General features: G+C 40.6%; 1 non-coding gene and 1 pseudogene across 1 annotated transcript; one reads left to right on the top strand and one right to left on the bottom strand.

Moving 5' to 3' along the window:
* Nucleotides 1-47,450: 47,450 nt before the first annotated feature.
* Nucleotides 47,451-48,171, bottom strand: LOC148101137 (uncharacterized; annotated as a pseudogene).
* Nucleotides 48,172-60,259: 12,088 nt separating this feature from the next.
* Nucleotides 60,260-60,333, top strand: trnan-guu (transfer RNA asparagine (anticodon GUU)). Its single transcript has one exon. It is a non-coding gene; the product is annotated as a tRNA-Asn (tRNA).
* The last annotated feature ends 11,756 nt before the right edge of the window (nucleotides 60,334-72,089 follow it).

Below are 72,089 nucleotides of genomic sequence, written 5' to 3'. Positions count from 1 at the left end.
ATCAGCGGGAGGGGGGGGGGTAATTTTTTCAGAAGCATGGGGTCTTTTGGAGTGTAATTTGTTAGGTACATGCCTGACTGACAACTGTATAAAACAAAAACAACATACGAAGCACAGAGCACACTGTCGTAAATTCCCCCTCTTTTGGTATGATCCGAGCTCAGGCACTTGGCGACTGAGCAAAGCACCCATGTGAGCGAGGGGGGAGAAGCTGCTGCCTGCGAGTTTGCTGAGGACAGAGGAGAGCTTAAGTTTGACCAGGTACCAAATCAAATCATTCGTACTGTACAAATAATGTAAATATGACGGTGTATCACGAAAGATTGATATCAAACTGATCACTTGGTTGCGTTACTTGCTCTTCTAGTGAATCAACAAATGGATAAATAAAAAGCCGAACAACAACAATGTTGTTTTTTTAGAGAGTCTTAGCTTACATCTCATATTTTCAGTTGTTACCCTCCACGGTTAAACAAAATCTCTAAATCGGTTTCAATTGTGTACTGATGAACACAACAATGGACACAAGGAGCTTCTTTCAAAGAAAAAACTCAGGTAGATGTTATTTTATATATTATGCTTTGTATGTTGTTCAGTATATTTCTGTGCAAAACAAGAGAAATTTCAATACACAGCAGTATATTCACAGTTGAAACCAGATGTTTACACTTTAGGGAGAAAACATAAAAAACTTTTTTTTTACTGTACAACATCAATTTAGAGTAAACTTGTTTTGTTTTAGATAAATAAATGTTGAAATATCTTTTGAATTAGTTAAATGTCAGAATAAAGAGAGACAGAGCTTCTATTTTTATCACTTTCATCAGATGTAGGAGCACATATAAACTAAGTTTATTGTTAATTAATAAGAAAACTCCAGACGATTCCATTCTGAGCTGAAGAAGCTTCTGATTGGTTCGTAGAGTCCATGTGAGTAAATTGGTGGCACAGCTGTGGATGCATATAAGGCAAAACACAGAGTCTGTTTCTGTGACATGGGAAAATCAAGAGATGTCAACAAAACACCAGGAAAAGAATTGTGGAGCTCCATAAGTGTGGCTCAATTTGAACACAATTTGGTGCCATTTGCAATTAAGAAATACAGATAATTTCTCTCTTTACTCTTAAAGTTAACAAATATGTTTTTTATATTTATTAATCTAAAAAATAAACATTTAGTTTGATTTGATGTTACAATTAAAAAAGTGTTTTTATCTGAAGAGTAAATATCTGGTTTCAACTGTATATTTGATGATGTTGGTGTTTGGCTTGAATGTCAGCACAAAGAGGGAGAGCAACAGAGATGAACAAGAGCATGTGAGACACACATGTTAGTCAAATGGTTGTTTACCAAAACTCATCAGAACATGTATCTAGTGCCTAGTGTAACTTTTTAGATACCATTTGTTACTTTTCAAATTCTATATTTACTAAGTTATGCAGGCTTGTTTGCACAACAAGGATAAATAATTATATAAACTTTTCTCAATCTAAATAGTGGACTTTGCTAGAATTAAAAAACAAGTGTAGTGCAGGTCTATGATGGTTTTTAGTGCTACTATCATCTAGTTTTGATTCTGGTTCTGTTTTGGTTAAATCCTAAGTAGTCCTGATTTTGAACTGTTGTAGTCCTGTTTTAATTCTGGATCAGTTCTGGGTCTGGTTGAATTGGGGTTTAGTCCCTGTGTGTTGATACAGCCCCGACTTTGTTCTGCCTTGCTGCTTAATTAAAGAACTAGTTTAAGGTGTCCTGCATATGTGATATTTATTTTTTTCCTGTATGAAGTCATTCTTTTTTGAACAAAACTCAAAACAGAGCCTAATAATCTTTCAGTCATTTCTACCCTCACTTAATTTCCTTTCGCTGCTCAGCTCTCACACAGTGGCTCAGCTATGCTCCAATCCCTCCATATTGTGGCCAATCACATGGGAGGATATAGGATAATATCATTATGTGAAAAACAGAGAGGGTGATGGACGCGACAGTCAAGTGGAGCATGCGTCTGTCCTCTCAGTAAGTGAGTGAGACAGTAGACAGCGGTGAGGAGGGCTGTGCAAAACCAAAAACACATAAATATGCCTGACACCCGTTAACGAAGCAGCATCTGGCTGCAGTTTAAGGACTTTTTGTCTTGGTCTTGGATTAGGCAGTCTTGACTACAAGTCTAGTAATTGCATATAAATAACAATCAGCAAAACAGGTAATTTAGACCGCATGACATTTCAGAACATTTTAGCCCCTTGATAATAAAAAAAAATTCATTTAAGAAACTCAAACGAGGCTTGTAGTGTTATATTCATAGAACCTGACCTTTGGCCTCAATTCACTTCTCCCTAAACCCAGGTTAAGGTGAATACCTAATAATCTAATAACTTACTGTTGGAACTCCACAAAGATAACACTTTTCAAAGATAGCAATAAAAACTTGTCACAATGTGAAACAACAACAGTGCCCAGATTTGGTCCATGGTACATAAAATATAAACTAGGGTTACACAACTAATCACATTTTATTCCTCATCTCAACTTTAGCATCTCACACTTAACCCTTTAAAGCCAGTCGGAGCGGGCATGCTCTGTTTTGCGTAACTATTTTTAAATCCCGGTAGCTCTGCAACCACGTAAGCTACCGCAAAAATTTTTTTTGCATATGAAACCAGAGGAGTTGTACTTACATCTTATGCCATCAGCTTGTCCTCGGTCACAGTTTCCTTCCACATATAGTTTTGCAAAAACTGCATAAAAAGCACTTGCAGCAACAAAAACATAATATTCCAGAAACACGCTTTGCCGATCCGATCAGCTGTTCATAACACTTCCTACGTCCATCAGCGTGAACTTTCACATGTCCGCCAGGACCTGCCTGAAACCGGACGTGACGTCATTTTGCGGAAATGTAGTTTTTTACCATCAGGGCCTCATGAGCCTATACTGGTGTTTTTAAAAGTTATCTTTGACTTTATGACTTTCTGTGTCGTTTCTGGGATGCTTAGGACTCATATTGCACTGCTGGAAATAGTTTATTTAGAAGCACATGCTGCTTTTTTGCAAATTTGCATTATAATATTTATTTTCGTTTTTCCTGTAGTGTATAAAAATTGGTGTATTTCAAAAATAAAACTATGAAGACACTCAAAATAAATTTCCTGTGGTGGGAAACTATTTTGTGCAACTTTTTTGTATTTACAGTTTTGAGGGATAAGCCTCTTAAATTTCTCTAACTAGAAAAATATGTTAAAAAAACAAAAACGATTTAAAATTTTTTTGTAATTTATTGCACATTTTTGCAATTTATGTAATTACTATGCACTTAATGCAGACATATTATTAAAATCTGGGCTATAATGGTTGTATTGATGTATAGCAACTTGAAATGCTCCCAAAAATGGCTCCACAGCATGTAAACATATAATATAAGCTCTGGCGGACTTGGTTCTATGGTAGGCCTTAAAGGGTTAAATGAACATGATCGAGAACTGTTTTAAATGCCAGTAGATAACAAAGAAACCACAAATCAAGACTATTCTTGATGAAATTATCTGTGTTTTTTCTAAACAAGTATGGACAGAGATGTCTGATGTTGTTCCTGGGATCTGCTGGAGCCACTCGCCTAGCCTAGCCAGAACAGCAGTGGGGACGAGCCATCTTCTTGGTAAAACATGTACTTGATGGTGACTTGTGGAACTGGCTTGAAGTTGGCCTCTAGTGTTATACTCCACATCACCATGGAGTTCCTAATGAAGGCTCTTAGGGTCGATCTTTTATATTTTTAGGCCTAACATAGCAATTATGTTCTTCCTCGTCATGACAGTTTTATTTTAATAGAACTACATTATTACATTGTGTTGAGTGGATCTCAGGGCAGAATTAACAGGTTGCTGTCAAAAACATATGGTGGTACTTGTAGACTTCAGATGTCTGGGAATTAATGACTCATCAGTGGAAACCCTTGGAGAGGAGGTTTTTTATAGTTGGATATGACGTTGTCAGTGTGTGTGTGTGTGAGAGAGAGAGAGAGAGAGAGAGAGCAAAACAGCATCACTCATTGGTTCTTGTGCGCTCTGGGTTGATGGTAACATGCATGCTTCACCTCAAGAGAACATCATCTAGTTCTATCATATTGTGCCCTTAAAACATAAACCTCTGCTGCCTGATCTGACTCCTGCTTGTGCTTTGAAGAGCTGGCACTACTCAATGGAGACCAGATGAAACATTGATACTGAGATGAAACACCAGCTCTTGTGCATGGCAGACCAGGAGAGTCACACACATTGAAATAAAGCATTTCATAATTCACTGATGAATGCATTAAAAAAAATACAATAATATATTCATTTACAAATTACTTTTTATTTTACTCTCACTTGATATATTAATAATGTAATTCATTATTTGATAATTCCATGGACAATAAAAAAGGAATTATAGATAAACATTTCTAAATCCATTAGTAAATACTTGAAATCGAAAAGGAAAAACAAACATTATCAATAACAATCTATTTGAAAAAAGCATCTTTGAATGGCTAAAACGAGCATCACTGTATGTAGTCCCACTCTTTTAAGCTCATTTTAGCTTGTGAAAATATCACATCCCAGCAGTACTAGCTAGCTCCAGTCTTTACTAAGCTTTATTTGCTTTTCACAAGTAAAGCTTGCAGCAGCTAAAGAATTGTATTTATACACAGCCTTAAAGCAATGACTGCAAGCTAAAACCTTAAAATAATTATTAAAATGATGCCCAAACACAATCTCACCAGACCATGTTACCACATACTTCCTGATTAGGGATGGGCACCGGTATCCGGTGCCATGATGGCACCGGTTCTGACATAAACGGTAGTAACCAGACCGAAAAGCAGCGCACATTTTGGTGCTTTTTTTTCCTGAGCTGTGATACACTTTGGATTCTAGCCAATCATTTTACCTTTCCGAGGACAGTAGGCGGGTCCAGGTACGTACGTTCTTTTAGAGCAGAGCTACAGAATAAAAAGTCTGGCTGTACTTCACAGCAAAATATGCAAACTCAGCAGCCTGCAACAAGTACTTTAAGCTGATACTGTGATACTGTCAAAGGAGGTAACACCTCGAATCTGATGAAACACCTGGCGACGCATAGCATTTTTTTAAAGCCGAGAAATGCACCGTATTTGATAGCTTGCTGCGAGACCTCACACCGAGCACATCTACTGCGGGTGTGGTGCCTGTTATCAGACCCGGAGTTAGCAACATCCCACAAGAACCCGAAGAATAGAGTCCTGGCCCCTAGCCCTGCCAGTGTAGCAGAAATGATGAGGATGATGATGCAGCAGCAGCCGTTCTTCTCTGCGTGAGTAGCTTAATGTTGTTCGTGTGTAATTTACGTTGAGTAGGCTAACCACGTTATTACATTAATGCATGTAAGGTGAACTAGCAAACATCATCATAGCTACATGCAGCTGTCTTCTTGTTTGATGGCAGATACTCCCTTCACCCTGGACAAAAAGGCTAAAATGACCAAAGAAAAAGTGGAAAACAGTTAAACATGAGAGGTTTTTGGACAAAGTTTGTGTTTTTTCCATTGATTAAGCTGCTTCCAGCCAAGAGTGATACCATATATGCCCCATAGCTGCAGAAAAGGCTAACATTGTTATCTTTTTACAAAAAAACAGCTGAACATGAGAGGTTTTTGGACCAATTTTGTGTTCTCCATTCTTTAAGCACCGGTTTGAGCACCGTTTAAGCACCGGCACCGTTTCAAAAGTACCGGTTTGGCACCGGTATCGGATAAAACCCAAATGATACCCATCCCTATTCCTGATACTTAAGCGTTGCGGCGGAGGTGTGGTCCCGGGCGCGACTGAAGGGGAGGAGTGGTGCAGTGAGCTCAACGGGGCGGTGCTGGAGAAGCAGGTGAGAACAGCTGATGGCGTTTGGGCTTATGACGGTTTCCTTCCCCATTTTTAGAGAGACGGGAGAGGAGCGGAGGGGAAGCTGGGATCAGCTGAGACTGTAGCTGTCCAGATTACGGACTGTCACAACAAATGAAAACTAAAAATAAACGTGGCATCTGGCAATAAAGAACTGTGTGTGTGAAGTGCATCTCACAAGCGTTAAACGAATTTTACAAAGTAACTATGACAGCTGTCATACCTTTCGACATGTTACTGACCCCTGCCAAGGCAAAGACTAGAGATAATACTATTGATCTAAGTTCATTTGTATTAAATGAGCAAGATACTAACCCCGTGTTGCTCTCCGATGCATCCATTGGAGTGAGAATGTGAATGGTAGATACTTAGCACTTAGGTCAGAAAAAAGTGCCTGTGTGAATGGGTGAATGAATTAGTTGTATAAAGCGCTTTGAGTGCTCAGAGTAGAAAAACACTATATAAGAACAAGTCCATTTACCAAATACATGAGTTCACACGTTTAAGGCCTCTTCAAAATATGAGTGTTACATTAAAACAATGAATAGCAAATAAGCAGCACTGCACTTGCCATCAGTGGTTTGTAACATGAGTAACTGTAGAGTTCACTAGGGTCAAGTTAAAAATCACATAAGTTTCATACTACATATGATTTAATTACATTTTATATAATGCACTAAAATAAAAAACTCCAGTTATGGTTACTTGGGAGTTTGCTAATATATTTTTTTAATGGTGAAAAAAATGAGGATTCCTGTTCTTTGAATTCATGAGCACTGCAGAGGGATGTCCTTGAATATTTCCTTGGATGTCTTCTATTCTATTTTACATCACTTAGAACCTCCTTTAAAATCCGTACAAAAAGACAGACCTCAGTGTTTTATGTCCTTCAGAGAAACATCGACTCATCAAGTTCAGTCTGTTCCTTTCTACAGCTGTGGTTAACCAGAGCACAACTGTTTGTTTGACAGTCTGCTGTTCGAAATTCAAAACATCTAAACAGCAAAACCTGAAACAGCAGGCTGTGGCATGAATTGGAAAATGCAGTTTTAATTACATGTCCATGATCTGTTTTGTCATTTTTTTAAATCGTTTTAATCAGTGGTCCGTCACTATCAATTATGATACACATTTTCTCCTCTCTTTTTATAACTGATGGTCCCAGTGTATCTTATGCTGAAGGAGGGAATAGAGGAAGTATTAAACCTCCTTTCTGTAGTGTCTGAAGAACTGGAAAAGCTCTGATTATGGTCATTATGCAGATACTTTGTAACTAACTGTCAGGGTGCAGGCTGAAGTGGTTATGTTTTTTTCTTCCTACTTCTTAGGTGGACGACTGGTCAGGCTGAGCTTGCTTTACACCTTTGCGGTGGAGCTGTGCCTTCCCTGTACTCCTGGGTCTAATCTACTTAACTGAGGGCTATGTATTTTGGTTAGTTGCCAGAAAAATAAATAACAACCCACCTTGTGTCATCAATTTGATTGATGGCCCCAGCCTTGACCTTTTGACCCTACCGGAAGTACTCTGGAAGTGACTAATCGATTCCAGATGTGTGACTAATCGCATCCGGTGGGAGAGAGGGAGGGTTCCTGGAGAGTTCATGGGGCTGACGCAGCAGATTTCTGTTGAGTCAGTGCTGTATAGAGAGACAGAGCGGCAGTTAGTTTTCCACAGACAAACTCATAGCGGCTTTATTTTGCTATCTTACGTTAATCTTATTACAGGCGCAATAAAATAAAAACCTTTAAGATTATCTGACTAGTAACGGATTGCATTTATATGTAGTGCCGGGTGGAGGCAAGCTACACCATTGCTTGTATGTGTTTTAAAAAAATCCCTACGTGAAAAGAGCACCGCGCACATATTCAGAAATCGGTCTTACTTAAACAATTAAAACACCCCGATGAGGTATTTTGGTTTTGTGCAGCCACTCCTTCTCAGACCAAAGTAAAGCGTTTTTCTTCATTTTTTGAGCTACTTTTATAACAGGTTTTCTCATTAGCAGAAAACTCTGGATAGACAGAAAAACAAAAACCCTCAAAGAAAACGGCCTTGTTTTATGCACACCAAGGAGGAGTCAACAACCCCTCTAATCAATATTAGTATTTCTTAATGCTTGTAATCTAGCAAATAATTTCATACAGGTCTCAACTCCTTGTACGTGTAAAGTAACCCTTAGTGGGAAAAAAGCGCCGCGCCCGTACTCAGAAATCGGCACTAAATAATTTTATTAAAACACCCTCGGATGAGGTATTGTGCAGGAAAGACTTTTTTTTTTTTTTTTTTTTGCAGCGCTGACTCAACAGAAATCTGCTGCGTCACCCCCATGAACTCTCCAGGAACCCTCCCTCTCTGATCCCCCCCCCCCCGGGAACCACCCCTCCTTTTTTTCCCACCGGATGCGATTAGTCACACATATGGAATCGTTTAGACTCTTCCGGAGTACCCCCCCTCCCCTCACCGGATGCAATTCGTCGCGCTTATGGATCATACTACATACATCTGGAATCGATTAGTCACTTCCAGAGTACTTCCGGTAGGGTCAAAAGGTCAAGGCTGGGGCCATCAATCAAATTGATGACACAAGGTGGGTTGTTATTTTTTTGCCAGATTGTCCCATTGCACTCGTTGTGACAAAGGATGCCACAACATATCTGCAAATCATTGCCCTGAGTCTGTATCACCAAACTACTCACTTTTGTAAATAAAAGATTTTTCATTACAGTCCTTGGTTCAGGCTAAATCAATAACCAGAGTGCAATGGTTTATACAAATGAAAAACAGACATAAATAACATGAGATAAACAGAGCTTGCAAAAACAAGGAGATAAGAGTAACTCAGTAAACAGAAAGCTGAATACTGCTTACTCTCTTTAAATGCTTCACTTCTTTCATTGATTTTTATGCTGATTTTTTCCCTTTTTTCCATATGAGCTTACCTGCTTCTGGACAGTTATAGATTATTAGGACGAAAGTGTTCTTAACAGAAACAGCAACATTTTGAACATTCCAGATCCCACAGGTCATCTGGATCCGTTTTTTTTATCAGTTCCCAGAGTCAGAACCAGAGATGGAGAAGCTGCATTCAGCTTTTATGCTCCATATATCTGGAACAAACTCCCAGAAAGCCTGAAACACTCAGTTTATTTAAATCCAGGTTGAAGACTCACCTGTTCTCAGCTGCTTTTGAATAAAGCACCAAATCCGCACCGTTTTACTTTTAAGCTTAAATTTCAAAACTTACATTTTAACTACTGGTTTTATCTACTGTTCCTTTTTCTTTTTTCCCATTTTAAATCATGCTTTTTATTTGTTTTTGTTTTTTAATGTCTCTGTAAAGCACATTGAATCACCTTGCTGTTGAATTGTGCTATATAAATAAACTCGCTTTGCCTTACTGGCTAACCAAGATATATGGAAAGTCAAGTTAATGACTCGAATAATAAGCAAAATACACACAGGCTGCCAGAAAGGTAATAATAAATAATAAAAAATGGAGGAAAAATTTAAATCTAAATTTCAAGAATTGTACTGCACTGAAAAATGAACATAAATAAAATACCCTGGGACCATTACAGATGATGTATAATGATTTATGTAATACTTGTGAAGGGGTTTTTCACACATTGCAAGAATGTCGTCAGTTTCCCTCAGTTTTACCCACCATTTCTCTTTAGCCACAAAGATGGCTAATATATATATATATATATATATATATATATATATATATATATATATATATATATATATATATATATATATATATACACACACATATATATATATGTATATATTAGGGGTGCAACGATACTCGTATCAATATTGAACCGTTCGATAGAGTGCTTTCGGTTCGGTACGCATATGTATCGAACAACTTTTAACTTTTTGTCGAGTGCAGATCCACTGAGCACAGCGCAAGCTAGCAAGACAGAAGCTAAGCTCGTTGCAACATGGCAACTGCCTCAACGCTACCCGAAATTGAACCTCCACCACCCTCATTCAGATCTGGCGTTTGGAACTATTTTGGTCTTCATGTGACGTATGACCCTGAAGGTAAGCGCGTCATGGACAAAAGTAAAACAGTATGTTGGATGTGCCACGCAATGCTCAATTTGTGGGAACTAGTGCGTTAGCGCAGTTAGCTTGTTAATGTGTTGACGCCGTCCAGCCCCACACACGGGGCGATCCACAGTAACTTCTTAACGGAGATTTGCCGCGTTATGACGTTAATGTCATTTTAACAAGATTAACGCTGACAGCACTACTGGGAAAACAACGAATATGACAGCACATTTACGCCGACATCATCCAAGTGCAAAGACAAGTGGAAGCAGACAAAAACAACAAGCACACATGCTACAAACTTTACCCGAGTCATTTAGACAGCCGTTAGCACATGATTCTCCTTATGGGGACCTGATATGTTTAATATGCTGCTGAGAATATAGCCCAGAAGAAGCGTATAGTATAGCTTTTATTCTGGAAAGAGCCATTTCTCTGTAAAAAACTCTCTTCCCCAAAGATGAGTGATTTCTCGATCAGATAGATTTATTTTTTTTATTTTGTTGTTTCAGTAACATTACATTTAAAAACTGTACTTTTGAGTTAAATTATATATTTATAATTTTAATAAATGATAAATTAAAAAGGCATGAACATTTTTTGTATTGAACAAAATATTGAACTGTGTCACCAAAGTATCAAACCAAACCGAACCGTGAATGTGTATCGTTGCACCCCTAGTATACAAAAAAATGTAAAAAATTCCCCACTCGCCACTGCGGGCGGCCAATCCTTCAAGCTCGGGTCCTCTACCAGAGGCCTGGGAGCTTGACGGTCCTGCGCAGCATCTTAGCTGTTCCTAGGACTGCGCTCTTCTGGACAGAGATCTCCGATGTTGCTCCCGGGATCTGCTGGAGCCACTCGCCTAGTTTGGGAGTCACCGCACCTATTACCACTAGGACAACTTGTTACCTTCACCTGCCACATTTTCTCAAGCAGTTCTCTGAGCCCTTGGTATTTCTCGAGCGTCTCATGTTCCTTCTTTCTGATGTTACTGTCACTGGGAACCGCTACATCTATCACTAAGGCCGTCTTCTTCTGTTTGTCTACCATCACTATGTCCGGTTGGTTAGCCACCACCATTTTGTCCGTCTGTATCTGGAAGTCCCACAGGATTTTAGCTGGGTCATTCTTCACCACCTTAGGGGGCGTCTCCCATTTTGACCTCGGGAATTCCAGGCCGTATTCGGCACAGATGTTTCTGTATACTATGCTGGCCACTTTTTTTTTGGTTATGGCGTTCCATGTATGCCCTGCCTGATAGCATCTTACACCCTGCTGTGCTGGGCATCTTTACACAGCCTGCACCTGGGGTCTTGCCTGGTGTGATAGACCTGTGCTGCCGGCAACAGCACCGCTTACAACCGCAAAGCTCTCCAGAGAGTAGTACGGTGCTCTGAACGGATAATTGGAGGTGAGCTTCCCTCCCTCCAGGACATCTACAGGAAGCGGTGCCTGAGGAAAGCAGGAGGGATCATCAAGGACTCCAGTCACCCCAGCCATAAACTGTTCAGACTACTTCCATCAGGAAGGGGGTTCTGCAGCATCCGGTCCCGAACCAGCAGACTGAGAGACAGCTTTTTCCACCAGGCCATCAGACTGCTAAACACTTCATAGACACTTCACCCTTGCTACTGGAACTTCAACATTATGCACTCCAGACTGTACATTAATGCCACTTGTTTTTACTGAGAGTAATAAATATATTGTACATATATTTATTACTCTCAGATTTAGCCATCCTTATATTTTGCTTGTTTTACGTTATTGTATTTTTGCACACCTCTGTTGCTTGTGAAGCTCGCACACAAAAATTTCACTCGCATGTATGGTACCAGTGTACCTGCACATGTGATGTGACAATAAAAGTGATTTGATTTGATTTGATTTGATTATTGGCAAGGCCAGGCAAACAACAACAGGGAAAAATCCTGTAACAATTTCTGATTTTATAAAAACTTGGCGAACTGGTCTGGGAGCGTAACCCATCACTAGCCCCCGTAGAACAGAATTAAAACCACATTCACTTTCAGCAGAAAAAGGTAAAACACTCGAGAGGATGACAGTCTGAGAACCTCCAGTGTCCCTCAAAATACGCACAGGTTTTAAATCAGAGGGATTGTCAATTAGTGATACTGAACCATCAAAAATGAAGGGTTCGAAACAGGGGTCCGGCACCTTACCACCACAACCATGGACCTCATTATGGGCCACAGCTTTCACAAAACACACCCCTTTGGGTTGCTGAGCGTTTGACATTTTCCATTTTAAGGCCAAACAATCAGCAATCACATGTCCAGTTTTATGACAATAAAACTCCAGGTTTCAAGCGTTGCCACGATCCTATCTTTCAAGTCAGTTCCTCTCGCACTCAACAATCCTTCCTCTATCGCACTTGGGGCTTGGTACCCAATCTCGGGTGGGGTTGAAGATATCATCCCCTTGACCTGGCATCCTGGCTCCCCCTTGCCGTAGCATTTGTATTGTACCTTGTCAATCTCTAGCTGTGAGAGCAGTCCCTTCTTTCGAATGTTGGAACACTGAACTACTAGTTGTTTCAGACCTGAGCTTGAAGGATATACAAGCATTATATCATTACATTGACAGGTGGAGGACTGCTCAAGTTCACACCTAGTCACTCTTCACTGAAATGAAGAGATATACACTATATGGACAAAATTACTGGGACAACTGCTCATTACACCTGCAGAAGCTCATCAGACATGGAAACCCATGGCATGAAGCTCCCAGTGCACAGTTCCTGTGCTTATTTTTGTGCTGCATTTTGGAACTTTGCTGTTATTGAATCAGCAGAGCATTGAAGTCCATTGCTCACTATGTGCCCCAGCACTTTGTGTGACTGCACTTTATGTAGTCTGGTGCTTCATAGCTGAGTTGCTGTAATTCCAAAATGCTTCCACTTTGGAATAATACCACTTACAGCTGATCATAGAAATGTTAGAACCAAAAAAACTTCACAAACTGACTTGTTACAATGGTGGCACTTATTTTACATTTAATTTGGTCAAGAAAATTCCTCCCAATGTCCAATCAGTTAGGCAATGAACAATAGTACTTGCTATTGTTATTATATTTCTATTGTGCACATGGTTACCCTTCTGCTTTCACTACTTTCCCTGTGACTTCAGAGATCAACAGGCACTCGTCTTGGCAGGAAAATTCACAAATGCAGCAGTTTTCATGACAGTGACAATACTCTACTACTCTAATACAAATAGACACCAATGTGGCTAAACCCCCATTTTCATGATTTCTTGCATTCACTTGAATCTCAAGTCACGATATCTAATCAAAATGATCCCAATAATACTCTTTCAACCGTACCATAAAAGAAAAACGGGAGCCATGGCTGCACTGAACAGGTCACCTGCACTGAGCAGATGAGCGGTGGAGCAAGCAAGAAATATCTGACACGAAGATTACAGTGTGATGCAACACCCCCCCACCCCCACCCCACTGTGGTGGTCCCTAAGATATCAGACCAGTGCAGCTGGGGAAATAACCTCACAGCATTGCAGGAAAATGGCAGCTTACCAGTGTAACACTGCATTTAGCACCCTGTGCAACAAACACTATGTTACCTCAAATAACCCATCAGTTATTATCAGACCAAACCTTTTTGGTGAATTTTTATCACTGACAAAACACACGGCATACTGCCAGTATTATTTATAATTAATTAATACCATATTTTGATTTTCATTATGATAATAACAGCTGAATTCAATAAACTACCTTAACTACTAAGACGTGTCTATCCATTAAACATTCATGCACACCACATCAATGCAATAACCACTATGATACACATGGCGTTGCATGGTTAAGAGCAGTAAACAGAAAATATGTCTGACATCTGACATATTGTCCTCTATGGAATGGCTGGCAGTTATTAGCACTTATAGTACAGGGCTCTGGTTTTAATAAATCAAACAAGTGAAATCAACAATTTCAGTTTTATTTCTTGTTTAATTTTGTCAGCATTTATCATAATTTGCAGAAGGTGGACCCCAACACAGACTCAATAAACAAATGGTAAAGCTTTTATTAGGTCAATACAAAGTCCAGAAAGTACAAACTCCAGATAAACCATAAGCTTAAACAGGCATACAGCAGGGAGTAACAAAGTTCTCTAAAGAAAGTTGAAGGAGCTCACAAGAGAAGCCAAACTGATGCCATGACAAACACCAGGTGTACGGGTTGTACTTCAGCATATATGCAAGGTAATCAGAGGATTGCACGCAGTAAGGTTCACAGGAGAGGACACAATGGGACAGCACAGCACTGGGAATAGTACCTAAGAAGGCCCTCTTCCTATTGAAAAAACAAAAGTTGTATCCAAGATGGCCGACTTCTAAATGGCCACCATGGTCACCACCCATCTTGAAGAGTTTGCCCCCTCACATATACTAATGTGCCACAAACAGGACTTTAATATCACCAACCATTCCCATTTTATTACGGTGTATCCATATAAATGGCCCACCCTCTACATTTCGGGTTGGCAGTATTTCCACTGTAGCACATAGGTAAGCCTGTGCATCAACATATAGAAAGAAGACTAAGTTCTCTAGGTTGCCATCACTATGCCAACATTAATAAATGAGGCCCAATGTTTTGCATTGTCTAAAAAGCTCTCTTCTTGCATATTTAAAAGAAATTCCATCTTATAATATTAATAAGATTCACAGCTTTTGAGCAAAATTTCAGCACTTCAAACCCAGTCTCTGTTTGTTTTTTAATTGACTGCGCAGACCCTTAATAAAGAATGTCTCTGTGCTGGTACACACTACAGAAAAGAAACTGTGTTTGGAAATAAGTCTATATAATAAGACTTTTCCTTTCTGGGATGTTCTTCACAATAAGTGTTTGTTGGTTCCAGAAGAGCAATGCTTTTTGTCATTACTAAATGATAAATATTATGAAATGAAGGCAAAGCAATGCATACAGAGTAGGGATTAGAAGCAGTCTGTACATAAGACTGAAGTGTATTTTTGTGCTAATTGTCTCAGCCACTTCAGGGCTCTGATTACCAACTGGTCCTTCTGAGGGAGCCAAGTGCATCTTCAGGCTGATTGCATCTCGCAAGAGGTGACTGTGTCCTAAGATCATGAGACTGCTTTGAAGGTGATTTATTTGAAGGTGTTTTATTAAAAACATCAAGGGAATGGTATGCATACCTACGATCAAAACTTACAAAAGTCCCCCTTAAGATGAAAGTAAGTGAAAGTGAAAGTGACCATGGAAGAGGGCACTTCTTCAGTCAGCTACATGCCTGGGCATTTAGACACTAAATACATGTTTACACAATGAGGACATTTGTGCATGTGCATATCAACAGGACTGCAGTGAATATTCAGTTGCATAGCATTTTATCCGTACCTGCTACCTGTAGAGTCTGACAGTTCTAAATATCCCCTTTGAATATGTTGCTTAATCCCTTTTAGAGACCTGCTATAAAACAATGTGTGTTTTCATCACTGGAACAAATCAGATCAACCAATAATGCTGATACCTAATCAACCTGAGTAGTAGTAGGGACTTTTTACCATTTTTTATGTCCACGGTGGTTTCATCCATTTATACGGAGCCCCGCAGGGGACATGGGAGAAAAAAATTTTTTTTGCGAGATCTCGCAAAACAAACTCGGGATCTCGCAAAAGTTTTGCGAAATCTCGCAAAGGTTTTAGCCGCATTCTTCGGAGGCCGTCAGCTCGAAGCCAACTGGGAGGTCGAGGCACGATGTGCCGGGAAAGCGGTGTTCATCCCAGCTGTAGTAGGTCTCGACCTCCCGTTAGCTTCGAGCTAGTGGGCGTCAGATCTCCGAAAATGTTGGAGCACTTTTGCAAATATGTGATGTCTTGTAAACCGAGCAGATATCTGACGTTTACACAACTACATTCACGCCTCAAAATATCTTAAAAGTGTATTTTGTGACCCAGAAAGAGTAATATTACAACTAAGTAGCTGCCGGCATTGTTGGAATTCAACTTTTGCGAGATCCCGAGTTTGTTTTGCGAGATCTCGCAAAAGTCCGTCTTAATTTTTTTTTCTCCCTGTCCCCTGCGGGGCTCCGTACATTTACACTTATTCTGATTCCAAACATTATCAAGTGGCCTCTGGATTTTATTTTTCTGGATTGTAGCTTTTCATTATGAATCTTTAGGATTCTAATTTGCTAATCTTGTTTGATTACATTAGTTATTAATATTCAGCCTTATTTAGTGTCAGGGAGCTGGGTCGTGTCACCCAGCAATTTGAGTTTATAGTGTTTTTGTGACTTTTATATTATAAAGATGGTTTAAGTTCAAGTTTTATAGTTTGGCCTTACATGTCATTCTTTCTATGTTTTGAGTTTTTCTTGTCTTTGCAGTTTATCATTTGTTCTCCATCAGGTTTCCTTCGTGTCCTTATGTCCCTCGCTCTACAGGTCCTTGTCTCCCTTTTCTCTTCCCATGTTCCCTTCATGTTTCAGTCATGTCTCCCCTGTCTGTCATGTGCATTCATGTATGTTCTCCCCAGCCCGTGATGTCTCTCTCTCCTTGTTCCTCATGCCCCAGGTCCTAGTCGTTGTCTTTTGTCTCCTGTTTCTGATGCCATGCTTCCATGCCTGTTCCCCCCCCCCCCCCCCCCAGTCCCAGTGTCGAGCTGTGTGTCTAGTCTGTTTCCTGTTTTATGTTGACAGTCTCACGTCCTGTGTTCAGTTCTGCTTCCTCCCGTGTCATAATGTTTATTCTCCCCAGCTGGGTCCCCCGTTTATTTCCACTTCCCTCGTCACCCTCATGTGTATTTATTGTGTGACATTCCTTGTGTTCGTCGTCAGATGGACACTCTGGTGTCAGTGGCAGAGAAAAGGACACTAAAGAAACTGCTGGACATTATGGACAATGCTGGGCATCCTCTGCACACGGCCATAAACAACCAGAAGAGTCTGTTCAGTGACAGGTTGCTTCTCCCAAAGACAAGAACCAACAGACTTAAAAACTCCTTTGTCCCACACGCCATCAAACTGTTTAACTCCTCTCTGGAGGGGAGAGGGAGGGGAGACAGGAGGACAAAGGAGGGGGGAACAACTAAGCTGTAGTGCCTCTTCTCTTCACTGTGCAATTACCTTTTGTGCAATACTTTTTGTTAATAATCAGCGGTGCAATAGACTCCATACTTGAAATGTGCAATTCACTTGTATTTTTATTTTTATTCCTATTTATTCTATTTATCCCCTTTGTATATTTTATCTATATATGTCTTTGTATTTATATTAGTGTGTATATATATATATATGTGTGTGTGTGTGTGTGTGTGTGTATATATATATATATATATATATATATATATATATATATATAAATAATATTCTTAACTCTGTAACTTCTGTCGGTGCTGTGCTTTTTGGAAAACAAATTTCCCAGAGGAACCCACCCGAGGGATTAATAAAGTTTTATCTTATCTCTTATCTTAGATCATCTCTTCATGTCCCAGTTCCGAGGTTACATGTCTCTCGGTTCCACGTTCCATGTATAATGTTCTTAGTGTTTAGTTTCTTCCCAGTTTCGTTAGCTCTCATGTTCACCTTTTGCCTTTGTTTTGTCTCTGCTCTTTAGCCTAAATAAAACAGCTCACCCTTGGTTATATTTCACTTTGTTTCCACGGTTTGTTTCATCCTCACTTAGAAACACACGATCGATTGTGACAGTTTAGCCTCCCTAATGTGATAGAAGAAGTTTCTTGAGATTAAGTTGCCACGTCTGTGGTAGATGTTCTATCACTTCCTGTTTTTCTCTGGTGGATTTCCATTGGTGTGACTTGTTTTGTTATTGTCTTAATTAGTTTCAGTTTTGTCCTGCTGCCCTGATGTTTACACTTCAGAGGTTGTTTGGTTTCTGCGACATGTATTCGACAGCAGTTCTCTCCATATTTAATATACACTCATATCATTAGGGTGCACCAGTTTGTGGCCTAGCAGGTTTTGGGGCTTGAAACCATAGATTTGGTCTTTAGGGAAAATGCATCTCAGCTGTTTTAATACTCCTGACACTTAAGTGATCTCTAAAAGGATTTTGCTTAGGCAGCGGTTTCTCTCTTGGAGTGCCTGGAGCATTATTTGGTGCCTTCCGAGCTTTGACAAATGTCATATTTACTCAGGGTCTCACTGATATGATGTTATTCTGCTTCGTGGCCTCTGTGTCAGTGGGGATGTGCTATGCTGTGTTTTGTAGTGTCCTGATAACACTGGGCGTCATCAAGATGCTACAACACTGAGCAAACACCATCCCCACAGACAGTGTTGATATTTGTTGAAATGTTGGAAATATTATATATAAGGGCACATGCCACTCAGAAACTAACTCAATTTATGTTTGTTCCATGCGGTGCTAAAAAGCACCACATTTTTTAATTCCATGTTTTCTTCAGTCTATGGTGGTGACTTTACTTTCAGACTTGTTGAGCAAACATCTCTGTGTTTCCTGTTCATATTGTTTTAAACTCCCTCAGCAAGTGAAGCTGCCAGAATGCAATTCTGGATTGTTCTGTGAATCGCATCATTCACAGAACAATATAATCAATACAATAGTCAAGATGTCATAAATATCTAACTCAACTCAATTTTATTTTTATACAATCACAAGAACTGTTGCCTCAAGGCGCTTTATATTGTAAGGTAAAGACAATAATACATAGAAAACAACAACAATTAAACAAACCCACCTGATAACAACTTAAAGGAGTGAAGAAAGACACTCTGCACATTATGTGAAGCCCACAGCAGTCCAGGCCTATTGCAGCACAACTAAGTGAGGGTTCAGAGCAGTGTTGGTCAAGTTACTTGAAAAATGTAATCAGTATCTAATTACTGATTACTTCCCCAAAAAAGTAATCCCGTTACTTTACTGATTACTTATTTTCAAAAGTAATTAATTACTTAGTTACTTAGTTACTTTTTAAAAACACGATTTACAACCTGAATAGGTGATAAAGTGATAGATCTTTCAGCCCAATTCTACTTTTTCTGCATAATCATCATACAAAATGTAATCAAATGGAAAAGTCTCTTTTTAAAACTTGTTTTATTAGTTTTAATCTTTTAACTTCATGCATCAAGTAAAAATTTAATTATATGCAACATTCTCTGACTGGAAGAAATTTGTTTAATATTTAAACCTATTTTCTTCACATTCCAGCACATAAAATAATTTTTTTTTGTGTGTTTACACTCAGTCTTTCAAATAGATGCAAGTAAAACACAGCAGAAAATAAATAAAGTCAAAGACTAGCGGTCCTGTTGCTCTATTTTCACCTGTAAAGCAGGAGTGGGGTAGGCGGAGGTTTACCCTGGTGCAGGTGTGCCGCAGCGGTCAGTGGAAGAATCCGCGCGTTTCTCTGTGAGTTTCCCATTACGTCGTAGCTACTCGGTGCTTGTTTGGAAGTTTAGGGGTTTTTTTCGCTGTAAAAAGAAGTTTTCTTCCCACGCACAACGGACACTAATGTTTTTGTCACTTTTTATGGAATCAAACTCAAAGTAAGGTCAGTACTTCCACGCTTTAAACGCTGCACGCTCATACTTTCTCCTGCACTCGATATATGATCCATTGTTGATCTGCACACAGCTGTTGTCACGAACGTCGCACTCGCTTACGTCACTGTCATGAGACATTCTCGCAAAAAAATCACGGTTTTAGTAACGCAGTAACGCAGCGTTCCTACGGGAAAGTAACGGTAATCTAATTACCGTTTTTGCAACAGTAATCCCTTACTTTACTCGTTACTTGAAAAAAGTAATCAGATTACAGTAACGCGTTACTTGTAACGCATTACTGCCCATCTCTGGTTCAGAGTCACCTGATCCGGCTGTAACTATATGCTTTATCAAAAAGGACATTTTTAATCCAGATCTTAAAAGTAAAGAAGGTGTCTGTCTCCTGAATCCAAACTGGGAGCTGGTTCCACAGAAGAGGGGCCTGGGAACACCCTAGGAAGTCTATGAGCAAAGTGCTCTATTGATATGATACTATGAGGTCTTTAAGAAAAGATAGGACCTGATTACTCAAGACCTTGTATGTGAGGAGCTGTTTTTCAATTCAATTCTGGGTTTAACAGCGAGCCAATGAAGGGAAGCCAGTGTTGGAGAAACTTGCTCTCTCCTTCTAGTTCCTCTCAGTTCTCTCATGGCAGCATTTTTGTTCAACTGAAGGCTTTTCAGGGAATTTTTAGAAAAGCCTTATAATAACAAATTACAGTCGTCCAGCCTAGAAGTGATAAATGCATGAACTAGTTTTTCAGCATGACTCTGAGACAGGATATTTCTAATTTTAGCCATACTGTGCAAGAAAGCAGTGTTACGTATTTGTATAATATGCATACTGAAGGACGAGCCTCCTTTCCAAGCATTAACCAGGCCCGACCCTGCTTAATTTCCGAGCTCAGACAAGGTGTGTTGAGCCTGTTATGGCCACAAGCCATACCGTACGTTAACATAAGGACTAAACTTCACTATTAAACTTAAAACATGATGATTTATTTACTTCTATCAGCACTTTTTTATTTTGAAAAGCATTGCATGTTTTTTTTCCAAAAGATGAACCAATCATTTATAATCAGAGGCATCAATAGTGTTGCTAGGCTTACCCACAGTTAAATAAAGTTTGGAACTTGCAGTTGTGTGTTTGCTGTTTGAGAAACAGATGTTAGAAACAGACATGTCTGTGAAAAAAGGGTGGTTGCTGTTCGTACATTAGGAATAATGAATATATCAACAGAGGAGAGGCCTAGGACTTGTTTAACTTTGATGACTGCACAGAGCGCTTCCATTTGCAAATTGGATAAGGTTATACAAAGTCTGAAATGGAGGGAAATTAATAGGAGTAAAATGAAAAGCAAGCTGATACAAGTCTCCATTTGCTTCAAGGTCGCACCTTGCTTAGACTCCACTCCAAGGGGAAGGTAAGATAACCTATAATTTCTGCTTTTTGTTCTGTTTCCTATTTCTGGTGCCATCCATCTTCAGCCAGAAATGATTCATTACAGCTTTGAGTTAAAATTACATCTCTTCTAACTTGTTTAGGGTTAATCAGTCATTTGAGTTTTATTCCATATTCATCCCACTTTTTTTGCTTAGAGTGAGGAAAGACATTTATAATCAGTGAATAACTTGTTATCATTAATTGCATCTTGATAATTTTTTACAAACACATCATTCTTTTTAGGGGTATTGCTCATCAATTTGCCATCTGTTTTCCACCACAGAGACTATGTGTGTTGCCACCACAAGGACAACCCTGGGAGAACCTATTTCAGAGCTGTTTTGGGGGAAGTATCTACTCTGTCGGCATAAATCAGTGATGGTAATGACAATGCATTTCTTATTTAACTAAATAAGAAAAAAATTAAACTGACTAGTCTAAAAGTAAGAAACACTCAGATATAAAAAGTGCCATGCATTATGGAACGGTGCGTGCTGTTTGAAAATTCATGGCAACCTGTCAAGACTTTCCCAAACTATCCGATAGATATAAGCTCTCCAATGTGTCCGGGAAACTGCAGCTGAAACTGAACAACGAAAGTGGAAGTTGAAAATTTATACCTGAATCAGAGAAATCAAGACAGAGATGATAATATAGGGCTACATGTTAAAGTGTTTTGTTTTTGTGTATGTGCAATAACTAGATCACCATTGGTTCATCTTCCTGCCTTCGTTGGGGATGAGGCTGCTAGTCTATTCTTTACGTCACTTCTGATTTCCCATTCAGTCAGTCAGTCTGTACAGCATACACTACCTTGTTAAATTTGTGTTTAGGAGTTTTGTCTTTGGGATGAACCACTTTGTGTCTGAGTGTGTTGCTGGGTCTGAAGTAAACTGGGATGTCATGCTTGGAGAAGGCTCTCCGGAGTATTTCCGATACACCGGCTACATAGGGGATGACAAGATCTTAAATAATCAGGCCCCATCTTATCTTAATGACCTTGTAGTACCGTATCACCCTATTAGAGCACTTCGCTCTCGCTCTGCAGGCCTACTTGTTGTTCCTAGAGTATTTAAAAGTAGAATGGGAGGGAGAGCCTTCAGTTTTCAGGCCCCTTTTCTGTGGAACCAGCTTCCAGTTTGGATTCAGGAGACAGACACTATCTCTACTTTCAAGATTAGGCTTCAAACTTTCCTTTTTGCTAAAGCATATAGTTAGGGCTGGACCAGGTGACCCTGAATCCTCCCTTAGTTATGCTGCTATAGACGTAGGCTGCCGGGGGATTCCCATGATGCATTGAGTTTTTCCTTTCCAGTCACCTTTCTCACTCACTATGTGTTAACAGACCTCTCTGCATTGAATCATATCTGTTATTAACCTCTGTCTCTCTTCCACAGCATGTCTTTTATCCTGTCTTCCTTCTCTCACCCCAACCGGTCGCAGCAGATGGCCCCGCCCCTCCCTGAGCCTGGTTCTGCCGGAGGTTTCTTCCTGTTAAAAGGGAGTTTTTCCTTCCCACTGTCGCCAAAGTGCTTGCTCACAGGGGATCATATGATTGTTGGGTTTTTCTCTGTATCTATGAAGCGCCTTGAGGCGACTTTTGTTGTGATTTGGCGCTATATAAATAAAATTGAATTGAATTGAATTGACAATGTTGTTGCGTTTGTCCTTCTGATCCTCCCTAGTCGGTGTCTGATCTTCTTTTCTGTGCATGTCTTGACCATTTGACCCTAGAACTGAAGAAGCTTCTCGGATGAGAGGTGAATCGTCTTCAAGCAACTCAAAGAAGTCCAGACGCTTTTCTTTCCAAGCTCCTCAGACTTTCTGCTGTTCTTCTGTCATTCTGCCTTTTAGACTTTCATTCATGGAACCTGTTTCTTCCCATCTCCAACTCTTTGTGGTCACTCTGAGATCCTGATCCAAGTCCCCATCTGCTTTGTCTCTACCAGCACCAGTGTTTTGACTCCTTGGGGTCCTGTCCTATTTCCTACCATTTTTGGGAGTCCACTCTGATATAGAGCTTCGTCTAACTCTTGTCACTAAAATATTTCTTACTCTTTATTTAAAAGGTTTATTTTTGTTTTGGGGTTATGTTCCAGCTATATGTTAGATCAGCGGTCCCCAACCCCCGGGCCTCGGACCGGTACCGGTCCGTGAGTCGTTTGGTACCGGGCTGCGAGAGTTGAGGCTCAGGTGTGAAATGTATAGTTTTCAGGGTTTTTATCGGTTTTCAGCGTTATTTTGTTATTGTTTTTATCGTTAACTCGGTTTTCCTGGGTCTTTTCACGTGTGTTATGAATAAATCTCCTTTTTTTCGGTACCGGTACTAGTTTTATTTTGCTGTATTTATCCGCAACACCTCAAAGGCCGGTCCGTGAAAATATTGTCGGGCATTCGTCCGTGGTGCAAAAAAGGTTGGAGACCGCTGTGTTCGATTAATTATCTCTACTCTTAACTCTAGACGATTTGCCAGATCCCTGTTAGATCTGAAACAGGTTTGATTTCAGGAGATTTAAAACAGCATCCTCAGTTTTACACTGAATGACTGAGGTGATTAGTGTTCACCAAAACTTTAGCAAAGCTATCAGGATTTATTTACACCTGACATTTGACTGTTACACCAAGGATCGCTCCAAACATTGGAGTACGACTGACATAAAGATATAAATGTAGGCTGGCAATGTGCATTAAGGATGAGTGTGGGGTGTATTCCATAATAAATGAACATGAATACCTCATCAAATGCCAGGGAACCTCTTTCTTTATTTAAGAGTTATCTGGTGTGCAGAGAAGGTATTTCAGCCAAATGAGGAACTGGAAAAATATGTAACCCGGCCGGTTGTTTGGCAAGAGTGTCACCAGTTAAAATCCCCTGATATCTGATAGTTGAAGAAGTATTTCACAATTGTTATTCAGTTCAGTTTTGTAACCGTTGCTTTCTTGGTTAGAGCAAAACTGCAGTTAATGGGTGGCTGTGGAAATCTCTTAGGCGTTAAAGCAAGCTGCCGATTATTACATAATTGGCAAGAGAAAATTAGGTTTCATGTGCTTTTGCAGTTATCAGCTTCTAGCAAATGGCAGCTGGATATTAGGTGTACATGCCAAGAATGCATTTATTTTTAATAATCAGATATAAATGCATGCAGGGATTGTTTCCAGACATATTCACTGCAGCTACAATATTATTTAATACCCCAAAGCTTCTATCAAAGGCACCGTTTTTGTGTGTGTTTTGGCACAGAGGAAATCTGATAACAACAACGTCTGTAAATTACTCTTTTTAAAATGCTTTTTTTAATGCATTTTGTCAGCTGTATCTTTCCTGCTTTAAATTTCTTTTTCCTTTGAAAACTTGCAACTTATTTCTCTTTGGAATAGTAAAAACAACATAAAATATAGAAATTGCTATAGGAATACAGGCGACAACAGCACTTGTATTAATAAAAAATGTGTTTTATTACTTTTCATTACTCTGGTTTCTTTAGTGTTGCATTACAATGCTGAGAAAACCAAAATTAACCACATGGAAATTTGCAGGAAGCAGGAAAAGTCTTCAACTGGAATATAGTGAATGATGCAATCAAACTAAAAAAAAAGTGATCAGAGCTGCAGAAAACCGTTTGGACCCAACTAATAAATAATTATAGGACAGCAGCTGATTTCTGCACTGTCATATATTTGTAGTAGGTTAGTGAAAAATGTTTTCCTTTTTCTCTGAAACTCTATAATAGTATTAGAACGCGTCCAAAAATGAAGCATTTTTTATGAAGTAGGTCCAAATCTTCTTACTGTGGTACATCAGTGGGCCAAGGTCTCAATTTATTTGCTTTAAATGACTCTGTCTTTATTTTTGTAAAACACCTGACCAATGGAAATGTTTTCACTTGTCTTCTTTGTACTTATTTTTTCTGTATCTTTTAGGAAATGAGGAAATATCTAATCCGAAATAATTGTAGTAAACAAAACAGTGTGTGCAACCGGTGGTTTCCAGGTCATACAGTAATGCTTGAGAAGTGGCACTGTGCAAGAGTTATTATTATTATATTATTAACGCAGATTAAGCCGTCATCATGATTAACCTGATAAAACAATTAACGCATCCGGAGTGCAGAATGACTCAAAATCCTTGAAATGTTTCTGTCAATGCATTTCGGGCAGTTTGTCCAGCTAGAGTTACCTTTGCACATACGCAAATGGGCAGTTGATCTGGTAGTGACGGGCAGCTGAGCCAATCAACTCAATATGGAAGATGATAACCACACATTCGCCCTCTCGATGGGAAATTTGAGTATTAAAAGAATAACAAGACGGAACAGTCGACCGACATAAAGTCTTATGCACACTGTGCAAGAAGGAATTTTCTTTTCACCGAAGCACGTCCAGCTTAAAATATCACATTGATGCGAAGCATACGTTAGTCGAGGATGCTGCTAGCACTTTGGCTAACGCGTCACCCAGCTCGCGACAAACCACTCACGGAGCATCGGGTACTCAGTAAGTCGACCTCGGACATATTGACACAATTGTCAAGTGGAATGCAACAAACTGCAGAGCTATTAATATTGTTTTTTTGCTAACATGAATATTCAAGATGTTAAATGGCCTGTTTTTGTATAGCGCTTTATTTAGTCCCTATAGACCCCAAAGCGCTTTACACTACATTCAGTCATTCACCCATTCACACACATTCACACAAGCATGTTCAGTAAACATGTTAATTGTGTATGTTTTCCTTTTTTCTCGAGTCTGTTTGCTCAGGTTAAATGAAATGTGATTAATATAGAATAAAAAGGAATGATATTTAATCGTGATTAATCAAAATTAATCCACAGTAACCCTGTGATGAATCTGATTAAAAATTGTAATTGTTTGAGAGTGTATACTTACCTATTAATATATAGGTTTTTTAAAAAGATGTATTTCACAGGAGAGAACATGTGCTAAAAGACTGAAGAAAATGATTCAAATTCTCTTTGAATTTAAGCATTTAACATTCTTTGCATTTATTCTGCATTTACTTCATTATATTGCATAAATGTCTGTTACAAGCTTAAATATAAAGTGTAATTGCAGCCAGGCAATTGTGCGATTAATTAGCAAATTTTTTTTCTATTGGCAGCACTAATTCTGACTCTTACTTACTTAATGTCTTAAGTTTTAGCATCAAATATATTTAAAGTACCAGCGTAAAGTGTACGTGCTCATTTTACAGAATCATATATAATTTGATCAAAATAATTCATTAATGTTACTTATTTTAATGACTTAAATATTGCTGGGTAGCTTCAACTCGAATAATAATATATTTATAGATTCATAACTTTAAAACAAAATATTTCAAATTAATAGTGTGCTGATAGTGTTAGTGCAGCTGTCCCTTTAATAGTTCTGATACCTGGTGACATCACAGGAAACAGGAAGCAGGAAGTAGTAAGGTTTAGTGAAGTTGCACATGGCCAAGGAGACTGCCATGAATCCACATGCATCTGTCCTCAATCCTTCGTCTTTTGGAGCATCGTCTTTTCACTGTACTGTCTTTCCCTCTTCGCACTGCACAGAAGAGGAACCGGCAGCAAGGTTCAACACTTTTCTTCCATCAAGACTCTGAAGACCATTACACTTTGTACATCATTAAACCTGTGGACAAAGAGTAATGGTCTTCAGAGTCTTGATGGAAGAAAAGTGTTGAACCTTGCTGCCGGTTCCTCTTCTGTGCAGTGCGAAGAGGGAAAGACAGTACAGTGAAAAGACGTTGAGTTACAGACAAGGTAACACAGTGCATGTGACAACAGCTACTGCTATCTCGCTACATAGCCTCTACTTGCCTACACTATGGATTCAAAGCCATCGTCAGTGAAGACACGGTCTTATGCTTCTATGTCAACCACACGTTCTCATGGATCGGCTACCAGCACTGCAGCTGCAAAAGCTAGGGCTAATGCTGAAGCAGCAAAGGCACGTTTAGCGTTTGCAGAGCAAGAAATGAAGTTAAAAATGGAAAAGGCTCGTCTGGAAGCTTCTATAGAAATGCTGACAACAGAAAAGGAAACTGCTGCAGCTGTAGCGAAGGCGGAAGCTTTAGAAGCAGCGGTTGGCGTTAGCGAAGGAAAACACAGTTGTAAACTTCCTCTCATTGCAACATCAGTCGACTCTGCTGAGCGTACAAAAGTGTATGTGGAGAAACAAGCTGAAGTATCAAGAGACATCCAGATGGCATCACAGGAGGATTTACCCTTGCAAGACGAGACACAGCAGCCGCTTCCTGAGGAACCTTTGCATAATACGGTGTGCATGCCACGTCTCAATTCGCTGAGTGATGGTCCCCCCGACGCTGCTATTACTGTCTTTGATACTCCACTGCATCCTCCACGTAGCCTTAACCCCTTTGTCACATCAGATGTGAATCGCAACTCAGCTCAGCAGACAGAGCACCACTACTACGGAGTACTCAAAGAAAATGATTATGAAGATTTTCTAAAGCCTTCATGCAGTGTAACTGCACAGCAGCCACCCTGGAAGACCAACAGCGCCATGGAAGCTCTTCCCCATCACCCATATGGTAACTCTCAGCGGCCTAGTCACTCCACTGAGCCACATGTGACAGACTTTGTCAGATTTCTAGCACGACGTGAGCTCGTTACAAGTGGTCTACTACAATTTAACGATAGACCGGAAAACTACAGGGCCTGGCGACGTTCATTCCAGAATGCGGTGAGAGACTTGAATCTAACAAGTGATGAAGAAATGGATCTTCTTGTCAAATGGCTGGGAAGTGAATCAGCTGAGCATGCAAAGCGTATTAGGTCCATCCACATAAATCAACCAGCTAAAGGGCTGAGCATGATCTGGAACCGACTAGATGCTTCTTACGGTTCATCTGAAGCTATTGAGAAAGCTTTGTTCCAAAAACTGGATAGTTTCCCCAAAATTGGCAATAAAGACTACTCCAAACTCCGGGACCTCAGTGATTTACTGATGGAACTAGATGCTGCCAAGGCCGAGGGAGATCTGCCTGGTCTTTTGTATCTTGATACCCCCAGAGGTGTAAATGCAATAGCCCAAAAATTACCATATGGTATACAAGAAAAATGGCTTTCTCATGGATCCAGTTACAAACAATCACATTGTGTAACATTCCCCCCATTCTCAGTGTTCGTTTCCTTCATCTACCAGCAAGCACAGATGAGGAATGATCCAAGTTTCAACTTTGTTTCTCAAACCGAGATGGTTAAAATGGAAAAACCTCCTTGGAAAAACAGTAGACAAAGGGAGATTTTAGTCAACAAGACAGAAGTGTCACCTGCTGCTCGCTCAGACAACAGAAACAAGAAGAATGTGGAGGATCCAGATAGGAGATGTCCTATACATAAGAAACCTCACACATTACAAAAGTGTCGTGCCTTTCGAGAGAAACACTTCGAAGAAAGAATGAACTTTCTCAGGGAGAATGGCATCTGTTTTAAGTGTTGCAACTCCTCAACGCACACCGCGAGGGAATGCCAAAGTATCATTAAGTGTACTGAATGCAACAGTGATAGACACTCATCTGCTCTACATCCAGGTCAGGCACCGTGGAGAAAGAACATAAGCATGCCTTTGGAGCATGGCGGGGAGCCAGAACATACACAAACTTCAGAAGTTACTGTTCAGTGTACCGAGATCTGTGGAGAGGACCGCACTGTTAAGAACTGCTCCAAGATCTGCCTGGCCAGAGTCTATCCTAAAGGAGAACGTGAAAAGGCCATAAAGGCCTATGTTATTATAGACGAGCAGAGTAATAGATCTTTGGCTCACTCAGATTTCTTTGAGAAGTTTGACTTGCAATGCCCTACTGCATCTTACACACTGAAGACATGCTCTGGTATGACTGAGAACATGGGGAGGATAGCTTCAGGCTTCTGTATAGAGTCAATGGATTGTAAAACAGTTCAGCTACTACCAAGTCTGTTGGAGTGTAATGAGATACCAGACAACAGAGCAGAGATTCCATCACCAAGTGCTGCTCTCCATCATGATCATCTGAAACCAGTTGCTCACCTTATTCCAGAGTTTGAACCTGATGTTCCCATTATGCTCTTACTTGGACGTGATGTCATTAGACTTCATAAGGTTCACAAATACATCAATGGCCCCCCTGATGCCCCCTATGCTCAAAAACTTGAGTTGGGATGGGTGATTGTGGGCAATGTCTGTTTGGGACGTGTTCATAAGCCACGCAGTGTAAACACGTACTTCACTAATGCTCTTGAACAGTCTCGTCCTACTATTTTTGAACCATGTCCGAGTGTTCTCCAGGTTAAAGAGAGATACGGTCCCGAACATTCAAAGTGTGCCTATGATGTAGAAGATGATGGGCTAGGCTGTACAGTGTTCCAGCTTACCCGAGAGGATAATAAACCAGCACCATCGTTTGAAGATCTTGCCTTCATGGCAATAATGAAACGAGAGCTCAAGAAGGATGCCAGTAACAGCTGGGTAGCTCCTTTGCCATTTAGGCAGCCAAGACCACACCTCCCTGATAACAGACAGCAAGCTCTTAACCGCTTCAGCTCCCTCAAACGCAACTTAGCAAGGAAACCTGAGATGTCTCAACATTTCTTCTCATTCATGGAGAAAATATTCGAAAATGGTCATGCTGAAGTTGCTCCTCCTCTCACTCCAAACCAGGAACGATGGTATTTACCCATTTTTGGAGTGTACCACCCAAAGAAGCCTGGCAACATCCGTGTTGTTTTTGACTCAAGTGCACAGCATGAGGGAGTGTCTCTGAATGATGTTCTCTTGAAAGGACCTGACCTCAACAACCTACTCCTGGGAGTTCTGATGAGGTTTCGCAAGGATGCCATTGCAGCAACTGCAGACATCAAGCAGATGTTTCATTCCTTTCTTGTGAGAGAAGAAGATCGTAACTTCCTACGGTTCTTCTGGTTCAGAGACAACAGTCCTACAGAGGAAGTCACTGAGTACCGCATGACTGTACATGTGTTCGGTAATAGCCCTAGTCCAGCGGTTGCCATTTACTGCCTCAGGCAGTCCACGATGGATGGAGGACCACATCATGACCCCGAGGTGAAACAGTTTGTTTGCCATGACTTTTATGTTGATGATGCACTTAAATCTTTTTCAAGTGTAAAAAGTGCTGTCTGTCTGTTGAAGAAAACTCAGGATGTTCTGGCAAACTCCAACCTGAGACTCCACAAAATCGCCTCTAACAGCAAGGAGGTCATGGAGGCTTTCCCACCTGAAGATCGCGCAAATAACTTGAAGGATTTGGATCTGAGCTCAGATATTCTACCTGTACAGCGCAGCTTGGGACTAAATTGGAACTTGGAGTCCGACATGTTCGTTTTTAAAGTCAACAAAGAAGAGAAGCCTTTCACACGCCGAGGCATCCTATCAGTGGTAAATAGCGTGTATGACCCCTTGGGATTTGTGGCTCCCGTGACCATTCAAGGGAAGCACATTCTAAGAGAGCTCACACAACAAAGATGTGACTGGGATTCTCAGCTCCCTGAGGGGATGCAGGAAAAATGGAAGTCTTGGCGGGATTCACTGAAAGACCTAAGTGGCGTGATGATCCCAAGACCCTATACCAAAGCCTTTCTTTCAACAACAAAGACGAGAGAACTGTTTGTCTTTTCTGATGCGTCAACGATGGCTATTGCAGCAGTTGCCTATCTCAGGGTGGTGGACGAAGCAGGGAATACTCATACTGGCTTTGTTATGGGTAAGGCGAAGCTGGCACCCAGACCTGAACACACAATCCCCAGACTTGAGCTTTGTGCAGCTGTACTGGCCGTGGAGTTAGCAGATTTCATATCATCAGAGCTTGACATGCGCATCGATGCTATCACCTTCTACACTGATAGCAAGGTAGTGCTCGGATACATAAATAACGAGACAAGACGCTTTTATGTGTATGTCAGCAATCGTATTGTCCGCATCAGAAGGTCCTCTCATCCTAAGCAGTGGAAGTACGTGTCTACAGGGGAAAATCCAGCAGACTGTGCGACAAGGTCTGTACCGGCTGCCTTTCTCTCAGATACCTCTTGGCTCACTGGACCTCCTTTTCTGACTGAGCCTATGCAAGATTCTCTAGAACCAGACTCCTTTGAGCTTGTGGATGCAAACATGGATGCTGAGATCCGCCCGCAAATCTCTACTTTGCAAACACAGGCTTCTCGCACACTACTTGGGTCCCACCGTTTCTCCAAGTTTTCTTCCTGGCAAGCTTTGAAACGTGCCATTGCTAATCTCCTTCACATTGTGAACAGCTTTCACACACGTAAGGTCAAAGGGACCATGCAATGCAAGGGGTGGCATTTCTGTCAGAAAGCAGGTACACCTGATCAACTCAGTTTATCAGAGCACGTCATTATTCAAACTGTGCAGGAAGAGGCATATGCTGAAGAGTTGGCCTGTCTCAAAAAGAATAAGGTGATCCCTCAAGGGAGTCCTCTTAGGACCCTGGATCCCTTCATTGACGCACACAACGTCCTCAGAGTTGGTGGTCGGATAAGACATGGAGAGGTTCCTCATGAAGAAACTAAGACCCTAAGATCATTCCTTGTAAGTACCATATTGCAACATTGCTGGTCAGACATTTCCATGAACAAACCCTGCACCAGGGACGCCACTTCACAGAGGGTGCCATCCGTGCAGCAGGCTACTGGATAATAGGTATGAAGAGATTGGTGAGCACTGTCATCCACCATTGTGTCACATGTCGAAAGCTCCGTGGTCTCCCTGAACAACAAAAGATGGCTGACCTGCCATCAGATCGCCTCTCTATGGAACCTCCATTTACCTACATTGGACTGGACGTGTTTGGCCCATGGAATGTTGTTGCACGGCGTACAAGAGGTGGTCTCGCCCATAGTAAGAGATGGGCAGTTATATTCACTTGTATGGCCGTTAGAGCAGTCCACATAGAGGTCATAGAATCTCTGGACACCTCATGCTTCATCAATGCCCTCAGGAGGTTTCTAGCTATTCGAGGTCCTGTGAAGCAAATACGTTCGGACAGAGGCACAAACTTCGTGGGTGCGTCAGCTGAACTAAAGATTCCATCCAATATTGATTCACTTTGTACACTTTGTACATCATTAAACCTGTGGACAAAGAGTAATGGTCTTCAGAGTCTTGATGGAAGAAAAGTGTTGAACCTTGCTGCCGGTTCCTCTTCTGTGCAGTGCGAAGAGGGAAAGACAGTGCAAATAGTGTGAAGCAGAATATTCCACAACTGCTCCTTGCTGCCATCCATGGTGTGGGACACTGTGAGATTATTAGTACATTTACAATGATTAACAAACAAAGCAAAGTTCCTATGCTGCCCTCACAACACGCGACCATGTGAAGCTAGACAGCTAGCGAACAAAATAGATGAGATCTTCCACACAAGGCTTGCTTTTCTTGCTTTTAATGAAGATCCTTTAAAGCCTTATCCTCTCTCAAGGCTTCTCCTTGCTATTTCTTATTTGTAACTGAAACATACAGAAAGTGAAAATAAATTGCTAGCTAATACACATCTTAATGACAAACTTAGCCTAGCTTAACACGTGCGTTACATTAGCATCGCAGTTCACTCTAGGTAAACACATATAAAAGTTATCTCTGAACACATTAATACTCACAAAGACGAACGTTTCCCAAGGTACAAGCGTGTAGGGCACTCTTAGCGTGTACATGAACTCGTTCACTCTTTTAATACTGCCGAAGCACTTTTCACGGCATTAACGGAGAAAACACGTCAAAGATATGCGAATGATCAGAGCGCTCCCTCGCTCTCATTTCCGCACATACAATACAAAGATCGCTTGTGATAACGATGTCTCACTCTGAGCAAATTACGAACCCATACATTTTAACTGTTTTTAGCATGAATTACTTATAATATTTCTTAACTTTGAACTTATTTATCACTTTGCTTATGTAACTTAATCAGACTATGCACTAACTACTGACTTTTGACCAAAAGGCATAACAGTTCCAACTATTATTATTTTTTATTATTATTTTACTTTTGCAGATTTTATTTGATTTATTTTAATTTCTTTGGAACATTACAGTCCATAAATGTCTCACTTGAAAATGTGACATGCAGGCTCTTCAAGTAGCACGTCCTGTCAATGAGCCAACTCAGCCCCTTGAATGATTAAGTGATCTGGAGCTTAATACTGCATTACTTACTACATCAAAATATCTGTAAAAGAAGCTTTTTTTCTCGTCTTTAGTGACACGTGCTGTTAACAGCTTCCTCTTCCATGTTACAGCTTCACAAATGGTGGCTCTTAAGATGCCCCATTAGACTCAGGAGTGTATAGGTGTGTACAGAGTATGTCTGACTGACATCTCCCTCACACTCCTGCAAGCTTCGCTGCATCTGTCAGGCTGGCACAAATTACACCTTTTATCATTCTTACTGGTACAAGGAGCATGGGTGTAATTAGCCAGAAAAACTAAATTCACCTGTGAGAACACCTGTGCTTTAACACGGAGGCACACTGAACAACAATCCACCTGCATGCATTTTTTATTCAGGTTAATCTTATAATTAAAGCCTAATGTCAGCAATATTTCTGCTGAAATCAGGATTAAACGTTCTTTATTTATTCATTTGTGTATCTTGCTGTTCGTTTCCACAGCTTTCAGCTCAGCAGGATTATGACACAGTCAGTGGTCTATAGACTATAACATTTGAATGTGCTTTACTTAAAGACATGTCCACTCAGAATCTGTCAGACTGGGGAAGAAAGGTGATTTAAATCACTTTGAACATGGCATGATTGTTAGTATCACACGAGCTGGTCTGAGCATTTTAAAAACTGCTGATCTGCTGGGATTTTTACACAAAACTGTTTCTAGTTTTTCCCAAGAATGATCATAAAAAGAAAAAATTGTTAGCAGCTTTTCTCGAAAAGGCAAAATTAGCTTATTAATGCCAGAAGTCAGAGATGCCAGACTGCTTCAAGCTGACAGGAAAGTGACAGTAACTGAAATAACCGCTCGTTATAACCAAGTTATGCAAAAGAGCGTCTCTGAATGCACAACTTATTGAACCATGTAGCAGATGAGCTACGACAACAGGAAAGCCGGCCTGCTCAATTTCTGCTGTGCATTTGGGTGGTAGGGTCAGAATTTAGCAGAAACAACATGACACATGGATCCATCCTGTCTCGTATCAGAGGTTTAGGTTACTGGTGGTGACGTAAAACGGTGTTGGGGAGAATTTCTTGACTTGTTTTAAAAAGTTCAAAAAAGCGCCCCTCCGACAGCCAAACCCATCTGTTCTCTGATTGGATAGTTAAATTTGTGATTGACATGACATTGGCCAATCAGATGAAAGGAAGAAAAATAGGGTCAAAATTTGTACTTGTAACTTGAAACTTGAGTGCAGACTTTCTCACGGATTTTTTGGCTAAGTCCACACACAAATCTTTTTTACACATACAAATCCTGATTTACAAGTACAAAATATTTGTGACCACAATTTGAGCCCATACATATCCACATAAATCAAATATGTAAACCAGCATGAGTGGAAAAAATGATCACATGACTACTAAACTAAGCATTTGAAGTTAATGATTAAATCTTGCAGAAGTGCTCCATACTACATTATTAAATAGTATGAAACAAGTATGCAAAACTCTACCATGGGAAGTGAGAACTGATTCTCTACAACAGCGGTCTCCAACCTTTTTTGCGCCACGGACCGGTTTATGCGCGACAATATTTTCACGGACCGGCCTTTAAGGTGTCGCGGATAAATACAACAAAATAAAACTGGTAAAAAAAGAAGATTTATTCATAACACACGTGAAAAGACCCAGGAAAACTGAGTTAACGATAAAAACGATAACAAAATAACGCTGAAAACCGATAAAAACCCTGAAAACTATACATTTCACACCTGAACCTCAACTCTCGCGGCCTGGTACCAAACGACTCACGGACCGGTACCAGTCCGAAACCCGGGGGTTGGGGACCGCTGCACTACAAGAACCGGTTCCCAGTAGTGCAGTCACTTGTGAGCCTCCCGATCGCACTCACCAGTTCTACTTGCAGCTGATTTCAGTTCTTGTGTCACAGAAAGAAAACGGCAGCACAGTCAAAGCCATGCTGTCAGCTTTGTGTTCCTACATGAATACTAAGAGAAGGATCACGTGTGAGTCCTCATTAGATTAGGGATTTATGCAGGACTGTAGGTTTATACTGTTAATTAACACACAATGAGTTTCAGGTCACTTTAAAGAGTAACAAGAAGGCAATGCAACAAGTAATTAAGTACTTTTAAGAAACAAGTTCTGTGTAATAGATTACTTTTTTTGAGTAACGACCCCAAAATTGATCACAACAAAGAGGAAAACCAGCTTGCATGAACATTTCACCACACAGCTTGAAATGAATTTGAATAAATGTAAAGTCTTTGATATGCTGCTTGGAGATGGAGGTGAGTCTCAAAGCGGGACCAATGAGAATCGATGACGGAATCAGAATCATTAAATTCTTATCAATTCCCATCCCTACTTACTATGTATACAAACAGTACAGATAATCCAGTTTATGTGAGTGAACTTCCAAAGCTGGTATAAATTAAGCAGTGCCCTTTCCAAAGCCCTTTTTCTTGTTTACTTGATAAAATAAGCACTTGTATTGCTTGTTTTTATTTTAATTACATAAAATAAAGCAATCGATGTATTCATATTATTATATTTGCAGAGATGCGCCATTTAATTCCAAAAAAACACTTTACAATGTGTTTCTAGTTTAGCCATTCAGAGCAAACATGGTGATGATGAAGCTGCCCTGCAAGGTGCTTGATTGACATTAGAAGCAACTTAGGGTGCCCTGCCTATCCCAAGGATTTGATTTAGGGTGCGGACGGGCTCAGGGTTGATAGCCAATTAATCAGGCATAATTTAAACCAGTTTTTATGGCAATATTATAAGGTTTGGGTATAAAAATGAGTGTAAAACGTAATAAAAAAAGATTTGGACACTGTGTTCCCTCAGTTTGCTCGTTAGGTCAGTACAGGCTTTCCAAACCTTTAACTCCCATCAATTTACTTTAATTCCAGTTCTAACAGAGTTGCCATGTTGCTTTAAAACTCTCCACCTATAACAGCCTCAGCCATCCAGCAAGCTTCTACGATTGTTTAAAAAAACAAACAAATTTGTACACACCATATTTTAACTTATTTGACGTATTTGCATTCCTGATTTTTTTCCCATTTTAATCTTATTCCATGTGTTTCAGTTAAATATTTTGCAATATTTTACCTTTTTGCCTCCAGGTGCTTGCAAATACTACTGATGAATTCCAGCTAGTGCAGGCTGCCAAGTGTAACTGTTTGCCTCAGCTATAAACATGCCAGGTGAGAAGCGTCCACATCTATTTACTGTGGAGGAGGCTGTAAAACTTTGTGAAAGGAATTCAATACAGGTCGATGAGTCAATGAAGCTCATTCGGACCGATGTCAGTGATGCTGAGGTGAGCTGTTGAAGATACCTTGAACGTTTCTATCAGTGAGCACTGTTGTTTTTTTCCTGCTGTTAGCTGCCAGTTTGCAAATAAACTAAATGTACCGTGTGAGGATGTAATCAAACTTTTTATCAATGGGGAAGTGTGATTTTTAAGAAACTCAGAAAAACTTTAGCTGGCATAATGCTAACTTATTACTAGCTGTTGTTGTTATAGCTGTCTCACAGTACTGATTTCAGTTATGGTGAAGAACAAGAGGCTGAGGTGAGATCGGTGGACGAGGCAGAAGAAGAAGATTGATTATATTGGTCATATATAGTCTAAAAAAGACATTTCTAACATTTAAATTAAAGCCAACCTATAATTAACCTTTTTATATATTTTTCAAAGTTAAATTTGGGTGTTTTAGATTCCATCCATCCATCCATTCACTTCCGCTTCTCCTTTTCAGGGTCGCGGGGGGCGCTGGAGCCTATCCCAGCTGTCATAGGGCGAGAGGCAGGGTACACCCTGGACAGGTCGCCAGTCTGTCGCAGGGCCAACACACAGGGACAGACAACCATTCGCACTCACATTCACTCGCACATTCATACCTAATGGCAATTTGGATTATCCAATTAACCTATCCCCACAAGGGACATGCAGCTTTCCCACAAGCTGCATGTCTTTGGACGGTGGGAGGAAGCCGGAGTACCCGGAAGGAACCCACGCAAACACGGGGAGAACATGCAAACTCCACACAGAAAGACCTGATGGTGGAATTGAACTCAGGACCTTCTTGCTGCGCGGCAACAGTGCTAACCACCGTGCCACCGTGCTGCCGTGTGTTTTAGATTATTCATCACATTTCCCACAATATCGCAAAATGATGCTCTATTAGAGTACAGAGAATAACCCTATTAATAAATGAATGATGCTGTTTGTAGCACTGTTTGATATTGTAAAAGTGTGTGTTAACTGCACCAGACTTTCACTCCAGAAACTAAAATCCTGGGGTGATGAGCTGACCCTCGGACAACCACAGACCCGAGTTCACTGACAGTCTGAGGTTCATCCTCTCTTCGAGATTCCTCACTGGAGCATCATTTTGAAACCCTGGCTGCAGCAAAAGAGAGCACAGCCATCATTAGTCATCCGTTCTTTCTTTATTTCCATGTTTTGTAGGTTTGTTTACGTTTGATGGCAGATTGGATCCCTGTGGGCTCCAGTGTCTGTCAAATATGTCGAGAGCTGTTTCTTCTGACTGGAAGAGTTCTTTTTGGTTGCAGTGACACCTGTAAATGTCATCAGCTCCCCATCTGCTCTCATGCAGCATCATATTTCTCACATCTGTAACAGTCAGCATTATGCAGGCATTTAATAGTTTTGTGTGATGCAAAATGCTATATTTCTAACCAAAGTTCACACTGTCCATGAAGACTGATTGCCATCCTAATTAGATAAGACACCATCTTTCAAAGATAATCACAATGATAACAACATACAACATATGCTTAAATTTGGCACTTCCTGTACATTTCCTGTGTCTGTGTACACATTTTCTAATTTAGACAAAACACACACACTCAAACACGAACAAAAGTAATGCTGTTTGGATAACCGATATCAGGGCTGGGCTATATGGAAATAAAATCTCATCACAATGTTTTTTTATTATTATATTATCATTATTATTATATTATTAATTCAATCACAGCTTAATGTTCCTTTTTTGTCCTATAATTTTAAGTATCGTTCATTTCTGTCAGAACCTGCACAACATGATACAACTGCTTTTAAAGGAAATAACAGCGGTACATGTAATGAACTTAAATCCTAATTGTGACCATTCAAAGGCTTCACATGTTACAGACAAGCACAAGTAAAACGGAAAACCAAATGATTTGTCAGTTCCAGATCAATAACACATACATTTGTTGTATTTGATACAACACACACTAAAACCAAGCAAGCTGTTTATTCTTTTATCATTTTACTCAGAGAATAGCCTTCATTGAACATTACATCTGTCGTCACTTTAGCTGAAGTGGTTACAGCTAAACGGACACAAGGTGATTCCTAGAACATGTGGTTTATTTGCATAGCTTTTCCAGCACAATATGTGATTTTAGACACAAACACTACTTAGCCGTGTGCTGCTGAGACTAAACTAAATCTGACTTAGGAATAACAACAGGCCTGGCCAGAGCATGGACAGTAACAACAGCAACCACCACCGTGAAAGGGTCCTCATTTCTAGATCAGGTAATAGGACAGGTTATTACAGCACTTGGTAATATAGCCAAAGGTTGCCTACTCTACATCAACCTCTGAGGGCTTTACTTCATTGCACAGGGATTTGATATTGGTCCCTTCACCTCCACCACATAACCAGCAAAGGATTGTCAATTTCTGCATTTCGTGCAGTTTTGGACCTACAGCACTGACAGCTCCTCTTCTTCTACAGGCATGACCACCAGTTTTACAGGGTTGTGCTTGCCTTGCTTCTTGAACGTGTAGAGCTCCTTAGCAGTTCTTTCGAGTGATAGAAATGGGTATTTAAATTAAATCCGATGTGCTCTCCTTAATGCTGTATGCCGGCAGTGATACAGTGTGCAGGCTGACTGGTTAAGAGCCAAAAAGCTAATTGGTTGAAAAAGGAGTGAAAGGAGGAAGACGTGTGATGCAGTAATGAGAGATCCAAGATGTTGGTCGTGTCCAAATTCATGGGCTGCTTCCTCCTGAGGCCGCATTTGTAGACCGATTACGTCACAGCGACGCGCCGAAGGCTGTCCAAATTCGTAGACTCCTCCGAATGCAGCCGACAAATGCGTCCTCCTTTTCCCCGAATTTAAAGGATGGGTTGGGTGTGTCCTTCGTGGCCTACCATATCCCAGAATTCATAGCGCGGCCCAGCCAAACTCCAGTTTCCAACAATGGCGGCCGCTACTAAGTTTTAAAATTACTCTTATTAATCTTTCTGGGTCACAAAATAAACGTTTAACATATTTTCAGGCGAGAAAGTAGCTGTGTAAACATCAAATATCTGCTCGGTTTATCAAGATATTGCATATTTGCAAAAGTGCTTCGACGTTTTCGGAGCATCTGCTACCCACCAGCTCGCCGGGAGCTCGAGGGTTACTGATGCGGCCGAGAACGGCACAACTCCCGGCACATCATTTTCAGATCACCGCGGACTTTCGCTACTCGGGGTAAACGTAATATATAAGTCACTTAGACAACCTAAAAATGTTATTGTTGGGCTTTTTTCAGTGTTTTATTTGTTCGTGAGTAAATCGGTTTGGCTGAGATTAAAGTTATTAGATTAGATTAGATAAAATAAAACTTTATTTATCCCCCGGGTGGGTTCCTCCGGGATTTTCACACAGCTGAATAAACGTCAAACAGAAAACTGATTAAACAGAAGTATGAGACGGTCAAGAATTTACGCCAGTGTTCTGTTATATTTTAGATAGCAAGGAGCAGACGGCCGAGTTTATTAAACTCCACCGACACAGCGGTGACGCTAATCAGAAGGCTAGACCGTCCAATTTCCCCAGCCGTTTACTTCCGGCCTACCCGACCTTCTGAGGACCCGGCCCACGTAGACCGCAAAGGCCGGGTCCTCAGGAGGATGCAGCCCATGAATTTGGACACGACCGTTGTTGGTTTGTTATGATTCTGGTCTAGGCTAAAGGAACAGCAACAGCACAAACACAAGCAAAAGTAGCCAAAAGACTGGTTGGTCCACATATTTTGTGACAGTGCCCCTGGTGGTAGCACATAGCAGCAACATCTAGATGATTATCTGCAAAACTTTGCGTGGAACATCTCACTAGCAATACAGAACCATACTAGTTCCTTTTATGAAATCCTTGGATCCTTTACATAACAAAGCTTTGCGTCTGACGCTCTTTGGGATTTTGCATTTTTGTTCGAGCTCAACGTCATATTTTATAACAAATACACAAAAACCTTAATAATAATTAGGATTATTTGACAGGTAATATAAACATCATAAATGCTTCATAAGGTCAGTTTACAAAAAGAACCCGTGACATGGAAGAATGATGAATTAGAAAAAGGAAAGCAGAGTCACATTTGCATGAAATGTAAGATGCAAATAATTTCAGATATGTATTTTTTTAATGGCACATAAAAAATGGCAGGCTAATTTGAAAATTATAATTTTTTTCTCAGCTGGATTATTATCCAGCTGAGATGTGATTACGGCGCCTCGGCGTTATTGTTTTATTCTTTGTGGAGAGCGCTGTAATGACAGAAAATGCAAGTGGGGAGGTGAGTGTGCTAGCAAATACACTATACAGTAGAGTCCTATTAATCACTGTGGATTATGTGAAAATGAATTATACTGTGTTGTCTGTGTGTTTGGCAGCAATCAAACCCTGGGAGTTTCCTTGCCACCTGCATTAGTACACTTGAATGGCAAGCCCACTGCCGCCATCAATAACACAATAGTTTAGCCTCAGATAAAAATGATAAATGCAGTTGCTTTCCTTCAGACCCTGATTCAGCCGGCCATTTATTTTAATATTTCAGCAACTACCAGGCTCTATCGTTAATCACTGCTAGACTGCAGATAGGCAGGGAGGAATCAGAGAGTGGGAGAGTGGAGGAGCTGAGATGGGGTGACAGACGAGGGAGGAGGAGGGCGGATGAGGAGGAATGGGTTCGGGGAATGCCACTTCTCATTGGGGAAGCTGTTGCTCATCTGTCCCCGGCTTGTTGGGGCATGGCTAAAGGCTTCTGCTCAGTCAAACTCCTCTCCTGTACGCATGACATTTCAATTACACAGTGAGCTCTCATAGCTCTCTCTTCAGCCAGATAAGCTAAGACACCAAATGCCACACACAGCATGGACACACACACTTGCACACACGGTGCGAGCACATCCTGCAGAGCTTGTTCGAATGGATGTCATTCACACTTGTGACAGGTGAGTGTCCTGTATGAAGACATTACCTCACACTGCCTCAAATAGATCTTTGAGTAACGACTTCATTTATTTCAATTACTTTTTATGTGAAATCTATGCATAGCCGAACAAATAGAGCAGTCAGACTAATAATAGGTATAGTCTGCAGGAAAGGATGGATGTCCGCATAATGAGGCTGGAGGAAAAGACGAGGCAGGACAGATTATGATGGTGGGGTGAAGTTCAGAGAATACAAGTGTTGAGATGAGTGTATCGCTGCATCCGGATCCAATTTAATCTGTTTCATAACCTGCTAGTGTTACACAAGCAAGCAATAATGCATGATGAGATGTACAGATAGAAGAAAACGATGTGTGCGTGGGAAGCTTAGGTGAAAACTGTCACAAAATGAAGCTAACCACTTCTGCGAGGTTAATAGTAGGTGCAGTGTGTTCACACACAAAACAATCCCCATCCAGATGATATTCGCTTTAATTCTGTTCAGTTTCTTTTAACCTGACTTTTACCTGAAGGCATGGACTCTTCATCAGGCACCATTTTTGATTTAATGGCCAAGTCATCACATCACCGTTATCAGGGAATGCTGCTACCATCACTGCTTGCCAAAGTAGCATGCTTATGAATGCCAGGACACAAGCTTTCTGAGCAGAATATTCAGTGGAGCGCTGGGTTTCTTTTTGTGCCCAAGGCAGACTAAAGGCAATAAACAAAGCCAATAAAATATTATTTCTTTTCTTGGTATTAAACAGCTTGCTGTCAATCAGGTCTTCTGATCTGAGCCTATGAACGAAGGGGGGGAAATATGGGTTTTTAAAGTTAACAGTTCATTCATAACTTTTTATGTAGTTTGGACATTGTTACAAACTTTGTTTCATCATAAACCAGTTGGTCTCATGGCAGGATACACTTGGTTCCCATATGGCATAATGTTACGTGTCTGCAGGCTGCATGTTTTCTTTCCCTCTCCTTTTGTTTGCCGTTCCCTTAGGTCGCAGACTGCAGGCTGATGTCAATCTGGGGCCGTCCAACTAATTAGAGGAGGGAGACCCTGATTGGACAATCCAGGAGTGCACACCTTGATAAGGAGACTCACCTGTGGCTGGGGGTTGCTCTCTTCCCTCCTTTGAATTGTTTGGTACATGCGTGAAGTTTCTCTGCTGTCCTTCTTTTGTTTGATAATTGTGGTGGGAGTAAAGTGGACTAGGTAAGTTTGGGGACCCCATACACTTACTCACGTAGAGTCTTTTTGTTAGAAACACTAGGTAAGTAGGTTGGTGCCACCCATGTAATTTTGAGCTTGTTTAGAGTTGAGGTTTAGGGTCTTTCCCTCTTGTTTTTGCTTTTCTAGGATAATAGCTCAGCTAAGTTTTGGATTTGTCTTTTTGGTGGTTTTTTTGGAACAACCTAACCGTCCCTTTCTCCCCCACATATGTTGTTTGAATTTGGGTTATTTATTTTGTGAGAGCGCTGCCATTAAACCTTTTTCATAACACCTGTACCGAGTTTCCGGAGTTGTTGTGTTATCCCCTCCTGCCCTCGAGGAGACGTAACATGTTATCGACACCAATACAGGGATGGATATAACTGCAAAGAAAATGTGATTCTTCTATTGCTCTTTGATCTATTTCTGATGCTCACATGCAGACTGTCTGCAGCTAAACTGACATGATGCCTCTTTGTCATAACCATGTTATGTTTTGTACTAATTTGTGCGACAGCAGCGCTTTCATTGATCAGACAAGATGAGTCAGCCTGGAAATTGCTACATTTTAACAATCTAAGTTTATATATCTATAATTAAGTTTGCATAGAATGTATGGAAGAAGAAAAAGACCTTCATGGCCTTCAGGCTCATCCCGAGCTTGGGAATTAGTTACATACAACTATATATATTTATTCTTTTTGTTTTTATTTGCTTTGCTTTTTTAGGTGTTCATAATTTTCTTGAATCAATTCATGATGTTTGGCTACAGTCAGCTCACATGTATTAATATCCAATTTAAAGACATTTGCTATGCAAGACAAAGATTTAACAATGTTAATATTAGATTCACACTCTTTGCATTTTACTTTAGCAACAAGCTACTTTAAAAGCATAACACATACTTGACCCCTTAATTGACCTCTAACTCTTTCAATTATCTATGATAATTGAATATGTCACACAGTGGAAATCTGTATTTATCTTGTACATTGGTTTTATTCTGATTTTTAGTGTCTATTTATGAGTGCATTTTTTATTTGCATGGTTTTATTGTTTCTATTGCATGTTTGTATGTTGATATTTATATTGCATGGTTTTAATCCACTGTGGACTGGCTGCACATGGGACAAATTAGCTGATAGGGATCACCTGCTGAGGCATGGGTGTGTCCAGAGGTGGCCTATCAGCTGTGCAAAGACCTTTCAAAAGCAGGCTAGCTGAGCACTGGGAGGGGAAAGGCCCCAGATATGAGGAGGAATGTGCGGAGGCCACGTGAAGAGAGGGACCCGCAGCCTGATTGTGGGGGTGCGATGCCTAACCTGGAGACAGATCGGCCGACGTGACGTGGCGACCCAGTCCTAACAGCAAGGAACGGCGACAGTAGGAGACAACGCGTGTGATTGGCAGCAGAGCAGGGGTATACCTCTGCCTGCATTTGTGAGTAGGGTCTCCACTGTCGTTTACTGGGTGCAGCCGGGTTGGCAGATGGTCGCCATGGCTATAAGCCAGGGCCACTTCTTTTTACAGGGCACCGACGCAAGGGGAGCTGTGGTGGCATCGCATGACGGACTCGGGTGCAGAACGCAAGCTGGGCAGGGATGTAATGGGACCAGTGGAAGGACAAGAAGATAGGAGGCTCCTCCTCGTCTGCCGAAGACGAGGCTGGCGTGGACTCCACTCTAAAGAAGGAATTCCTGGCCTCTTGGTGGACCCATAATGAACACGTGGTACGTAGAAAATAGTATTTTTACTGGTTTTAGCATTGGGTTTGTTTATTCCTGGGGTTTTTTAGCTATTGATAACATTTTTATCGAGTACGTTTTTAAGGGTGGTTTTTATTTGTGCTCCCTGGCCTGGAGCGAGAACATCACCACAGTCTGGCAGCACCTGGGAATTGGAGTAATGGCAGGCTGCACAATTTCCCCTCTGGCATTTATCATGGCAATGCAGTTGGTCATGCGGGCATCCCGGTGGGTAGTGGGAGGTGAGAGACTCAAGAGTGACCGTCGTCTTCATCCCATTAGGGCCTACATGGATGACATGACCATCATTACAACAACAAAACCATGTACTAGGCGTTTGCTACAGAAGCTCCAGGAAAACATAGAATGGGCAAGAATGGAGTTTAAGCCAAGTAAATCTCGCAGCATCTCCATCATATAAGGAAAACTTACAGCTGAGCAATTCTATATCAGTGGAGAACCAATTCCAACAGTCTTAGAGAAGCCCATAAAGAGCCTGGGATGGTGGTATAATGCAGACCTCAATGATACTTGGCAACTAGAACACCTAAGACAGAACTTGGCTGATGACCTCCAGCGGATTAACAACACTGTACTCCCAGGGAAACTGAAGGTCTGGTGCTTCCAGTTTGGGTTATTACCCAGACTACTGTGGCCGTTGACAATGTACGAGGTCTCACTCAATCATGCCAGTCGACTAGATAAGATAAGATAAGATAAGATAAGATAAGATAGAACTTTATTAATCCCTCGGGTGGGTTCCTCTGGGAAATTTGGTTTCCAAATAGCACAGCACCGACAGAAGTTAGAGAATGTGAGCAGAATACCATATATACACATATATAAATACAGAGAAATAAAGAGTATACAAAAGGGATAAATAGAATAAATAGGAATAAAAATACAAGGGAATTGCACATTTCAAGTATTGAAGTCTATTGCACTGTTGGATATTAACAAAAGTATTGACAAAAGTATTGCACAGTGAAAGGCACTACAGCTTAGTTGTTCCCCCTTCCTTTGTCCTCCTGTTTCCCCTCCTTCTCCCCTCCAGAGAGGAGTTAAACAGTCTGATGGTGTGTGGGACAAAGGAGTTTTTAAGTCTGTTGGTTCTTGTCTTTGGGAGAAGCAACCTGTCACTGAACAGAGTCCTCTGGTTGTTTATGGCCGTGTGCAGAGGATTCCCAGCATTGTCCATAATGTCCAGCAGTTTTTTTAGTGTCCTTTTCTCTGCCACTGTCACCAGAGTGTCCAGCTTCATGCCGACCACAGAGCCAGCCTTCCTGATCAGTTTTTCCAGCCTGGATGAGTCCTTCTTTGCTGACACCATAGAAAAGTACTCCAGCAACCACCGACTGGTAAAACATCCTCAGGAGCTTCCTGCAGATGTTAAAAGACCTCAGGCTCCTGAGGAAGTACAGTCGGCTTTGGGCTTTTTTATACAGGTGCTCTGTGTTGCATGACCAGTCCAGTTTGTTGTCCACCCACAGCCCGAGGTACTTGTACTTGTTGACCACCTCCACCTCCTCTCCCTCTATCTGAACCGGCAGTGGACCTGCTCTGGACCTCCCGAAGTCCACAACCAGTTCCTTAGTCTTTGAGGTGTTGAGTTGCAGGTGGTTTGTGTGACTCCATGTGACGAAGTTCCTCACCAGACTTCTGTACTCTTCCTGATCATCCCAGGTACACCCCATGATGGCTGTGTCGTCTGTAAACTTCTGAATGTGGCATAATTCAGAGTTATAGCAGAAGTCAGAAGTGTACAGGGTGAAGAGAAGAGGGGACAGCACAGTTCCCTGTGGTGCTCCTGTGCTGCTGGTCTGTCAGTGAGGTAGTCGGAGATCCAAGCGACCAGGCAGGGGTCCACCTGCATCCTGTTTAGTTTTTCCTAAAGCAGACAGGGCCGGATAGTATTAAAGGCACTGGAAACGTCAAGAAACAGGATCCTGACCGTGCCTTTTCCCCTGTCCAGGTGTGAGTGGGCTCTATGCAGGAGGTACAGGATGGCATCCTCCACTCCGACACCCGCCTTGTATGCGAACTGTAGTGGGTCCTGAGCATGTTGTACTTGTGGTCTGAGGAGGTTGAGGAAGAGCCGCTCTAGAGTCTTCATAAGATGTGACGTCAGTGCCACCGGTCGGAAGTCATTCAGCTCATTGGGCCGATTCCTTTTGGGGACCGGGACAATGCAGGATGTCTTCCATAGGGCGGGCACTCTCCCCAGTCGCAGATTGAGATTGAAGACTCATTGTAGCGGCTCCCCAAATTCAGCAGCACACGCCTTTAGCTTCCTCGGACGCACCTTGTCTGGGCCTGCTGCCTTCCTGGGGCGAAGCTTCCTCAGTTGTCTCCTGACCTGATCCACTGTGACACTGGGAGATGATTGGAAGGAGGGGGGGAGATGTCAGGTCATAGTGTCAGGAAGGGGGGGACGCGAGGGAGGTAGGAGAGTGGGGAGAGGGCTCTGTAGTAAAGGTGAGGGTGGGGGAGTTGTGGGCTGGTCAAACCTGTTGAAGAAGTTGTTGAGTTCGTTTGCCTTCTCTACAGTCCCCCCACTGTGCTGTTCTTGGTGGCCCGTGATGGTTTTCACACCATTCCAGACCTCCCTCATATTGTTCCTCTCCAACTTCTGTTCCACCTTCCTCCTGTAGGTGTCCTTTGCTTCCCCCAGGCAGCGTTTCACCTCCCGCTGTGCTGCTTTCATCTCCTCCTTCACTTTGCTCCTGAAAGCCTTCTTCTTCATGTTGAGGACAGCTTTGACTTCCTGTGTTTCCCACGGTTTATTATTAGGATAACACCGTACCGTCTTAGCAGGGGCGACCGTGTCCACACAAAAGTTGAGGTAGTCCGTCAGACAGTGTGTCGCCCCCTCTATGTCCTCACCATGTGGGCTCAGAAGCACATCCCAGTCTGTGGTGTCATAGCAGTCTCTCAGAGCATCCTCCTTTTCTAGGGACCATCTCCTGATGGAGCGTGTTGTGATAGGCTGCCTTTGGACGAGGGGTGTGTATTGCAGCTGTAGGTAAACTGGGTTGTGGTCTGACTTCCCTAGTGGGGGGAGGGGGTGGCTCTGTATGCATCTCTCACATTAGCATATAGTAGGTCAATTGTCCTATTGCTCCGTGTGGGACAATTCACAAACTGGTGAAAAGCAGCCAGAGTAGAATCCAGTGTGGCATGATTAAAGTCTCCAGATATAATAATGAGAGCCTCGGGGTGTTGTGTCTGCAGTCTTGCTGTAACTGTGTGTATTTCCTCACAGGCAGCTGCTGCGTCAGCCCTCGGAGGGATGTAAACACACACACAGATCACATGACTGAATTTTCAAGGTAGATAGTATGGCCGCAAGCTAACGGCTAGCAGCTCCATGTCCGGACGGCATACCGATACTTTAACGGAGACGTGTCCAGGGTTACAGTATCTGTTGTTAATGTAGACAATGAGTCCCCCACCTCTGCTTTTTCCGCTGGCCTGTGTGTCCCTATCGGCTCTCACGGATGTGAAACTGCATAGGTCTACGTTAGCCTGCGGTGTTAGCTCGGTTAGCCACGTCTCCGTGAAGATAAACAAACTGCACTCACGGTATAGTCGGTGGTTGTTCAGAGCACACAGTTATTCCATTTTATTCTGTAGCGAGTTTACGTTGCCCATTATCACTGTCGGGATTCATAGTTTGAATCGCCTTCGGTGATCCGCTTTCCTTGCTCCAGCCTTGCAGCCTCTGTAGCTCCTCTTTATCTCAGCCGGGATGTTGTGTTGCATGCTAGTCTGTGCCTTTGTTCTTAGTGCCAGCAGCTCCGCTCTCGAATAGATGAAGGAGCTGGTTCCAGAAGTTTTAAAAGGTGCATTATCCATCTCGTATCACTATATCTAAGAGGTTGAAGTAGAGTAAGTAGAGGAAGGTGAAATAAAGTTTGAAAGCCTAGTCTAAAAGAAGTTAAAAGTTAAGAAAAGGTGCAGTGTTGCAGAGCTATTTGGAAAGGCTGCCGTCACTCCAGCGCCATCTTGAAAATTGGCTAGAGAGGCTAGTGAGCTCCTACGTTAAGAAGTGGCTCGGACTTCCCAAGTGCCCATGCAGCGTTGGAATCTACAGTAATGGGATACTGTCATTGCCTATCCCTAGCCTGGTTGAGGGGTTTAAATGTGCAAAAGTGAGACTTGAGATGTCACTCACGGACTCCCGGGACCCCATAGTGAGAGGCACTGCTCCCACCCTAGCAAAGGGGAGGAACTGGACCCAGGCGAAATCCGCTCTTCAGCACCGTGACATGGTGGGTCACGTACAACAGGGTAGAAGAGGATTTGGTCTTGGCGCAGTAACACCTCGGTGGCAACAGGCATCTGTAACCGAATGTCAAAAAATTGTGGTGGAGGAGGTGCGACGACAGGAGGAAACGGCCAGACATGCCAGAGCCGTGGCACTGGCCAAGCAGGGTCGCTGGATTAATTGGGAGAGTGTGGGAAAGAGGAAACTCTCATGGAGTGAAATCTGGTGTATGGAGTCTAATAGACTAAGTTTCATCATCCGAGCGACATACGATGTGCTACCTTCCCCAATAAATCTGCATCTGTGGTTTGGAAAGGACCCAGCCTGCCCCCTGTGTACAGTCCCAGCAACACTCAAGCACATATTGGTTGGTTGTAGGACTAGCCTTACTCAGGGCAGATACACAACCAGGTTCCTTAGGTGTCTAGCCGAGAAAGTTGAGTGCAAAAGAAAATCTATCAACGCTCAATCTTTCACAAACCAAGAGGAGCATCAGTTATTATCAACATTTGTCCGGGAAGGAGACAAGCCAAGGACAAGCCACTCAAACCCAGACCTGGGCCCGCTGAAGGCTGCCAGGGATTGGCAGATGCAAGTGGACTTAGACCAAAGGACGAGGTCTGGTCGCAGAGTAGTTGTTATGATCTCTGTGAGAAAAATTAGCCTCTGATCCAACTCCCAAAAACTTGCGTACGTCATTGAGCTGACGGTACCACGGGAGGAAGCAATTGAGGAAGCAATTGAGGAAGCATTTGAGCGTAAGAAGCTGCGCTATGCCAACTTGGCAGCTGAGACAGAAGACAGAGGCTGGAAGATCAAGGTGCACCCAGTGGAAGTGGGGTGCAGGGGCTTTGTTGCCAGAACAACAGCAAAACTGCTTAGAGAGATTGAGATCAGAGGACAGGCGCAACGGCAGGCTATAAGAGAACTAGCTAACACTGCTGAGAGGACCAGTCACTGGCTATGGTTAAAAAGGGCTGACATCACTTGGGCAGCTAAGGCAGTCAGCTAACCACGAGAGAAAAGAAATATTCTTCTCTTCTCCCCTCTGCTCTTCTTCCCTTTTCTGGGAGGCAGTGGGGAGGTAAAACGTACAGCCCGATCCGGCGGGGAGGTGTTTTCCACTGTCTCATCTTGCCATTTTACTCCAAAAGTGGCAAATGTCACTCAGACAGTCTCCTCAAAAGTCATCTTCACACACAGTGAAGTTGCAGCTTGTTGGAAACACATCTCCATCCATCCAATCAGTAAGGATGATGGGGTTTCTCTTCTTCTTTCTGATGCAATTTGCCCATAGCGCTGCTGGACCTCTCTGCTCAGGACACTGCTTGTCTCTTGGGCTGCTGTCAACTGTTGATGCTCATGCCTGTGCTTCTGGAACTGCACTCCTTGTCTTCAGCAGAGGTTAGCTTCTGTGGAGCTTGGTTTTTCAGGGTGAGGAATCAGAATCAGAATACTTTATTTATCCTGAAGGAAATTTGGGTTACAGCAGGCAGAACGCTAATGGCACATGTACACTTACAAAGGAACACATAGGAGTTAAGCTGTAAACACAATTCAGCCAAAAGCTCTGCCTGAGTGTTTCTAATTATGTTTAACCTATAATTTAAGTTTAACCTAAACTGCTGCATGTGTAAAAATGATCCAGGTCTGCTCTTCACCTGCAAGTGACACACTGAGACATTTTCATTATTCTTATCACTACATCTCCTCTCTCTGGTTTTTGAACTCTCCCTTCTTAAAAACAGAAAGTGAGATTGTAGTTGTTTTAGGCTGAGAAACACCAAACACCAAACACTCTTCATATTATTATTGCCTTTTTTTTTTCATCAACAACACAATTGTTTTCTTTCTTTTGTGTCCACTAGAGTAGCTGGTGACCTGCAGAATCACCTCTTCACCAGTTGGAGACCGCTTCACACACACAGTGATGTTAGACACATTCACACTCACTTCTGCTTTGCGCACAATTTCACTTCTTTCCATTCTTCAATGATCTACATACTACGTGCTGCCCGGTGAATACTTGGCAATGTATTTCATCCCCTTTCAAGGCAGACTTACTCAGTTTATTCCCCATTACAAGACAACAATCGGCCACACACACCACGTCTGCTCCACACACAAAATAGGCCTATGATCTCCCTTACAGCGGAGTCACCAATGAGAGCTCTATCCTCCTTACATATTGGTGGAGAAACCAAACACTCAACGACCTCAGCGGCAGAGAAAAAAAAACTCCTTTCGGTGGAGAAACCATCCTTAAAAACTCAACGCCCCTATTGGCGGTGAACCCTCCTTAAAAAAACACTGGCGGAGAAAACAAGCCTCCTTGAAAACGTACGGAGAAACCAGACCTCCTTAAACACTGGCGGGGAAAACAGGTAGCTTGCGTCTGCATGCTCAGCTAGCGCGCTCCCTTACCTGCATTTAACCGCACGGTCACGGTGACGAATAAGGCCCTCTCTCTTTACTTACTGTTGTGTTGCTTCTCATTCACAGGGAGAGTCTCTGGATCCCGTTAATCGCCATCCAACCCGAGGGGAGGTCAGGTGCTAACTCACCGGCTTGGCCACAAATTAAGTACAGGGGCTTTCATCAGACGTCCCGGACGTATTGGCTGCTAGCAGACTGCGGTGTTGACGTCTCCCCTTCCTCGGAGGAAAGCCATTTGCTGGGATCCGGCTCGGAAGGATCTGTGCTTCAGCAGACCCGCTAGTTCAGAGACTCATCACTCATGAAGAAAGCAAGACAACAACGGAACCGGGTTTTACTTGCTAGCAATGGAGGCTGGTCGGAACCAGGCTCTCAGAGCTGAACGCGCCTCACCTGTTTCCTAGCCAACTTCAAATAAACAGCCTTCCTTTCAGCCTTTTTATTGAATACAGTTACAGTTTGCACAGGCACCACCCATTGTAACACCCCCTGTGGTGTGTCAGGCCCTTGTGTGTGTTTGCATGTGCGAGAATGTGTGTGTGTGTGTGTGTGTGTGTGTAGGTGCCTGTGAGTGTGTGTGTTTGTGTTTGGGGGAGTATTTGTGTGACCTCCTGCTCACCAAAGGGTCATAAAGGCAGGAAGTTTACTAAACAAGAAAACAGAATCTGCACATAGGATGTGTCCCTATAATAAAACACTATAGCCCCCACCATTCAACAGGCTGGGGAGGGGGTCAGAAACAAAGGAATGTCTTTGATCACATAGTTTGAATCAAGACTTACAAATTTAAGTACAATAATGGCAACATTTAACAATTTGACTCCAACATAAATGATGTACCAGTAAGACATGGGACCACTTGTTTTTATAGATCTTAAACATACTACACGTTTGAATGTCTGTTCAGAAGCTCTTTACATTACAAATTAAATCTGTTCAAGTGCAGTTCAATTCAATTCAATTTTATTTATATAGCGCCAAATCACAACAAAAGTCGCCTCAAGGCGCTTCAAAGATACAGAGAAAAACCCAACAATCATATGACCCCCTATGAGCAAGCACTTTGGCGACTGTGGGAAGGAAAAACTCCCTTTTAACAGGAAGAAACCTCCGGCAGAACCAGGCTCAGGGAGGGGCGGGGCCATCTGCTGCGACCGGTTGGGGTGAGAGAAGGAAGACAGGATAAAAGACATGCTGTGGAAGAGAGACAGAGGTTAATAACAGATATGATTCAATACAGAGAGGTCTGTTAATACATAGTGAGTGAGAAAGGTGACTGGAAAGGAAAAACTCAATGCATCATGGGAATCCCTCGGCAGCCTACGTCTATTGCAGCATAACTAAGGGAGGATTCAGGGTCACCTGGTCCAGCCCTAACTATATGCTTTACCAAAAAGGAAAGTTTGAAGCCTAATCTTAAAAGTAGAGATAGTGTCTGTCTCCCGAATCCAAACTGGAAGCTGGTTCCACAGAAGAGGGGCCTGAAAACTGAAGGCTCTCCCTCCCATTCTACTTTTAAATACTCTAGGAACAACAAGTAGGCTTGCAGTGTGAGAGCGAAGTGCTCTAATAGGGTGATATGGTACTACAAGGTCATTAAGATAAGATGGAGCCTGATTATTTAAGACCTTGTATGTGAGGAGCAGGATTTTGAATTCAATTCTGGATTTAACAGGAAGCCAATGAAGGGAAGCCAAAACAGGAGAAATATGCTCTCTCTTTCTAGTCCCTGTCAGGACTCTTGCTGCAGCATTTTGGATTAACTGAAGGCTTTTCAGTGAGTTTTTTGGACATCCTGATAATAATGAATTGCAGTAGTCCAGCCTGGAAGTAATAAATGCATGAACTAGTTTTTCAGCGTCACTCTGAGACAGGATATTTCTAATTTTAGAGATGTTGCGCAAATGGAAGAACGCAGTCTTACATATTTGTTTAATATGTGCGTTGAAGGACATGTCCTGGTCAAAAATGACTCCAAGGTTCCTCACAGTGTTACTGGAGGCCAAGGTAATGCCATCCAGAGTAAGAATCTGGTTAGACACCATATTTCTTTTCAGCGCCGAGTACAATGACCTCAGTTTTATCTGAGTTGAGAAGCAGAAAGTTAGTGGCCATCCAGGTCTTTATGTCTTTAAGACATTCCTGCAGTTTAACTAATTGGTGTGTGTTATCTGGCTTCATGGACAGATAGAGCTGGGTGTCATCTGCATAGCAGTGAAAATGTATGCTATGTCTTCTAATGATGCTGCCTAAGGGAAGCATGTATAATGTAAACAGAATTGGTCCTAGCACTGAACCCTGTGGAACTCCATAATTAACCTCAGTGTGTGAAGAGGACTCTCCATTTACATGTACAAATTGGAGTCTATTAGATAGATATGATACAAACCACTGCAGTGCAATACCTGTAATACCTACAGCATGTTCTAATCGCTCTAATAGGATATTGCGGTCAACAGTATCGAACGCTGCACTAAGGTCAAGAAGGACAAGCACAGAGATGAGTCCACTGTCAGAGGCCATAAGAAGATCATTTGTAACCTTCACTAAAGCTGTTTCTGTGCTGTGATGAACTCTGAAACCTGACTGAAACTCTTCAAATAAACCATTCCTCTGCAGATGATCTGTTAGCTGTTTGACAACTACTCTTTCAAGGATTTTTGATATGAAAGGAAGGTTGGAGATTGGCCTATAATTAGCTAAGACTGCTGGGTCTAGAGATGCTTTTTGAGTAAAGGTTTAACTACAGCCACCTTGAAGGCCTGTGGTACATAGCCGATTATTAGAGATAGGTTGATCATATTTAAGATCGAAGAATTAATCAATGGCAGGACTTCTTTGAGCAGTTTTGTAGGAATGGGGTCTAAAAGACACGTTGATGGTTTGGAGGAAGTAATTATTGAAGTTGTAGGTGTATGTGATGGATTACCTCACACTTTTCTAACCCTTTGTTTCTACGTAGCATCATCTCCTGTGTCCAAATACTATTTAGAAAATATGCTATTGTAAAGGGATCCATTTTAAATCAAACTATGATTTTCTCTAAAGCAAATCAAGTTTCTTGCTGTGTCTAAATCAAACTAGCAAATAGGAGTAAAATCCAAGTGAAAAGTATAAAAATAACAAGTGTAAAAGAGTGAGATAACCACAGTCATGTTGCTGACAAAACTGAAACGGCTATCTGGTCTTTAAGTAATCATGTATAGACCCTGCTTCCGGGTCCTCATCTGAGTATGGGCTTTGTAGTTTTCTAAAACACAACTAGCTGTACTCAGTACACTGTCACTGGAAGCAAAGGTGAGGACCCAAATGCAGGATGTAAGAGCTGATTGGATCAAACAAAATGAGTCTCTGATGGAAAACTTTCAATACACAAAATCAGAAATGAATTGAAACGTAAAAATCAAAACACTCAAGAGACTGTGAAACATAGAAAACACTTGGAATAATGACAGCAATGAGATAAACCCGGCATAAACAAGACATGGGATTAGAAACATTGAGATTACCCTAAAATTTGTTTCATATGAAAGGCAAAGGCACATGGAAGCAAAAGAGGGAGCACAAATAGGAAAACTACAGCGGCCACAAAATTAAACCAGAAAATGAGCACAACTTATCACAGAAACTTCTCATTGCTGCAATATGAAAAATGAAATATGACCAGAAACTCAAAAATATACTAAATCAGAAGCACAACATAATAAACCCAAGACTATGACACGGCACAACAATTCCATGATGTGTGACATGCATTTTCATGTGAAACGGAATTGAATTAGTAAAAAAACTGTATTATATTTTGCCTCTGGGATGTGTCAGTAAATGCCATCTCTGAGTCATTCTCTTTAAGTAATGCACTGGGATGGACAGATCTCTTTTTTCTTCACTTCTTTTACTGTGGTTACTTTCAATTTAAGCTATTTTAGGCCACTTGGTAACAGTTTCCGGGTTTTTACCTGAATGTTCCAGCTCTCCCTTTGCCTTCCATATCGTGACGCCATCCTGGCATGCGATATGTACTGTGTCTGAATGGAACTGTGAAAGGAAATGTTTGTACAGAGTGCTCCAATGCTGTACAATCATGCCGAGTGATCCACCTACTTATGCTATGCATCCAGAGCAGAAGCCAGTTTGTCAGTCATTTTTTTGTTTATCCTGCACTGTGGTTGTCAAAACGATTTATCCCAGAGAAAATATAGAATGTTTCCAGTGGCAGAGCTCCACTAAAACGGAAAGCTGTCATTCCCTGAATCTCACTGCAGTGGCTTTGATTGTGGTTCTGCAGACTGCTGCTACTGTCATCACTCTCATAAATTCGACTTGTAGAATCATCCACTTTCTCCAACCTTACCACTGTACCGCAATCAGCTTCACCTCTGAGTTGGAATTCCCAGTATTGTTTTCTCAAGTTGTAATTTGTTTGATAGAATCTAAAGCATCAGTGGCGCTACAAAATCGTTAAAATGTAATTACTCTGAAAAGTGAGTTTGATCTTTGGGGTGAAGTTAAAGAACATTTTGTGTTACCTTATGGAATAGAAAATTCATCTCCAAGACTTCAGGTAATGTGTTGTTATAGAAGCTGTAATGGAGTGGCATTTTTATGGGGACTTTTTAGCGCTACTAACCACTCAAGGTGCTCTAGACTATAGGCCATGTGTAACCATACATTCGTACAGTGCTTTATATACACTTTAAGACTTTATCACAGCCATTTTAGAAGAATCAATTAAAATAACATGCTTCCTTCCTGCATGCAAGTCCTAACCTACATTATCGTTTCACCCGAGCCACTAATCACTACACCGAAATGCTGCTCAAGCCACTAATCACTGTGCTGCAGGAACAGGCGAAACAAAAAAAGGAGGCATCACATTGTCTTAGTTTTCTGTCCTTTTTCTTTTTTGTCAAAACAAAAACACTGAAAATGTAGTGCAATAAGATGTTTCTATAAAACCATACGTCCTGGGGCTGGCTTATTAAGACTGCATTATATCCCAGCCCAGGTGAAATCCTTAGAAGATCTTGAGCCATGATTAATTTCAACACTTAGATCCACCATTTTCCACAAAGAAACACATCAACTTTACCTGAATATATGAGTAGCTTCTGGGCTGTAAATTGAGGGGAGACACCAGATTAAACAACACAGCATGAAAGAGCATGAAAAGCCACACAGAAAGACACCACCCAGAATCAGGAACCTTCTTAAAAGCAGTGTTAAACTGCATTACCATGCTGTAACCTGTAACAGTTACCTGCTGGTACATGTTGGCGTACATAAATATACTCCAAAGAGCTAATTATTAAACATTAAGGTAAGTTCACAAGCAATAAAAGTTACATATTCACACAATTTCTTCTACACTTTAAGGTTCAGTGTGTTTAGTATCAGGAAACACTGTATCCCTGCGAGTTAGCGGTGGTGATTTAACCTCCTAAGACCCGAACTCTTCCACGGTGTGCATTTTGTGGACGCCAAGTCCTAGGAGGTTAAAGCTGGGATAGGATAGTCATAATAGCACTTACATATACTGAACTGTGCTGTAATACATGTGTTAAGTGGTTTTACCTGCAATGCTCTAAAAACATCTGTTGCTGGCTGAATTATGCTTCATGGTTCCCCCTTTTCTGGACAGTTAAGATAGTGACCATTTACAGTTTTTCTTGATTGCTTTGACCTGCCTAAAGAAACCGGCATCCACTCAGTTTTCAACACGACTATCTCTGCAGAGCAGAAGACACTTCTTGCAAATGTGTTAACCCTTTCTCATTGGACTGACACATTTCCCCACCTTTTTGCAAAATAGTTAACTCAGATGACATCCAAGCAGTCCAAACCTCACTGTTATAGCTCTGGTAACCAAACAGAAATCACCTATTCTAACTAACTAACTATTAGAAACTGCGTAGATCAGTATTAAATCACTGAGGAACCTGTTTGACACTCTCTCACAATAATCTTGTGTCACATCAAAAAAAATGTGGATTTTGTAATAACGGTGTATGAATGTCTCAGTTGCAAAACTGAATTTTCTGGCTATTTTTTGATGGGTTGGGTCTGTCAGGGTTAAGACTCCTCCTTACCTATGATGATAGTCACACAGTGTTGGGAAGGTTACTTTTAAAATGTATTCCATTACAGATTACAGAATACATGCCCCAAAATGTATTCTGTAACGTATTCCGTTACGTTACATAATGAGAGTAACGTATTCTGAATACTTTGGATTACTTAATATATTATCATGCTGTTTACAACTACATGAATGTACTATTGCTGTGATTTATTACTGTTACTGAAGGTCCGCGGCTCCGAACCGTAGTAAAGGGACCTCTGGCTAATACGGTGGGTTCTGTGTCGGCTCGTAGCCGAAAACTAGCTTTACTTTGTTGTCTGGGTCAACTATACTAGCAGAGACAGAAAGAGGCGTTGAAAGGCTGCTCCAACAGAACTTATTGTTTTTGGAGGAAAACACGAACACGGTGTACAGTCGAGTCTTAATAGCTTACTTACAACTGGGCTCGTCAGGCTCTCTTCTTGGCTGCAGTGGTTATTATTATATTTACATGCTTCCAGCTCCCGTTTTTGCTCGATGACAGCTCTACTTTTCCTTTTTCTCCCTCCCTCGCTCACAGACACATAACGGGTATGGCAGTCCATTCTCCCTGCAGCACGGACTACACTGCCTATGATGCTACATTCTTTAGAGCTATACCTGTAGCATTCTGCCTGTTAGCTTAGCACAACAACAACAAAAAGGCCTCTCTCACCCAGGAAACACGCAGAGAGAGAGCGTCACCCTGTAACCATGGCAACCGTAACCGTGCCGCCTGGAACAACAGAACGTAGCTGTCAAACAAAACCCAAACAGTCCTGACCCGCCACAATATGAAACAGGGAAGTACCGCCGTGTAATCCATTTATTTCAACAAAGTAACTGTATTCTAAATACCACCTTTTTAAACGGTAACTGTAACGGAATACAGTTACTCATATTTTGTATTTTAAATACGTAACGGCGGTACATGTATTCCGTTACTCCCCAACACTGTAGTCACATGCCGTGATGCCCTTTAAGGTGTTTTTCAATAAGCAACTTTAGACCTGGATCACCTGATCCAGTTACCTACTCTTTTCCAGATGGCAGGTTTTGTATGAGCTAACTGTCTTCCCTTAAAGGCCACTGTTACTATTTAACATACTGGCTTACCCTTTTTTAGTTTTTGAGACTTCATGCACAACATATTTTTAAGGAATGAACCAGAAAAAAAGCCTGATGTAGCAAAAACCCATACATACAAATTGATATTAATTCTTTTTTTTTTAATTGCCAGCTTAACTAAATACTAAATTCAAAAAAAATATATTATGGCAATTTTTCAGGCTTTAAAGAGTTAAAAACAAACACACTCCTACTCTACACGGCTGTTTTCTGTGTAAGAACTTCTGTTAAAACATAGATGTCCAATTATTACAATGTCAACACAACACCTAAAAGGACAAAAAGAAAGCATGCAACAAAAACATACCACAGTCATTAAATATCTAGACATCAAATGGAAAGCCTGGCTAAATACTTTAAAATACTAATATAAGAATTTCAAGGCAAAATGAACACAGTCTATTTTTTTTCTATACAATGTAACTATTGTGAATGTTTTCCCAGATTTCAGACAGCATCTTTACCATAATGTTGTTTAGAAGCTGTTATCATCATGTTATCTAGCAATAACCTGCCCTACAGGTGGTTTTTACCAGGCACATTTTCACTTTGCTTATGTATGGCCCAGACATGTATGATTAATTCAAATTGATATTTAAACAAGGAGATAGAGTACATACAGACATTCCTACTTATATACACTATGAGATTACTATTTGTGTATATTTTGGACATGCACTGCTCTACAAGATATCCTGTCTTTCTTTCTTCTTGGAGTCCTTTGGGCCATCACCCAGAAATTCAGCAAGGTCTGGCATGACTGTGAATATCTCAATCATTGAAATGCAGGGCAAGAGATGAGTAGAGAAGCTCCCACGGGAAAGCAGAGTGAGGAACCACATCTTCAATCTAAGGATACCAAGTGGTAGTTTTTACTGGACAGCAGCTTCCTGCAAATAACCCCCTTATTGATTGGCCAGTTAATCTAATGGGAAATTCAAGCTAAGATTGGCTGCTGTGAAATGAGAGAATGATTAATAACACTGTAGGAAAATTACCTGTATAAACGGACACCTGCTGCTTCTCTACAGTATATCTATTCATGACACAAAAACACTGTGTAGAATCAGAATCTTAAACCACTCATTACAACGTGTTCATTTTTGTTACAAATCAAAAGGTGTTCATATTTCTTCACTATGTTACTATGTTACTATGTTCTTTCTTGGTTCATATTGAGGAAACATACAGCTGCGTTCCTACAAAGAGCACATTCTCAGTTACCATCATTAGGCCCATAATACCACCTATACCAGAGTGTGAAAAGGACAGGAGGCTGAGTATATCTTTGCTTTCACACACACTAATTAGGCCACAGCTTTTATTTACAGTAAATGTTTTGCTCAGTACTTCCTATTACCATGTTATTCATCCCTAGTGAAAAATACATATTAAAGGCTACCTGATCTGTTGACAGAAAAAAAAAACAGTTGCTAATACTAGACGGCTGTAGCTCAGGAGGTAGAGCGAATTGTCTGCCAATTGGAATATTGGTGGTTTGATCCTCCAGTCCACATGCTGAGGTGTCCTAGGGGAAGATAAGGCACCCAGTATTGCCCCATATGAATCCATTGGAGTGTGACGGTGTGTATGACAGGTGGAAAACAGTGTATGAATGTGTGTGAGAATGAGTCAATGTTTTTTGTAGGAGTGGGAAAGCGGAATACAGTGTAAATATCACTCGGCTTAATTGTCTTAAAGGTTAAAGTGGCTGTCTTGTGTGATTGTTTGAGTTACAGGAAACTATGATGCTACCTGGGGTGGCTGTAGATAGAGCAGGTTGAGCCCACACTGCTTCAGTCATGCCAGATATCCTTGGGCAAGATACTAACCCCAAGTTGCTCTGTAATGCAGCCATCACAGTGTGAATGTCAGATAGAAAGCACCTAAGCTTAAAGTATGTTGTATAAAGTGCTTTGCATGCTCACGTAGAGTAGAAAAGCACTATATAAAAACCAGTCCTTTGCCCATATTGTTTTTCTTAACTTAACCAAGCATGTCTGTGTCTGTCAGTCTCTGTGGCGCAATCGGTTAGCGCGTTTGGCTGTTAACCGAAAGGTTGGTGGTTCAAGCCCACCCAGGGATGATATCACTGTTGGCAGGGATAGCTTAGTAGGTAGAGTGGTGCCCCCATGATCGGAAGGTTGGGGGTTCGATTCCCCTGAACAGCTACCCTGAGGTACCCCTGAGCAAGGTACCGTCCCTACACACTGCTCCCCGGGCGCCCAATGGCTGTCCACTGCTTCACTGAGTGAATGGGTTAAATGCAGAGAGGAATTTCCCCACGGCGATCAATAAAGTACGCTTTCCTTCTTAATAAACCCTAACCCACGAGCAAAACAAAGAGTGAGGACATTTTAAAAAATTACGACAAACTCCCATGTCCTTGCTAAAGTTCTAGTGATAAATGTAACCAAGATCCTTACACCATCATACTCACCCATCCTTTATTTTTGTCTTTATTGGTGTTTCTCATGTGAGATCATGTGCACATTACTTGTAGGATGCGATAAAACTGTTGGTTGAAGGAAAGGCTCTGTATTCCCGAGCTGGCTGGCGGTGGTTCCTCGAGGTTGTTGGCTTTTCCTTGGTTAAATCAGATGCCAAGAAAGTGCTACACCGAAAAACCTTCTAGTAATGTCTTTTGGTTGGTAGCTGATTGTTACCTGCAGATTTTTGGCTATTTCACCAATCACGAAAAACTGACAAGCAGTTATACAACTTGAAAGAATGCAATGCAAATGGGAAATGGAGATGGTTCACTTTCAAAGTAAAAGTTGAAATTTGTTGACTGCATCACTAAGGCCCAAATTTTGCAGTTTGTGCCAGTTTCACTGCAGCTTGGAGAATAGCTGGCCAGTGTTTGTAGACAAGTCCATCTTTTCCACACCAATACCAATATGGAAGGGGAATACTCATTTTTCCCTCACAAATAGCCAGATGGTTGTGGGCTGGTCTGTAGGCCTGGGTGACTGGCAGATGTCCAAAATAGTGGACTAGTTAATGTCATGTGGTTAATGGTCATGTGTCTACAAAACATGTTAGTATCAAGTATCTTCCTTTAACACTATTATGTAAGTATAGCTAAACATCTGAAACAATGTGCATTTTAAATAGTTGCTCCCTTCTCAAAATAAGGACAATATCTCATCTGGTACACGACCAACTATGCCTCACATCCTAGTTTGAAGGAATTATGATTCAGAGGCTCAGTAATCAAGTTTCACTTTATTCTGTTTCCATTGTTTTAAAGAGAAAGAGCTGTGCTATTACTCAGGTTCTCAACAATTATGTTACGCCTGATCTCTGTGTGGGACCATACTGTGACCCTATGCTTCAGCGGTAGGGCGAGCAGGGTGGGGATACCTTTCCCCTTAAGCATTTCCGCTGTACAACAGGAGTGTTCTTGTTATGATTCATATTGTGTTAAATCGTGTCGGCAGTGTCCTCTGTTTCGGATCATCTTTCCTTATACTAGCCCCACAGGCAGTTTTCTGTGCACATGGAAATACTGAGCTCTTTGTACTATGGCAACACTAGAGATGGGATTTAATAAAAACTTATTGATTCCATTGTTGATATCATTTATTGATTTGATTCCCACCTCTAGGCAACATTCTGGTTTGTGCTGTCAGTTATGTTACCCTTAATGCCAGTCAGTCATTTGACCCTTAAGGCCAATTTGTCCTCAAAGACACAAATCCGAACTTCTTGGCATTTTTTTTTACACAGAAACCCAGCAATTAAAAAAAAGATCAAGGCAAGCTGTTAGACAAAGCTGAATATTTCTAAATGTATTTTTAAAGGTTTTGTTTTGTTTGTTTTTTTTACTAAAGATGCTTTCACATTCATTGTTTATTATTTATTGTTCATCTGTCTATAGTAGCATAGATGCACTTGTTTTTCTAAAAAAAACATAATTTTTCTTATCTTTGTAAGCTTTAAACTGCATTTTACATCTAAAGTTTGATTAAAATTGGTGACACTTTATACTAGACAGATTAAAGGAGATATCTTTTCTTTCCATTTGCAAATAAAACATGTGTGAAAGCGAAAGAAGTTCTGAAAAAATCATATACAGTGTTTTTTTTCTTTGCATGTAAAAGAACAACTAGAAGGTACAATAGAGGTAATATGATTTTCTTTTTTTCATATAGATCATATAGGAATCTGCCAGCCTGCACTCCACATTAATGCAAACTGCTATTAATATCACCAGAAATCCACCCTCCAAAAAATAAAATAAATACTTTAGTCTGACACTATGTGTCGGATGTAACCTCTTCTTATTACACTGGCCATAAAATCATCAAATGCCAATGCTCTTGTCTGCTGATGGTGCTGTGATGACTGATAAAAAGAGCAAAGGGCGTCAACGGAAGACAAAATACAAACCCCATCATACTTGAAAAGCAGCCACGAGACTTTAAAAAACTGCAGTGGCTGCATTGTTTTAAGTCTTTTTGAACTGATTTCATAAAAAACAGCTCTCACATCTTCAAAATGAGTCTTAAAATTGTGCAACACGGCTTGTGTAAACAGACCACACCATCCTTCTAAAAGGATAGTCAGTTTATTGCATGCAGGTACATTCTGAATACTAGTCTGCATACAAACGCACACACAAATATTATATTGTCCTGTGTCATATTCCTGCCATTTTCTGTTCATGTATACTTGGAAAGTATTCTATCAGCACAGCGTAAAGCAATATTGAAAGAGCATTTAGCTGATGCTCGAGAGGTTTCAATGCAGCAACTCAACAATGGAATACTGATTTGCTTTCCTTCTTCTTAATAATCAGATGATGTTGAGATGTGTGAATTGCTCTGGGGAAGCATCAGTGTGGGCTTTAATCTGCAGATCTATGAGCTGCCCCATACGGTAAAACAATATAGTTTAAAATATATTTCGAAATATATTTCAAAATATACAAAAAATGGCCAAAAAATATATGCGCTAAAATACATTTTAAAATATATTTACCCACTGCAATGCATCATCACCTACTTGTGCATTTTTTTAGTGGTTGCAAAGTAAGTTTGTGCTGTATGCAATTTTAGATTTGATGTCCGTTTTGCTCTCTCCTATAAAAAGGATGAACATTTGAGTATCTCACTAGTTTTAGTCAAAAAATCTGATATTTGTACAACTAAACATTTGAACTACAATGACATGCTATTGAGAGATACTTTTATGGGTACTTTTTGGTAAAGAAACTGGTGACAGAGAAGTAGGCTTTTTAGAATACTATTAGCTAACCATTTGAACTGACTTTCAAACCTTTTAAATTGCTGTGGATCAAAACCTCCAGTGGGAAGGCGGCCATTAGAAGAACAGGTACCATTGAACCTGAAAATAACAAAAACAAACAAACAAACAAAAAACAGAAGAATATATAAGAGTATGGTTGGAGTATGGAGCAATATAGTTCATTTTGGGTGAAAAACAAAACTTTCCTCTAAAATATATATACTGACATCAGCAATCCACATCATGATTGTAATTATTTCCCTCCTAGTCCATCTACTGCTCTGTGCACGTGTCAAGCACTACGACTGTATCTATGCATATAAATTCACCGCTTATATCCTACAAAAATGTCTTGTTATGGTCAAAAAAGGCATTCAAAATAAATAAATAATAATAAAAATAACATGATGTAATTAAAATGCACAGCTTACATTAAGGACATCTGCATTTGTATCCACAGGCTAAAAGTAAAACAGTGAATGTGTTAGTAATAGTCCAGTTTTTTCGTTTGTAAAAAACAAAAATGAGGCAGTAACTGTGACTCTTCTAGTCGGATGCTAAATGCAGAGATTTAAATTTACAGTACAGTACTGCATGTACTGCTGTGTTGTGAACTGTAACTGAATATCAGAGAATCTCAGAGAAATTAAATGTATTTATTTTTTGAATTTATCAATCATAAAACCGTCTGTTTTGAAGGCATGTTACGATAACAACTTCTGTATATTGCCCCATGAACAATTGCGAGTTATGTCATTGTCATTTTAAGACCATTTTATGTCTTTGAATGTATAATCATAATATAACACCATAATAATGCAAGATCTACACACTTTCAATTGACAAACCAACATCTAAAGTATTTAGATCATTGAAATTAGGTATCAAACCTTAAAAAGTTGTATAAATAGTAAATTTTCTAACAAATAGAAAACAATGTTATTTAATGTTATTAATGTTTTGTTATTATTATATTTTATTTTTGTAATTTTTTTATGTAAATATATTTTCAGATATATTGCATCATCAACAATTATTGAGGTCATGTACATATATTGTGCGTTAAGTCGATATATCGATTATTGTGACTGGCCTACTGTTTTGGTATCATAACAAGCTTGCCAAACATACATGACCACTAAGCAATGTAGTACTGCAGTAGTACTGGTCTGAATGACAACAAACAGCTAGTGTTTGGGAAAAACTGTTAGAAAACAGTTATTATTTCAATAATTATGCTTAGCTTAGCAACAAATGCTTACTTTAGGAGGATGGGAGAGGGCAGCATGAGGTTGAGACTGTTCCCTGCTCAGATGCAGTGTAGGACAATCAGGGTTGTCACAACAATGGGGTGGGGCCAAGTGGCTGCAACCCTGGAATTGACGTAACGCTGCAATGCATTGTGGGAGCGCAGCACCATATTGGCAGGCCACGAATCAAAACAAACACACTCTTTTTGTGTTGGAAGGAGCAATTCTGAACAGTAGCTCAAAAGAAAAAGGACGGTATAGAGACAGATTGTGTCCACATGCAAAGAGACGGTACTTGCAAAAAAATAGCGTGCATTGGAAATGTGGACCCGTATAAAATCCGGCAGTGGAGTAGAAACCCTGAAGACCAAACCGCTGTTGACTTAGCCTGATATATTCTCGTAGCTTGTCTGTGAAGTCAGCGCATACACGGCGCACCAATTCCGCCATTATAAATCTCTGGAGGCGCACATCCAATTCACCAAGGACTGGGTACAATTGTGAGATTCAAACAAAGGTAAGTCAGCTCGAGTACTGCGAGTAAAATGCGTTTGATTTCCCTCCGGACATTCATATTAGTGCAGCATAAATTCATTCATGAGGGGAAATTACAGTGAGAACATGTGGAGGCTGTTAGAGGGATAACACAGTGAGTTCAGTGCACTGATGTGACATTGTCCTGAAGGATTTAGCTGTTCTCCATGGTTAAAGAAATTGCACTAATTACTTCATATTTATTATAAATAATCCTAATTACACTTAAAGTCGAACTTTATGCTTTCTCACTCTTGAAAGTGATTACATCCTTGCATTACATACTTAAGTTTTTTGCTGATAGAAAAAAAAGAAACATGCAGATTTCTATAGATGGATACATAAAAACACTTAATTTGTTACATTTATGATTAATGTATTTGAACATAGATACAACACATTTGTGTCGGCCGTGGCTTATTAAAGTTCGTGTCTTGAACTTTGTCTGTGTGTGTTTCAGGTCCTGCACTCTCAAAGACTGAATCAACCAGCATTGCAGCCATGGGTCACTGTGAGCATCACAGGGAAGGTTGAAGCCGCCCACTGCAGCTGTATGGCCGGAGTCGTGGAGACCTGCAGCCATGTCGCTGCTCTTCTGTTTAAAGTAGAAGCAACAGTGAGGATCGTGGCACGAGGACTGTTACAGATGAACCTGCATACTGTGTTTATGGTAATAAACACAGTATGCACAGTAAGCTGGGTAATATGACCAAGATACAGTCAGTGGTTGGCCATAAGATAGACTGCTCCTCTTCAGCTGCCCAAAAAAAGGCTCTTGATCAAAACATAAACAGACCATCTGTAGTGACAGGTAAAAGAAGCCGTCCTCAAAACAGAAAGATTCCACCTGCTTCTGTGGAGGAGTTGGATCAACTGATGGGAAAACATTTTTCCAAGCATAGTTCTGTTCTGAATAACCCATAATGTTTTAACTTAGGGGGGCCTGTAAATAATTTGCATTTACTGAATATGTATTTACTAATTACCACTGTTCAAAAGTTGAATAAAGAAACAAACAAATGTTTGCCTATTTTTAATTAAAAGCACTTTGTAGAACATCACATCTGTTACAGGGTAGAATCAATGTCATGTGAAGTTTACAAATGACAAAATGTTTTACATAAAATCATGACAGCATTTATATAATATCACCAACTACGAGCATTCTGTAATTTACTGTCTCTTTTGAAAACCTGTCACTACATATACAGCACAAGACTTTTAAGAGTATTTAACAAGAGTATTTTCCCTGGTTTTACTAACACACTGGGGCACATGTTCACCAAAACGCAGCAAACCTTCACCATCTTATCCAGGAGGGTCACCTCTTCACCCTCACATGGAAGAAGTAATCTGATTGGCATGGTGGTGTGTAGCATGTAGGTTGAAGCAGGGATTTCGTAGTGCCCCATGTGTAGTGTTGGAACCCAGTCAGGATTTGTTTCATTCATTTCATCGGCTGGTTTGCTGCAATAATGCCAAATAATTAGCAACTCTATAAATAAAGGTAGTTCTGCATGTTTGTTCTAATTTGCGATGACCTCAGAGCGAAAATAAAAAGAGTAATATGAACTTATTTAGAACTTACCAGAATGAAAATACTGAAGCACACCAACAGATATCTGTGGCTGGTAGAGAACTGAATATCAGCTCGTCTCACAGCTGCTATCCAGGCTAGACGCCTTCTTTTGGTAACATCCAACACATAAGCTCCATCATGATGCTTCCAGGTGAAGAAACAATGAAAAGAGCCCATTTTCAAGCTTATTCCTTTGCCAGTAGTGCAATCTAACATTACAACCGACCACACAGCAAGCATTTGTTTGGCCTGCTAATATGGCGCCTCGACCAAAAATCCTGGCTACGCCCCATCCGGTAAGATCACGCACCAGAGCCCTATTAACATACGGATCTAGAAAGAAGACGCTGCATTTTTAACTCTGAGGGAGATGGAGAATGAGCCTATTTCCAAAAAAAGTGGAGTGTGTTCCTTTAAGTACGATATTGTATATATTGTGTACATAGCAGTTGTTGTATCTTGTTTACTGTATCACTGACAGATGATTTCAAAGTCAAGTGAACGCTACATTATAGTGAGATATTGTGTGAAATACTGAAAGCAAATGAATAAACAACCTAATTCTTGCTAAACCTTTGACTCTGTTTTGTTTGAATCCAACTGTTTTTTGCAGATGTACATAAAACATGTTACTTTTAGTATTATTATTATTATTATTATTATTATTATTATTATTATTATTATCATCATCATCATTATTGCACTAGATACATTTTAAATATAAACTTTGATATACATTCTACTGTAAGGTTGGAAATGTACTTTCTTCACCCTGAAATATCTTGTATTTTGGTTTCAATTTTAAAAATATTCTTTTTTTGAGCATCACAAATACAACATATATTTACAAATATTTGAAGTATATATTGGCCAGGAAAAATTTACTTTTTACCATATGGGGCAGATCAGAGATGTTAGTTACTATAATGAACTGAAACTGCATATAAGTGCACTGTTACAAAAAACATCTTAAAAAAAACAGTAATATTCTGGCAGCTGGGGCGCCAAAATACTACCGTAAAATAACAGAAAATAACTTCCTCATAAAAATACGGTTATTTCCAGTAATGACAATACAGCTTGTTGTGCTAATGGTATTCTGCCTTTTCCAAGTGCGTTTAGACATTAAATCAGGAACATTTTAACGTGATCAAACAATGAAATTACCTATTAACAAGGTCAATGAATGTGGCAATATGAATCATAATACGTAAATGTACAGAAATATACAGTTAACAGTTGGTTTAAAAAATAATGGATTGCATGCCCTGGGACAGACTGACAGAGGTGAGGCTGTCACATCGCACCATCAGCCCCTCTGGACATCACCAGTAGGTGAAGAGTCTTGACCACAAACACAATACCGAGAGTGTCCGAGCCGGGGCTCGAACCGGCAACCTTCTGATCACAAAGCGAACTGCCAACTCTTGAGCCACAATCACCCTAAATAGCAACGATAATAATACTTACGTGATGTAACACAAGCTTATAGGAATCATGTTATATACTTTTCCATAGTATTACATTTGAATTCAACAGTTCAATCTTTCAAATAACGGACAGATATTTGTGAAATTATGATACATTTCTGAATCTAAATTATGCATATGTACAAAAAAATATATTTAAAAACAAGTAAATTGTGTTTTACTATATTTACAGTGATGTTATGTTATTTTACCTTTGACATGTAAAATCACAGTCTACTTATGTAAATTTAATGATATTCTAGAAAGACAGTACAAAACTGTAAAAAAGTAAGATACTTTGACATTACTATTTTTTGGAACAGTGCTTCAGTGCTTGAGAATCTTTCAAAATATATGTTAATAGTTTTCGTTCTGTCACTTGTCTTCTTTGCTCTGCAGGAACTTTAAACTTCATAAAGTCTAAATGCATTTGTTCTTTCAAAATCACTAAAAGGTATCTAGCATTGTCATAGGTGGCAGCCACAATAAGACAAGCGTTATGTTGTAGCACTGCTGAAATTGTAACGGAAATGTCTCCACCAGACAACCTCAGTTAGACCATCACAGTTGAACCTACGATAATCCCATGAGAGTGAGGCTCAACATGAGATACAAAAGAGGTTTGGCTTTAGAAGGTGATCGTTGAAATGTTTGTAAAACTGTTTGTAACTTTGTTTACATGTGTTTTTATATAAGCATCTCCTATACTTAAGAAGTTATGTGGCCCAAAAATGCTGGAAAAAAGTATGAAATTTCAATCCACATCTATGTATGTATATAGCATACATGTTCGAAATAAATTCTTTTATCTTAACTTAAAGCCAAATTTGTTGGTACACTGGTTTTGGAGAATCTTTTCTTTTTTTGTTGTTAGTTAGGTTTTTTTTTTCAATTGCAGTAAGTTTTTCATCTTGAAATGATATTTAGACCATCTGTTATTTCAGCCTTGCTTTTTTTTTAAACACTTTGGAAAGCTATGATCTTTCTGTCTTCCTCCTCAGACACTGTTTCAATTTATTTATGTGATTTCCTTCTTCTTTCTAGCGTTAGAGGACGTTGCTCTCTTACAACACTGTCAGCCTCATCTGGGGATAAACACGTTTGCTTACTGTATATATAGGAATGTAGATGGTAGAATGCAATTAATATTAATAATAATACATTTTATTTGAGGGCGCCTTTTTAAAACCCAAAGTCACCTTACAAAGAAAAAAAGATATCAATAAAACAATAGATTAAAATAATTAAAATGCAAAAAATAAAACAAACAAATAAATAAATAAATAAATCTATAAATAAATAGATTTGACTGCAACACAGTTTTATATGTACAGTGTATATTGGTTGCACAAGACTGTTGGTTTAGATTGAGTTAGATTCAAGAACATTGTGGTAAGAGCAGAACAGGCTGGTCCTCCAATTTTGCACATACAGTTGTTTTTTGCACAGGGTAACAGCATTTCTGCTCAAATATTAGTAAATCCAGGCGCCTTTAATATTTTTCTACTATAAATTACAAATATGAAGAAAAACCCTTTTTGGTTTGTCTGTTTCAGTATATGAAAATGTAGCTGTTAAAGCTAAAGTATGTAACTCAATGTCAGAACTGTCAACAAAAGTCATCATTTTTACAGGGACATTTACCGTACACCTTGAGGCCAAGTCCATAACATGCAACTGTTTCAATTAGATTGAAAGTCATTTTAACTGATTTTTTTAATTAATTAATTTATTTTTATTTGAATTTTATTGAATTTTATTTGTATTCTTTCACTTATTGTTGCATGTGTGTTGTTGCTGCCTGTGTTTGAGTCATTTCTGTAACTGTGAGACACCTGCTGCTGCCTATCTTGGCCAGGTCTCCCTTGAAAAAGAGGTTTTTCTGGTTAAATAAAGGTTAATATAATATAATATACACGCAATCACTGTCAAACAAAGCAGTCGTTCACATTCGTGCATTGCCTATGATTTTTCACAGCGGCTTTAAAATTTCCATTTGCTGGAGGAAAATATACATTATCACTGCTTGAATTAGCTGCCAGGGGGTAAGTGGGTACCACAGTGGTGATGGAGGTCAGCACTGAGGCATAAATTACATATAGATTTCTTGGGTTTGCCCATAAACTTTTCGCATCCAGTGCCCCAGGGGGAAGAATGTATGGATAAAACTAATTGTACTGTGCTCCTTCCTGTCAGCTGATGAATTAATTTCCACCTGCTGATGCTCAGCTAGCACAGCTAAACACTTGAGCAACTCATTATGTTGCCATGCACCCTGGGAACAGAATCATTTTGCATCCAGTCAAAATAAAGCTAATGCGATAAAATGAAAGACAGCTATGGCAGGGAAAATCTTGCATGTTTTTCACTGTTGGAGTATCTTCTGAAGTACCAGAAATTTCCAAGCATTTAGTTTGTTGTCTCGAAGTTAATGAACCAAACGCAGGATTAGAATTAGAAGATCAAAAGAGTGAGTGAGCAAATGATATATAGACATTAGTATTAGTTAATAACAAGGCCTAGGAGATCTTTGACAGAATGTGAACAGATCATTTTGTAGTCAATGAGTGAGGTGGAAGAAAACTGTGCAATCTGACCTGATTGAGAGTAGATCTGAAGAGTGTTTAGAGGTTTGTGGGGTCATCAAGAGTGATCGAAGGACAGTAAAACCATCAACCACCACTAATGGTGACTGTGTTTGTCATCGACTGAAAGGAGCCTTGTTGCAGAACAATAGATTTTAATATTTTCACTGAAAAGAGGCAAATGTTCGTCTCCACTGCTGATCGTTCAACCACATTGACTTTAACAGTAACTTGAACTTATTATGCATTTGCTGCTAAAGCATCCCTCTGTGCTCTCTGCTATGTGTCTGACTACGTTTCTGCAAAGCCCACAGCTACCACTTAGCCTGTCCAGAGGAGCCGAATATCTATCAGCATTATGAAACCCAACCTTTGATCAAAGGATTTGGGATTATCAAGAACTTGCAATTTAGAGTGTAAAAGAAGCAGCTGATAGGTTGAACTGCTAAAACTGTTTCGGCTGACAAAGTAGATAAGACTCAAGAAGAGTGCAGGGGAGAAACCCACAATACCATTTCCATAGTATTAGAGCGTGTGTGTGGGTGTGTTTGCATGCACGAATATCTTTGTGAATGCCTTGAGCATTTTCTGCAATAAGACAGACTATCTCTGCCCCATTTAACATTCTGATGTTTTCAAGCAAACAGGTAAGATGACTCATTTCCTTGAAGGAAAGTGTAATTTGTTGGAAACGTTATTAAGATCCAAATGATTTGTCTTTTTTTTATTTAGTTATTGCCCAAACTTAACCTCTCGATGAGCTTTTATAAATATCCACAGAGATCAAAGCAACAGCCTGAAGAGCTCTGAGCGACTCGCGCTGCGCTCTCACTTTTCTGAAAGCCAAATTTTAAAGAGTGTCAGTGGAGAAGAGCTTGACACCTTTTGTCAAAGGGGAATAGAAGCGTGAAGAAGTGGTAATTTTACTAAATGATTGTTTCAAAGTGTTCAATCTTAGAGGGAAAAAATGCACAATGTGAAGCAGGTGAAACAGGGATGTCATCCAGAATGTTAAATGGGACCTTTTGTTGCTCATTTCCTACTCCATGGTTTTATTCAAGGACTCTGCTGGTTTTGAATAAAAACTCTAAAATATCCCTGTATCTTATGCTGAGTTCTGCTGCTCTTTATCTCATCCACTGTGTAGCCTCATATATATGAGGGATCTCCTG

Source organism: Neolamprologus brichardi, chromosome 9 (assembly GCF_056152115.1).
Source record: "Neolamprologus brichardi isolate AB-2024 chromosome 9, ASM5615211v1, whole genome shotgun sequence".
Classification (NCBI taxonomy): Eukaryota; Metazoa; Chordata; class Actinopteri; order Cichliformes; family Cichlidae; genus Neolamprologus; species Neolamprologus brichardi.
Note: the sequence above shows the minus strand (reverse complement) of the source record. Positions and strands in the feature narration are given on the sequence as shown.